The 71,716-nt window shown below is 36.5% G+C and overlaps 6 protein-coding genes and 1 pseudogene across 7 annotated transcripts in view; 5 read left to right on the forward strand and 2 right to left on the reverse strand.

Moving 5' to 3' along the window:
* The first annotated feature begins 4,011 nt into the window (after positions 1-4,011).
* On the forward strand, positions 4,012-5,410 carry LOC122059979 (F-box only protein 6-like). Its single transcript, XM_042623093.1, has one exon. It carries the CDS (start codon positions 4,042-4,044, stop codon positions 5,191-5,193), a length of 1,152 nt encoding a protein of 383 aa, XP_042479027.1. The 5' UTR covers positions 4,012-4,041; the 3' UTR covers positions 5,194-5,410.
* Positions 5,411-9,481: 4,071 nt separating this feature from the next.
* LOC122064735 lies at positions 9,482-13,876 on the forward strand (annotated as a pseudogene).
* A 9,553-nt stretch (positions 13,877-23,429) lies between these two features.
* LOC122060400 (MAPK kinase substrate protein At1g80180-like) lies at positions 23,430-24,285 on the forward strand. The gene has a single exon (XM_042623480.1). The coding sequence runs from the start codon at positions 23,501-23,503 to the stop codon at positions 24,002-24,004; it is 504 nt and encodes a 167-aa protein (XP_042479414.1). The 5' UTR covers positions 23,430-23,500; the 3' UTR covers positions 24,005-24,285.
* A 6,323-nt stretch (positions 24,286-30,608) lies between these two features.
* On the reverse strand, positions 30,609-32,246 carry LOC122092323. The gene is made up of 2 exons (XM_042662643.1): positions 31,875-32,246; positions 30,609-30,858 (listed from the first exon to the last, which is right to left on the reverse strand). Exons 1-2 carry the CDS (start codon positions 32,241-32,243, stop codon positions 30,706-30,708), a joined length of 522 nt encoding a protein of 173 aa, XP_042518577.1. The 5' UTR covers positions 32,244-32,246; the 3' UTR covers positions 30,609-30,705.
* Positions 32,247-46,347: 14,101 nt separating this feature from the next.
* On the forward strand, positions 46,348-55,519 carry LOC122067718 (probable cellulose synthase A catalytic subunit 1 [UDP-forming]). Its single transcript, XM_042631560.1, has 14 exons — positions 46,348-46,682; positions 47,644-47,839; positions 48,007-48,179; positions 49,829-49,949; positions 50,057-50,243; positions 50,415-50,681; positions 50,904-51,249; positions 52,013-52,150; positions 52,233-52,358; positions 52,715-52,927; positions 53,033-53,300; positions 53,546-53,742; positions 53,836-54,186; positions 54,606-55,519. The coding sequence occupies exons 1-14, from the start codon at positions 46,602-46,604 to the stop codon at positions 55,191-55,193; spliced, it is 3,252 nt and encodes a 1,083-aa protein (XP_042487494.1). The 5' UTR covers positions 46,348-46,601; the 3' UTR covers positions 55,194-55,519.
* An 8,699-nt stretch (positions 55,520-64,218) lies between these two features.
* On the reverse strand, positions 64,219-69,459 carry LOC122069937 (trafficking protein particle complex subunit 2-like). Of its 2 annotated transcripts, none has more exons than XM_042634018.1 (6): positions 69,319-69,459; positions 68,580-68,728; positions 67,482-67,567; positions 67,270-67,331; positions 66,939-67,024; positions 64,219-64,600 (listed from the first exon to the last, which is right to left on the reverse strand). In XM_042634018.1, exons 2-6 carry the CDS (start codon positions 68,658-68,660, stop codon positions 64,508-64,510), a joined length of 408 nt encoding a protein of 135 aa, XP_042489952.1. In that variant the 5' UTR covers positions 68,661-68,728; positions 69,319-69,459; the 3' UTR covers positions 64,219-64,507. The 2 variants fall into 2 exon arrangements, with proteins under 2 accessions (XP_042489952.1, XP_042489961.1); XM_042634027.1 differs by lacking the exon at positions 69,319-69,459 and adding an exon at positions 69,178-69,312.
* LOC122069932 (peptide deformylase 1A, chloroplastic) overlaps positions 69,381-71,716 on the forward strand; it is a 6,269-nt gene continuing 3,933 nt past the window's right edge. Inside the window, exons 1-3 of the mRNA XM_042634007.1 lie at positions 69,381-69,963; positions 70,870-70,959; positions 71,071-71,138. Coding sequence (XP_042489941.1) covers positions 69,523-69,963; positions 70,870-70,959; positions 71,071-71,138 — 599 coding nt within the window. The 5' untranslated portion in view covers positions 69,381-69,522. The remainder of the gene's footprint in view (positions 69,964-70,869; positions 70,960-71,070; positions 71,139-71,716) is intronic.

The raw sequence follows: 71,716 nt of genomic DNA on the forward strand, positions 1-71,716 counted from the left end.
CTCAATCTAGGTCCCTCTACAATTGATTGATCTACGGTTTAAGTCTTGTCTTTCACTCTCTCTCCTCCAAGGTTTGAGAAGATAAAATCGGGGTTGGGTTGGGTTGGTTTGGGTTGGGTTGAGGTTGGGGTTGGTATTAGTCATGGTTGATATTGATTCAGATCGAATTGAAATACCCTTGGGTTAAATTAAAATGGTTTTTGCTATTTTATCTTTAGTATGTACTATGTACTAATTCATCGATACAGTATCAACCAAGCATTGAGATCGATTAAGGCTGCAACCAATCCGAGCCAACCAATTCAATTCATTCTAATCCAATCAGATTCCTAAAACCATGCTCCCTTGGCCTCTCTATCTTAAAAAAAAATGGATGTGTGAGTTAATTAGACTCGAAGGCAAGGTTTACCCAATCAGTAGTCCGGATTATTAAATCCTTGGATAAAGGCCCGGTGTGGGTACCCAAATGGATGAATCCGAAAAGAAAGGCAGCTGGATCACAGAATAGTAATTAAGGCACCATTTGACAATATTCCGTTTCTGTCGTTTCAGCGTTTTCTTGTTCCTATAAACGGAGAAACAACCTAGAAAATGTTTGATAAAATTGTTTTGTTTCACCCGTTTCTCGAAACATAAATAAAATTTTATGCCTATTTACAATTCTAGAAACGACTTTGACGGAACAAGTCAAACTTGTTTTATCATTTCTAGAAAATGAATTTGAAAGGAAAAAAAAATGGTGTGCCCGATAAATCTTTCAACTATTTAAACTTAAAAAGAAGCAACCGAACCATCTCTCCCTTTTGGGCATCTGATGATACTATTGGGTTTTTTAGTGACATTATATCTGTAAAAAACGTTTCGAGAAACATATTTATCAAACACCAAAAAATCCCTTTTTGTTTTCAAAAACGTGAAAAGCCGTTTCTGTTGTTTTTAAACACAAACAGTAAAAACGTTATCAAACAATGCCTAAGTGTTAAAGTTAGGGGTGTCAAAAACTAGCTCGAACCAATGAAACCGATAGAAACTAAATTGAATTGTATTAAAACCAATAAAACACCAAACCGAGTTTAATACCAACCCAAAATTCCAAATAAAAAAAAAAACAAAAAACAAAAAACATGTTTTTTAATACTTTTGAATATATTTACTTAGTAAATCAAAACCAAGTAAAAATAAATTGATAAAAGAAACCAATAAAAAATCGAAACCGATGCATTCTCATTCGTTCATGTTTCAATTTTACTCTTTCTCACACCAAAACTTATGAAATCAAATCAATCCAAACCGATCAATTGACACCCGTAGTTGGAGACATATCAGGCAATGAAGAATTCGATATTTAACACTAATCCCAATAGATTTTCCTGGAAGATATTAAATGAAAATTTTAATAAAAAGATAATGTTTCTAGAGATTGGTGAAATAATGCAATAATTATGCTAATAGAATAAGGTGAGATGTCATTAGTTGTTGTTTTTCCATATTTATATTAAATGTTTAGTAGCATAGCACATGAATGCGAAGCTGTTAATTAATAATATTTTATACGTTTGCAGCTACTTGAATAAAATTTTATTTAAGAAAATAACATCTTATTAAAGGGGAAAAAAAAGGAAAAAGTTACTTGTTAAGATGTCCCAGTGCAGTAGAGCGTTGGCTTAAGTCTAGGGAGAGATCATTTTTTAGACTCCTCCCATCCATTGGATGGATTTAAATTCTGTTTTGCCCCCATTTCGGACCTTGACCCCACCTCTTGGTTGCCCTTCTTTGACTTGGGAGGCCAACCCCTATTGGTGTATTGTGTTGGCGTACGATGTCTTGTATTTTGTTATAGTTTAATTCAAAGAGTATTGGTGTAGGCGTCTCCACAGGCAAGACTGCGGTCCCACCGTGGGGGTTGCAAGGGGGCAGGAAACTCCCCTGCATAGTGGGGGTGTAGGGAGCACAACCCCTGCTCGAATTTTTTATTTGAGGGGCAGTTTTGTACTTTTTGAATTAGGATTAGTGTTTCTTTCGCTGTAATGCAAGAAATACTGAAAGATGTGAGAATGAGCATTGTATTTCTTTCTCTATCGATAATGAGGCAGAATCTCATCTTACTGAGGACGTAGGCAATCTTGTCAAACCTCGTAAACATGTGTGCATTGTTTGTTCTTGTTTTTCCATTGCCTTTTGCATCGTTTTAAGGTTGCGTTTCTATATTATTGGCAATTGATAAGATCTGATCAGAAGGAAAAAAAAAAAAAAAAACCTCCATTGGTTCTTTTTTTTTTTTTTCTCTTACATTTTTTGATATTCTATCGCGATAATAGATTCTGAATTTTGAGTACGATTTACCAATTAATCTCAAAGATGTCAACTTGAAGGTCGAACCGATAAACTGAAAACCGGATTGATCAAATTTGTTATTGATTCGGATTTGGTCTATAGATTAGAAAAATTCCAGATTCCGATAGGTTTCAGTCTGGCTAGATAATATTTGAAAGGTCAACTGAAATTAAATTATTGGCAAAAATTGATAAAGACTGATATATTATTTATATACTTTAGTCAATGGGTTCTAATTAATTATAAATGTTAAAAATCAAGATTTATGTCATATATAGGTCTATATGAACTTATTTTAAGATGTTAATTGAAATTTATATATTAATTATATTTCTAATGAGTAATAATGTTATAGAAATAATATGTATGATAATGACATTTTCTATAATGATGACATAATAATGTCAATTTCATGTTATTTTTAAAAACCCTTCTATATTCTTATCTTAAGAAAAATAAAATAAAATAATAAAAAATTAAAAGGAAGTGTCAAATTCTAAATACACCAATGAGAAAGGGTTTGATAAAAAACAACATGATATGTACCAATTTGAGTGCATATGGAAACATCAACAACGACAGTATTTCTATCTTTCATGTGAGGCAAGGCAACCATTATCACCCTCCCATGTATATAGGCGTAGGAGCCACAATACCTTTTACCGTTGTTTTCCCCTACACTTATGGAGGTATCACACTTCCGTTTTTAAAGGACCAACATAATGAGAAAATAATTCAAGTGGAGAGTCATACTTCAACTCTTCAAGGCAATTAAATTTGTGCAAAATAAAGCCACAACTACAAGCAAGGATCTTAGCATCAACGATTTAAGGGATGGTATAGAGACCGATATTGATCTGGATCGATTTGAATCGGTGGGTATCTGTCAATTTTGTCCTTACTTTTTATAAAAAAAATACTATTCTTTTACTATTTTACCCCTGAATCAATCCAAATCGATTATCCAAATCGATCAAGGATCGAGGATCGATCTCAATCAATACAAATTCATTACGGCCAATACTAGAACGATACTTGAAACCTTGCTCCGAAGTGCATATGCTACTTGCCTTTTGGGCTCCTCCGAAGTGTCGATCCTATTTGCTTACCGATAAAGAAAGAAGGAATAAGAAAGGTTCACAATCAAAACATAAAAATAAAGAAAAAAAAAAAAAAAAAAAAACTGTGATTCCTACACCTAGACAAAAGTGAATCGAAATTATCATCCCACCCCTTCTCGAAACGAAAAAAATCTCATTCAATTTGATGTTTTCATGTGCCTTGTTAGTTCCCACATTGGTGTAGGCCACGCTGCTTATTAGCTAATCTTCTCTTTAAAAATAAAAATAATAATAATAATAATAAGACAAAAGATGCAAGTGAGCATCTTCAGCGCAGATAACGCGATCTTATCACTCCCGCTGTCTACAAGACACGCCAGGTAATAAATAGAACAACAGAAACTGATAGCGGTTTTGTACACGATCTACAGGCTCACTCACGGTCACTCTCACGAGCTCAAATCTACGAGCATGTGGTTGGCACACATTCCAAAGCTTTCTTTTAACCGATTATTTCGAGGGAGCTCAATAATTGCCTGGCCCACATTTCCACCGCGAAACCACCACTATATATAGAGGCCATATACCTCATCTCTCTCTCTCCGTCACGGGCTGAGGGAGCCCCTAGAGTCAACAGAACAAAGAGATGTGGAACCAGCTTCCCTTCGACATCCTAGAAAGGATCTTCTCCTTCCTTCCTCTAGACTGCCTAGCACGTGCGACGTCAGCTTGCAAGCACTGGCACACATGCGCCAAGACCCGCCCTTCCCAGTACCAAGCCATGCCCAACAACAGCTCACCTTGGTTCCTGGCTATACAGAAGCGCAGCGGCGGTGGCGGCCACCCCTGCTACTGCTACGCTCACAACCCATCTCTCAACTCCTGGCACTCTCTCCCTCTTGATTTCCTACCTAACCCAATCCGCCCCATCTCCCCCATCGGCAGCCTCCTCCTCTACCGACGGCCATCCTCCTTCTCCTGCTCCTCCTCCTCCTCTCCTTCCATCCAATTAGCACTCTTCAACCCCTTCACCAGACAACACCGTCTACTCCCTTCTCTCATCACTCCACGGATCAACCCCGCAGTGGGCGTCGTCGAGGGTGGATGTGGGACCCAATCCCCCTTCAAAGTCTACGTCGCCGGCGGAATTTCTACCTCGGGCGGCTCCGCCGCCTCCTCTTACGAGCCCACATTGGAAATGTATGATTCTGAGGCCGACAAGTGGCAGAGCTTAGGATCTATGCCGATCGAATTTGCCGTGAGGCTCACGGTCTGGACACCCAACGAGAGTGTGTTCTCCGGTGGGATACTCTATTGGATGACATCGGCTCGTGCTTACAGTGTTGTGGGCTTCGATGTGGGTAATGGTTCATGGAAGGAATTGAAGGTGCCCATGGCGGATCGGCTTGAATTCGCTGCTCTGGTGAGGAGAAAAGGGAGGTTGGCCCTTGTTGGCGGCGCCGCCTCTGCTGTGGAAGCTTGGGTGTGGGAGCTGGATGAATATTATCAATGGGAGTTGGTGGAAACTGTGCCATTTGAGATGGGAAAGAGGTTTTTGATGGGGAAGAGGAGTTGGTACAGTACCAAGTGTGTGGGAACCGATGAGGCCATTTGTCTGTATAAGGAGCTTGGATCTGAAATATTGGTTTGGAGAGAAGATATCGCAGTGAAGGGTAGGTGGGAATGGATCTTGGTTGCAGGTTGTAGCTCCATTAGAAAAGAACCAGTTCCCAATTTCCCCATTAAAGGAATTCTCCTTTACCCAAGCTTAGCTTCCTCTTACATTTTTAATATCTGAGAAAAAAAAAAAAAAGTTTGATCCAAAACTCAACGATGAATAAGATGATGCTTTGGGGCCTTTTGGGTGTCTGTTATCTTCTGCAACTGAGAGCAGAAGAGAATCTTTTATGCCATTCGGCCGATAAGTGGCAACTGTTGGATTTATGTGTCTATCAAATTCTAAATTTCAACGATTTAAATGATGATGAATGAAGTAGCATCGATATTATTGGGCATTTGATTCTCCTGAGATTTATACCTTCAAATTCAGGGATTACTTCACAAAAAATTACCAAAAAAAAAAAATGAAATTTACGATTTTACCCTTGATTCGATATCTGTATGTTCAGAAACCTGAACGAATTTTGCTGCTGCCTAAGTTGCAGTTACTTGCTAACAGTCAAGGGAATGGAATCCCAGGGGCATGTTTGAAAATACCCACCTTGAGTGAATTTTGTCATCCCTACCCCTAAGATTCCATTCCCCTGACTGGTACTAGAGGCTACAGCTACATGGTTGCAACCCAGGCAACAACCAAGTTTCGTTCGTATATCCAATCGAGAATTGACCAAGTATCGATATCATTCACATCTAATAAAGGTCAACTATTGGTATCAATCTTGGCCGATTTGCATACAATCCAGCTTATTCGATATCGATACTTAAAACCCTGAGTTGAATTGTTCACTATTAGGGATAGGACCAGACATTCTATACATTACATGGTTTTCTCATTAAATAATGACTCCGAACATAAGTGTAAGTATATGTAATTATGTACATCATATTGGAATTTTTTGAGAATTTTAAAATGGATTTTGATTATAAGGTTCTTTTTTATGTCTTGTGTTGATACTCATCTAAGAGTTTCTTATCATTGCAATCTAATATTTTTCACTTTGATGTGCTGAGGATTGATGCCATTGCTTATATAACTGCATTAGGCTTATGATGCTTAATTGTGAAAGAAAAGAGATCCTCAATGAGGATTTCACTGTTTGTATTGGGAGGGTTTCTAGTGTGACATATCTAATCATGACTGGACGAGATGTATAGTGGAATGATTTGTAAATTCTTTATAAAATTTTTTAAATATTATTGTACATCACTAATTATTATTTTTGTTTCTTTTTAGAGATTGTTTTAGGTCTTTGAAATTTTTTTAGAGATCGCTTTAGGTCCAATCAATAAGATTTTTTTCCTCCCTGCTGGCCTAGCTTAACTGATTAAGAACTGCTAGTTGAAGTAGTTTTTCGTCTAGCATGGCTGGTGTTTGAGTCCCTCTCCTCTTCTTTCTCTTGCTAGCAACCTTTTCTTGAGTTCGGATATCTTATGACAACTTTTGGGCTATCATCCTAGTTGACCCATGGGCCCTTGATAGGTATTGTCCTTTTGTTTTTTTTGGTATAAAATTATACAATGATTTACAGTGGAGACAATAATAAATTCCATGTCCGTAAGTCTATTATGCGATATTATAAAATGGTTAGAATTATAATAAAATCTCACCACTTAGTAGTTTGAGAGTGTTGATACTTCATAGGTATGGCAACCCAAGAGAAGGTGAATTGGGTGTTAGATAATTCTTTCAAAGAATGCAGTAAAATTAAAAACTAAAATTATACACACAAAATGAGACAGATTTATAGTGGTATGGTCCTCTTGACCTACATCTACCCCCAAGAGCTGCAGAGTCTTAGCTTTCAACTATCAAAGATTGATCTTCCCCTAGTACCAATCAAATCCTTACAAGGGCTCACAACAAACCCGACAGTGATCCTAGGCTCAATACCAAACCCAATCTGTTACTCATTGGATCAATCCCTATATACAAGTTCTCACAACCATATCTCTTTATAAAATGACATATCTATCCCTATTGTAGGAGGAGAGAGAGAGAGAGAGAGAGAGAGAGAGAGAGAGAGAGAGAGAGAGAGAGAGATACAAAGCACTAATGTACACTATGCTCCTAGATTGAGAACTCAATCCCATTATATTTTTATTATTGGAAAATAAAGCTCCCTAATTGCATGGCCCTTGTGCCTAGACACAAAGGGTGGTGGATGATTTTTCAACCCTGTGAAACCCAAAAAACCCACCCCCTTGATGTCAGTGTGTGCCCCCTCATTGAACCCACATTGGCATAGGCTGCACTATCAAGGAGCATTATTTTTCCCTATTATTATTTGGGGGAAGTGTGGTTCCTATGCATACATGAGAGGGTTAATGCCTCAATGGGAATGCATGAGGAAACATCCACAAAGATGTCATTTTTCATTTTATGGGGAGTGGACCGTTATTTTCGCCCTCGTGTGTCTAGTCACAGGGGCCACACTCCCCTCACAAAATTTGTTTCCCTACTTTTCCTTTGGAGATGTGTTTTCTATCTTGGAGTGCCCCTTGCACTTAGACACATGGAATACAAAATGACCACCATGCCCCTCCTGATCGGTACTTGAGCATGCACTCCCATAGTTAGCAAGAAGGGGAATGGCAAAAAAACCGAAATGGATGGTACGTGTTTAAAACAATAAAAATTTTTGATGACACAGTCAAATAAACGATCAAAAAAACAAATAACAATAAAAATGGGAAAACGGACGGTACATGTTTTAAACGTGTAGATTTCAAACAAACGGGATTATAAAAACGGTAGTATAATCATATAAATTAATGAATTATTATATGAATATCTACATCTAGTGTTCAAAACAACTACAATATCTAACATTTTTAATGCATATACATCCTATGTCTTATAAGTTTTAAGACATATTATTGACTATCATCCAACATCAATTCTAAATTCATACACCACGCATGCCTAAAGTCTTATTGAGCAATGTGACTAAGTTATGGTTGTTCATTGTTGTCAACATAGTTAACACACTCTCTAAGTGATATATGTTCAGTTAGAGTTAGGAGTCATCAATTTAAAAATATTTTTCAGCAAATATGTCAGTTTATAGCTCAATTTCGGGGTCTGCGAATTGAATTTGAGTTGAAGGTAATATTATGAGAAATATAGTCCATTGCGTTAGCTTCAAGTTGGTGAAAGAATCAGGTTGATCAGAGTTCGGGAGAGAGAAATATGGTCAATTAAGTAGACATTATGTTAAAAAATCAAGTATTAAAAAAAGCCATAAAAAAGGGAATGCTTGAAGTTTGCCCTTTTTTTAAGTATCTTAGGGAAGCATACGGTAAAACATGGTTTAAATGGTTTAAAAAATGGAGTTGAGGCATTGGCACAGGGCCACGCTATCGGACAGAAACATTTATCCTTTTTCTTTTGGTGAACCACTTTTTACTCTCATCACCCAAGATGGTACAAATCATCTCTGGTGCTTGGATAGGGTGTGAAATCGTATGCAGCTACTGCACCAGTGCAATGAGCATCGGATGGCTGGGAATCCCTTGGGGTGCGTGCCCAGATGTGCTCAGTCGTCCGATGCTCACCATTTGCTGTAGAGGATATGTACTCTTGGATAGGAATATTAGATGATAGACATAGCGTAGATTAGCAAAAGGCAGAAGCATTGTTTGCAAAAACGCATTTTAAACTTCGTTTTAAATGCGTTTTCATTTTTTACCATTTAAAACACGTTTTACCATATGCTTCCGAAAGATACTTTAAAAATAACAAAACTTCAAGCATTCCCGTTCTAAACACGTTCCATTTTTATGGCATTTTTTAAGACTTGAGTTTTGAATATAATGTCTACTTAATTGACCATATATCTCTCTCCCAAACTCTGATTGACTTGATTCTTTCACCAACTTGAAACTAACACAATTGACTATATTTCTGATGATATTACCTTTACTCAAATTTAATTCACAAACCCCGAAATTGAGCTATAAATTGGTGTGTTTGTTGAAAAATAGTTCTAAAGTGAGGACTCCTAACTCTAACTGAACATTTATCACTTGGAGAGTGTGTTGACTATGTTAACAACAATGAATAACACCATAACCTAGTCACATTGTTCAATAAGACTTTGAGCATGTGTGGTATATGGATTTAGAATTGGTGTTAGATGATATTCAATGATATGTCTTAAAACTTATAATGAGACATGAGATGCATAACCATTAATGTTAGATATTATAGTTGTTTTGAATACTAGATGCAGATATTTATCTAATAATTCCTTAATTTGTATGAATATACTACCATTTTTTTAATTCCGTTTGTTTGAAATCTATATGCTTAAAATGCATATCATTTGTTTTTCGATTTTTATCGTTCTCTGTTTTTCTTACCATTTATTTGATCGTATCATTCGAAAAAGTCACTCTGTGTTTTTAAACCATAGTGTCTGTTTCCTTCTTTTTGCCGTTCCCGTTTATGCTAACAATGGGCATGGGTGCGTGGTTTAGCAACAGATATGGGCATTCGCATAAGTTGCAATTCGTACTATATAGTTCATACCGAAAAACCCCCGAGTCCCTGAACCAGCCCCAGGGTCCAGGGAGACGTAAAACTCGGAAATAAAGATGAGACTTCCCTCTCGGTCTCTCTCTCTTCGATCTGATATTCTGATGTCTCGGCCATGACTGCAAATTCGAAGAGCTCGCCGGTTACCATCTCATTCTGAGAGACCCTTCTCTCTTTTTTCCGAAATGGAAGATGAAATACAGAAACGAAACACCGAGTGCGTGTACTTCTTGGCATCTCCCCTCACCTGCAAGAAGGTTTTGTTCCCAGAAATCTCTTCCGATCTTCCTCTTCTATTTCTTGTTCGATTCTTATGTGCGTATCAGTTATTATGTTTCTATTACTATTCTTGCAATGTAATCAAGCTTTTCCTACCCCATCTCCAATTTTTACTGATTTGCCTTTTTTATTGTTCTTGGAACCCTTTTGGGGATCTTGGGCATGTTCTGTTTTCTCTTGGAATGATCCGGGTTTTGTTCTTTCTTCAGCGAGATTGAATAGATTGTGGGGAGATATTTTCTTTCTTTTGAGTTGGGATATGGGTTCTCGACTTCTCGCTTCATTGCTTGTTTCGTTTTTAATCGGGTGGGCATTTTTATTGCACGAGGATTTGCCACAAAATTTTAGAAGTTTTTAGTGAAACTTTGCCTGTTTTGCTTTCCTCGTTGTGCCCTTTAAACTTGTTTCTTCTCGCATTGTGGTCTCTATTTTTGTCTATCAGCTTCATCTAACATGCCCTGAATCGAATGCAATTGGTTTTGAAGCTGGTGGCCCTTGAATTTTTGTAGAATACTGGGCAGAAAGTGTGCATTGAGCACAGTTGATTTCTCTCTTTGCCTCCATGTTTTCATGTCTGTTTGTGTTTAGATATATCAATTTGGGGTTCCATAATTTCTTTATCCTGTAACTTTATTGAATTTTTATTTGTTCTTTTATAGGGAATTGAGTGTGAGTATCGACATAGTGAGAGTGCAAGGCTCAATCCAAGAGATTGCTGGTACTGGTTAAGTGGGAATTGCGTCAACTATACCTGTGCTTTTCGACATCCAGTGAGGTTTTCAATCTATATGGTTTATGTCACAAATTACCATTTTTTTTAGTTGATCATGTGTAGGACTTGCATTGTACTGGTGTCTTATTTCTTCATTGTTTAATGCCTTTTTTTTTTTTCCTTATATATTTAAAGGAGAATCAACTTTTAGTCTAATGAATGATGAACTGATTACATCTAATAAAAATATGAAATTACCCAGACTAAAAAAGCTTTTGGTTCAATAGTTATCTTTGATTTGATGCAATACCTATTAATTGTAGGTCTGAGAAGATTCGAGGAAGGTTTATTAATCTATGTCATAGTCTTTGCAGTTCGATTCAGGATACTGTTCTGTTTTTTAAACACTGAGTGTGTTCTAAGAGAACATTGCTTTGGGCTGCCAATATCTATCTGATATTTTGTCATTTCTTGATGTGCATAAGGGTACACTTGAGTTAATGTATTTCCTTTATTCAATTTGGACTAACATATTGGAGATTTTTTACTCGAGCTAATCTAAAGTCACAACGGCCTTTTGTCAAGTTCCGAGCTTCTTCTAAGGTCATGTATCTAATATGACAAAAAAAGTGAAAGCACTGAAGCGTTTTATTTTTTCTGGTCTCAACATGCCTTGGTGTTTAATTTGACTGTGGTTTGAAAACTGTATCTATGTGCTATAGGGCAGCACTTGTTATATATCGTTTGTAGGATTATGCACATGTAAAAAGTACAAGCCTAAATATAATACTGAAAATATTGGACGTTACCAGAAAAAAAAAGACTGAAAATATTGGAAAAGGTTCCAAATCTTCAGAGAGATAGAGAGAGGGGTGGGGGAGTGCACTTTCAAGTCCTTTTGGCTAGATCACAGTCCAGAATGAGAGAATGAAGCAGAAACAAGAAGAAAAAGAGGAGGCAAAGTAAAAGGAAGGCTCCAGGAGACAGAATCAGAAACTGACACACAAATGGCCAACCGAACAAAATGAACCATCAAACCTTCGAAAACAAATTCATGAGTGGAAAAGGCATAACAATATATCTCAGAATCCAAAAGGTTTTGAAGAAAAGGACAAGTAAAGGGGAAAAAAACAGGGTTTGAGATTCCAACCAACCCATGGAGACATGATAGGGGTTTGTCGAAATATTAATGGTATGACATTTATCCTAAGTGCAAATCGTTGAGGATCACTTGAAAGGTTACCTCACAGGTGCACTGGAGATTCAGTAGAAGGTTCCTATCTGGTCTTTTGGTCTAATATATGCCTCAAATATCTTCCTAGGATGCATCTGGAGCTTCACTTTACCTGTTGTGAATACTAGATCTTGATGGTTGAGGCTCATGCCTAATAGTTATTCTTAGCTTCAATGTACTTAAGTCACTTAGATTTATTGTTCTGAGTTGCCATGACTCATTTATTGATGCTTTCACAGCCATTTGATGCACATACTGAGGCTTCAGCAGACCCCACTGCCTCGCTGCATCAATCATCTATGCCAATAAACAAGACCAGTGTGTTATTTTTACTTTAGTGGGTATTGCAACAAAGGTGACAAATGCTCTTTCTTGCATGGTCCTCCTAATGGTATTTATTCAGGTAGGAAATCTACAAAGATAGATGGTGTGGTCACTGATTTCCATCCTACTGAATATAAGACATCCACAGGAAGTGATGCTATGCAAGCACCGATAGAAGTACCTCCTAACCCATCTGAATCCAGGTCTGTATTTAGCATACAGTTTGGGGTGGATAACCAACAACCAGTTCCTGATACTATGGAGCAAATCCCATCCCCAGATATATCTGTGCCTGAGTGAGTAGAAACTAAAGTCAAGTCAGAAAACCCACTTTCTCTGGAAGATTTTATTGTAGGTAGATCCCCTTCATTACAAGAACAGAGTTCTGAGGAGCATGCAAATGGCCCCATTGAACCAGAGGAGTGGAGGGAATCGTCGCCTGGGTTTGATGTGCTTGTGGATGATGGATCAGAGAATTTAGGCTACGAGGATAACATGAGTACTTACTGGCTCACGATAGGGATACAAGGGAGCTGCATAAGCATTTTCTCCAGTATGATTATGAAGATCCAGTTGGTTATGAAATGGAATACACGGATGCAGGAAGTTCGTCCAAACATGGTCTTTATAACTATTATGACCATTTGCAGAATGACCATATCTCTGATTATGTCCGGTGAGTTCCTGACCTCTCCATGGAGAAGATGGTAGATCCTGTATTGTTCCAGAAGAGGAAATTCTTGCCAAGGGATCTTGGAATTGATGGGAAGGATGGTGTGGATCTTAGGGACCACCTGAGGAAACACAGGAGGATGGATGATCATCTGATCCCTATAAATGGAAGAAGGCATGGCTTATCTCTTCTGAATGATCGGACCAGGGAATGGACTGGAAGGCACGGAATAGATGGTACTCTTCCTCAAAGGTTGGCATCGCAATTGGGAAAGAACATGATAGGGTCACGCAGTGAGAATGAGGAGCTGAATGACAACCACAGAGGCAGCCGGTTTAGGCACTCAGAACTGAGGCATAACAGGTCCAGACAGAGAGAGAGGGAAAGAAGAGTGCCAGGTAGGTCAGAGTTTCTTCCCTCGGACGTTTTGAGGGCCACAGCTCAAAGGGACAGAAAGAAACATATGCAGGGATCTACTGAGTTTAGTGGACCAAAAACCCTTGCCCAAATCAAAGAAGGAAAGAGAAAAGCAAGGGAAAATGAAAATGGCTTGGGGAGCATGGCACCTCTAAACAGAACCCCATCTTTGGACTTCCAGGGCCCTAATCCTCTGAGTGAAACCCTTGGGGACAAGGTGAATGGATGTTGAGAATGCCAGCAGCAGGACAAAGCGTGATAATGTTGAGCCTCAGAAGAAGCATGATTATATAACAGCGACAACTTTGTGGATGATGATGATGATGGGCTTGAGAAGAAGCTTGCTACCATGTTCTCTTGAATCAAGTTTTACTTGTTGGCTGAGAAGAGAGACAAGCAGAATCTGTTGCTGGTCCTTGGGAATAGTTTTGGCATAGAGTATAGTTTGGTAGCAGTTTAGATTTACAAACCTTTACTGAAACATCATCACATCACACTATTGTGAAGGTGCATGTTGAATTTTTCGTGTACAGTGCGGTTGCCAAGGTGTATTGTTGAGCCTTGCACTTTTGATGGCCCCCTACAGGGCTTATTCTCTGCATAGGGAAGATTAGCAAACCAAAAATTTTTCCCTATACATTATGCATTGAAATGGATAGATCATAGGTGATAATGCACCAAAAAAATTTCCCTATGCATTGAAATGGATAGATTATAGATGATACACCTCTCTCTCTCTCTCTCTCTCTCTATCTCTCTCTCACACACACACACACACACACACAAAAATTCGATGGGAATGTCCACATTACTACTTTGAAAGTTGTTTGAAAAATGTAACCTTTTGAATGATATGGATCCTTGAAAATGAAAAGGTGAGGGAAAATTCTTGATATGGTAGGCCTTATAGTTGATATGAGTCTCCAATGTTGCATATGGTAACAAATTTTCAAGGTGTGAATTTTTAAACTTAAAATAGAAATTTTAGTAATCATTATCTAACATCACCATATTTAGTAATGATAATTATCCAATATGATTGTGTGTAAGGGTGTTAATCGGTTCGGTTTCGGTTTAAATGGTTCGGTCCTGTTCGGTTCACATATTTTGGCTGAAATCAAAACCGTACCATTTATTAAACGGTTGCACTTTTTAAAACCGCAACCATTTAGTAAACAGCTTCGGTTTCCATGGTTTATAAACGGTTTTGGTTTCGATTTCGATTTATTCCATACGGTTTTTAAACGGTTAGCAATCGGTTTGTTAGTTTATTCGCATGTTTACTAAAATTTGTTTTTAGTGATAATGATTCAATATTGAGAATGTGAAATGCAAACCATTATATTTTGTTATAACAACCAAACAACTAAGCAAAAGGAAATAGTCTCAAGCGTATCTAACAAGTCAGTAAGTAATGCTTACAGCAAGGATTTTCTTCTTCTCCCCCTCCCCCCAAATAATATGTTATAATATTAGAAAATATATATTTAATATACCATGGTATAAGCAAAAATTACATTTTTATCAATATACATTCTACTTAGTGCGTTGGATTAATTTAATCGGCCTTCCAAACAATGAGCAAGCTACCTCTAGAATTACTTGTAGGCTTGCAGCATTCAATCTTTGAATCAAATGAGATACTAATGATATTTTGCAACCACCTTCTTTAATCTTTAAACGGGTTAGTCGGATCGGTTTTGATGGTTTAAACTGTTTGATTTTCACGGTTTCAATTCGGTTTGGTTTGGTATGGTTTCAACCCGTTTAGTTAATCGGCCTGAAACTTGAAACCAGAATAGAACCATTTACTAAACAGTTTGCGGTTTCGGTATAAACGGCTCGATTCGATTTCGATAAACGGTTTTGGTTTCGGTTTCAAATTCACATCCTTAATTGTGTGTGCTACTTAAATTTCTCACCGTATTTAGTAATGATGTATGATGTAATTTATCTCCTCATTACTCACTATGGGTTCTAATAGTGCTATTCTAACCACTCAGTATTCGTTCGTCAACAGAACTCTAAAACGGTTATCTTGGCCGTATATGTAGTTGATATTAATATCTGGCAATGATGAAATTGGCATTGCAGAAGTCAAATCTTATCTTCATCAATATTTTTAAATGAAAGACTTGGGTTCTCTCATGTATTTTTTAGGTATTGAGGTTTTGCATAGCAAGAAACGAATCAATTCTTTAGAAAAGAAGTACGTGCTAGATCTCTTATCAAAGGTTGGAATGATTGCATCTAAACCAGTTGATATTCCTATGAATCCACATCAGAAGTTCAGTACGGTTGAGAGTGAAGAGTTTGAAAATAAATATCGGTATAAACGGTTAGTTGGAAACTTATCTACTTGACAATTAGGGTTATTAGTCATTTCATGCAATCCCCAAAGAAGATTCATTGGGATGCAACTTACCACATACTAAGGTATCTAAAACGGGCTCCAAGAAAGGGGATCATTTATCGTTTGCATCAAAATGTTGACTTGGTCAGTTTCTCTGATGCTTATTGGGTTAGTGCAAATGATGATTGATGGTCTACCACCAGATATTGCACTTTTGTGGGTAGTAACTTAGTTCATTGGAAGAGTAAGAAATATTCAATTATGGAAAAGTTCAATACTGAGAATGAATGCCAAGCTATGGTTCATACTATTATTGAATTAAATGTGGTTAAGAGTTAGGATTTTCAATTATTCAACCCATGAAGATGTTTTGTGATAATCAAGCTATTATCTGCATTGCAAGTAGTCCAATGTTTCATGAATAAACTAAGCATATCGAAGTTGATTCTCATTTTGTGTGCTCTAGGTTGTTGGAGACAGAGAGAGAGAGAGAGAGAAAGAGGAGTGGCCGTATATTACAAATGTTGGGAATCAATGCCTGGTGACCAAGGGAAAATCAACTGATGGCTCAGACTAAATTTATGACAGATTTATAGTTATTATTAAATAACGTGAAAATGATTTTGGGAACTAGAAGTCAATTCATTTAGTAGCTTCGATCAATTAAACTACATAAATAAATAAAGAAAAAAGAATTACTAGTCCATCTATTGCTCATCATCTTATCAATACATGTAAGTTTGTATTTAAATACCATAAATAATTCATAAAATTAAAGGGCAGATAAAAAAAAAAAAAGGTGTATGTAGTATCATCAAATGTAATCAACTCCCTATCCCTTACCGTAGTTGGTATTAATACCACAACTCTTCAAAACAGTGCTTGAATTTACTAATAGACTATTCAACTCAATATTACAATTCACTTTAACCTTAACCTTGTGCAATAATGAACATGCAGGCCACAAATGCTCATCAGTAACATATATAGTTCATATGATCAGCAACTTGCCATCTAAGATTTCCAATTAGGTGGGTTAGTACAGTTTAACATTTGTTTTCAAAATCGGTTTAATGGTGTTGACTACAGATAGAATAAGCAGAAAGAATCTAATAATGGTAAATGATCTCTATGGAGATATTGAATTTTATTAGCACACCTTAATGATATGAAATATATATTACTATGTGTGGACCTAAGGTATTGTTTCCTTAATGGGGAGGAAACCCTAATTTCTTTACAGGGTTGGTCCCTACCCTCACCCCCATATATAGTTATCACTGACCCATTAAGTGGGGCTAATAACCTAAAGCAAAAAAGAAAAATGATAGATCAGACCAACATTGATCGTGCTGTGCTGTACAATGAGCATACGAGAAGACATTAAGGAATTGTAATTCTTCAGCCATGGATTCAGGTATGCCTAGCTAAAATCTGACTATGTATTCGTTATTGCATGCTTATCTGATCTCCATGTGATGTATTACAAATATATTTTCTATCATGTCACCCAAAAAAGGTAGTAATAAAATGGTTTGAAGACTAGCTGTGTAGTGGATTGCCTCTATTACCAACTTTGTTTGCTCCTGAAACTGTCTTTAGCATAATAGTTAAATTGATCTGTAAATAAAGTTGGCTTTGATGATCTACTGCTGCTATGACACTTCCAGATCTCAAGTTGGGATACTCATAATCATAAACAGGATCATAAAAATGCACTTAAACAGTGTCAACCCTCCAGACAACCTGGAGTATATATTGGAATATCTTCTCCTCTTCAGAAATTTATTAGAAAGACTCAGTCTTGTATTATATATAACTGTGGCCTCAAAAACCCAAAATGTTTGTTATTAGAAAATTAGTCTAAGAGGTTGCTTGTTTTATTTAGGTACAGGAATTAATTAAACACAAGTTGTCATGATGATGACTATTGTGATGATAGTCTTTTTGACTTTCAATCTCTCTGGCTGTTAGTTAGCCTCGAAGGCCCTCAACTCAAGTCAGAATGCAATAATTTTGTAGTTTGAATTCTTCACCAAAAAGAAAAATTCAAGGGGTAGCCAAATGTGATTTTTTTTTTTTTTTTTTCTGGTAAAGGGTTGCGAAATGTAATTAGTTTACATATATTCCTTCATGGCTTCATCTATTCTCCATTAAGTGGAAAATAGAGCATGGCTTCCTTGCTCTACTCTTGTGTCCATCCTTTATGTTATAAAATGACTTCTCTGCTTTGATAGATTGAATCAAAATAAGGGTCGTTGATTGGATATCGTTTACAAGTAGAAGTGACGCGTTTTGATAAAAAATTCTTCACCAAATATTTTATTAACCTTTATTTTGTTTTGTTGTAAAATTTTCTATGTTAATAATATTTGAGATAATCTTGATATAACTATGGGTGGTGATTATAAGTTGTCACTGCCCTATTTATCACACAGAAATTTCATTAATGAGAATATCTTTTATCTACTCAAATACCTTGTATAGTATGTGGTTTCGAGCCGACGTGCCAAAAACTTGATGTGACAACACTGAAAGCACACAAATTCTGTCAATACTGTAATTTTTTTTTATATTATAATAAATAATCAAAATTCTATTTGCAAGAATATTTTTCTCCCTTTTCAAATGGGAACAAGTGGAACCCAAAGTGTTTCATCAATAGGCTCCAAATAGTAGTTAGTGGTTTGATTATGTTTCTAGGAAGAATTTGAAGGAGGAATGTATTGAAGTAGGGGTGCAATCGGGCCGGGTTGGGTTGGATTTCTTAAAATCTTAGCTCAATCTTTTAAGGTTTAATCTAATCCTTACCCTTCTTGACTGGTCCTGATTTTTCAGGGTCGGGTATACCTTGATCTGACCTTGATCCTGTAAAATATGAAATAACTAAAAAATAAAAAATATTCATAATAATAAAAAAAACACACACACACACACAAAGTCACAAATTATTCGTCATGAGAAGAACAATCTAAAGCAAACATTCAAACAATACAAATAACTCCAACTATTATGATAAACAAAGAGGAGATCCTAAGAAAGTAAATAATCTAAAAAAATTCAATTATTTGTCAAACAAAGAGATCATCTTAATAAGGCAAATAATCCGAAGATCTCAAAACCCTTGTCATGTTAAACAAAGAGGAGAACATTTTAAGAAAACAAAAAAATCCAAAGTCAACATCAAGGGCAAAAACTAGGGCTGAGTCAGGCCAAAAGTTAGGGTAAAAAAATCAGGGTTTGGTTCAGGACGGGGTGAGCGGGCCAAAGACATCAACCCTTACTCGCCCTGACCCTGATTCAGGTTTAGAAATTTCTGGATCTAGCTGGCCCTCAGGACCAAAATTTGAATCAATACTAATTCGAGATCAGGGCAAGCCAAGGGTTGATTCGGACCATCAGGACCAAACTTGCTCCCCTATATTGAGGTGGTTCAAACACTGACTATGAAACCTCATACTACTAGATCTAAGATTCATCATTTGAGGATGCTTCAACAGTTTTTTGTAACCTTTTATAGTTCTTTTTTTTTCCTTCTATTCTATGAAAATAAAAAATATATTATTTTTGTAGTTTTTTCTTTTTCTTTTTATTTCCATTAAAAAAAAATCCTTTAAGTTGTCTTCACAAGTTTCGGCATGTAGCTACACACCTACGTGTTCTTTACCTATTTTATCTCTTCCCACAGCATCTCCTTCCTTTCAAGTAGGCCCATGAATGTCTTTATATTTTAGAAAATTACGAGAGATTACATAATCATGGATTTTTGTTTTCAAAATTATCCACCTAATCTTTTTCTTTAATCAAATTATTCAAAACAAAGTTTCATATTACAAAACTATCCAAAATAGTGCGCGCCACCTCACCATGTACGATTTTTTTAACAAAGTTCCTCTTTCTTCCCCATGCTACTCTAATTGTGGTGCTTTACCATAGGCCGTGGGTTGCAATGCTACCACTACTTCATCACTATTCCACACTTGGATTGAATATAATTGGTTCTCCTCCATGGAGAAACATGGATAGTTCTCTTTTTATGTGATTATTTATAGGTTGTGCAAAAGATTGTGTTATGATCCCATATTAGTTATATAGAGATTTAATTTCACATCGATTTCAGAAGGATTCCTTATGTGGGTTGATATGGTCTTGGGTTTTTTCATCTTGTAAGCAGATCTAAGTTGAGGTCTTGTAAGAAAATATCAGGTTGAGATAATGTATGTTAAGCTTGATTTTAATCCTAACAAAAGTTGATAAAAGGGTCATTGAGGATTGTAGAGAGAGAGAGAGGGAGAGAGAGAGAGAGAGAAAGCAGGAATGGGGAGAGAGAGAGAGAGAAAAAGGAAATGACACTGCATGGAAAGGATAGAGAAGGAAAAGGTAGGGTAAGAGTAGGGGAAGATGAGAGATGGAGAACAGGAAGGGAAGAGAGATTTTTTCCCATCATAGTTGGAGGAGAGAGACTAATGGTAGAAAGTATGGTTTTAAGTATCAGTATCGTATTAGCCGTATCATATCAATATTGATTGAGATCGTTCCCTGATCCCTGACCAATTCAGATTGATTATCGTATCGTTTCAGGTGTAAAATAGTAAAAAAATTGTGCTTCAAAAAAAAGAGGCAAAGTTGACCGATAGTCATTGATCCAATCCGATCTAGATTGGTATCGGATTGACATCGGTAAACTGTTCCAAATCCATGGTAGAGAGAGTTACTGGTGAGTTTGTCAGGGACTAAATTGTCAAGTTCATGTGTATAAAGGGGAAAATGTATACATATTTGGTAGTAAGGGAGTAGTCTATATATGTTTTTTTTTTTTTTTTTCTGTTCAGAAGGAAATAATTTATATGAAAACACTCTATTTTGGATAATTTTGCAATATCAAATTTTATTTTATAATAATTTATTAAAAAATAAATTAGGTGAGTAATTTTGTAAAGAGAAAGCTCATTTATTTTCTTTTGGAGAGGGGGTGGAATTAAAAAGTCTCATAACCCAGCGTGTAGGCAGAGACGCTTAATTCCAATTTCAAAATTATAGAATGTTACGTCTTCATTACTTAAAACTAGTCGGCACTTCCGAGTGTCTTCATTAAAAAGTCTCCTTTTTATAGGTGGAGTGATTTTCTCCGACATTTGTCATTTAAATGACCAAGTATATTATCCACGTCTCTCGATCATATCTACAATCGTTTTTGTTTTAATTTGGGGTCACGAGACTCAAGACTATTCCACAAAAAAAAAAAAGGAGACTCATGACTCATGAGTGAGTGATGACCAAATCAGAGCCTGCGTTGAAGAAATTAGAATAATCAGTATAAAAAAATGGTTACAAATAAATTCAAAAATGAAAATAAAAAAATAATTTTGGTGAAAAATAAAGGTTTTATTTATTTTTTATTTTTTATTTTATCCGAGAGCGGTTTCAATACCACAGACACACATGTTCCAAGCCCACACCGATAGGCCCAACTGAGCCTGACACGTTTATGGCCCGACTTGAACCAACTCGATTAATAAATGTGTCGGGCCTAAGCTCAGCCCATTTATAAATAGGTAGTACACAGTGCAAAGGGTAAGCTCGATGTGCCTCCAGACTAACCTGGCCTGGCCCGTTTACAAGCCCGACTCAGACCAATACGTTTAGCTCGATCGTTTATATAATTATATATATATATATATATTATAGAATAGGGTATATATTGATATTTTTATCAATTATTGACTGTAATTAACTGTAATTTATCTTCAAAATTTTTGATTATTTAACAAAATAAATTAAAGTATCTTAAATCTAAGAAAAGTAAAGATCGTTTAAGGTCATTTTAAAGTTGTATCGGTACATTACCCTGTTTAAGGCCCGATTATAATCCAATTACGAGAAACTCGATTAAAGCCTAGAACCCGACCAAGACCAACAAGTCATCGACTGAGACCGATTCATTTCTTAAATAGGTAGGTCATGACCCGAGGATATAGGCCCATCAAACCGACTAAGCCAACCAAGACCGGCCTGGCCCGACCGATTGACATCCATATGATTTAACTAATCCCCAATTTTTATCTATCGATTTTTTATCTACACGTGACGTGTTCTATTCTAATCCATATCTCCACAATTGGATCAAAAGGGGTTTTTACCTAAAGTCTTCGTGCTTCACCAAGAACAGTTTGGGGTTTTCGATGGTTTGGTGGTTATGTGGATTGGTGGATTGGGGATAAAAGCATTTGAAAAAAAGTAACTTATATTTCCGCCATTGGAAAGTTTGAGGACAAGCGTTGCACTAGAAGAATTGGTGGATTGAGAATTGGAGAAGAACCAAATTCACATGTAGGGATTACACAATGACCATTGAGATGGGCGCAGGGCTGCTCTCGGACAGAAAACACTTGCCATATAAATAAGAAGAAAAAAAAAAAAACAACCCTATAGTGTTATGTATATCGAGACACATGCGGAAGTGAAATTAGGCTGCGAAAAGGCATTCTTGCCCAACTCCATTTCTCCATATGTATGGGTGTACGCAACACTATCTGTTTGTGTTATCTCTGCATAAACATAATTGCATTACAAGTCATACTAAGGCTAGCTTAGCCTAATGGTGGTAGCTTCGTCTTGTAGAGCCAACACCCAAAGTAGGAGGTTGTGGGATCGAACCCTATCGTATACATGTGTAAGTTGGTGATTTTATCTTTAACAATACTTGAAATAATAGTTAATTATATGGAGCAAGCAAGATTCAATGGACTACTCCAACAAGAAATAACAATAAACCCACCCAGGGGATCTCAATTCTGGAAACCCCCTCTTCCCCTTTTGACTCCACCTCACCCCCATCGACCATCATGTGTGGGTGTCACTGATCAACTTAATATAACTTCTGTTTGCGTTTGTTATATAATCAATCAAAATAATGTTGATTTATTTAAAGCTGATTATCTCATGACATGAAGCCATTTGAAAGAGGAGAGCTCGGCAGCATGAATACAACTGGACCGATTCTACTATTCTATGAATTTTTTTTTGGCTAACTATAGACGTGCACATGCCCTATACCTGAAATCTCCCCCCACCACTCGGGGTCCCCCTGCCCTTTCTTAGATTTTTCTGACTAAATTTAACTTCAATCTCAAACCCCCTAATGATTGTGTTATTAGTTTCCCAAAACAACTGGCTGTTTTTGGTTTCTCAAAAAAGGGAAATCTAATCCCTACCCAATGTCTTATAGTGATGTACATTTTTACATGAAATATTTCTCTTTTTTTTTTTTTAAATAAAAATAAATAAATAAATAAGATGGGCGGATGTGTCATATGCATAGTTAGCAAATTCGGATTCGGGAATTATTCGGACGGAGAATTATTCGGAATAATTCGGACGGAGAATTATTCGGAATAATTCGGACGATTAATTTAAGGATTCGGTCAAAAAAGCGGTCAAAAAAGCTTATTGGGGGGTTTTTTTTTTTAATTGTTTTTTATTGTTTTTTTTTTTTGGTTTTTTTTTTTTAAAATAATGTTTAAATGGACCGAATAATTCAGTTTAATTCGGATTATTCGTGATTTATATTCACTTTTGAAAAAGTCACGAATTTTAAAGAATTTTATTTTTAATTTGGATTCGGTCCGAATTTTTGATAAAATTCAGAAAAATTTGGTTCGACCGAATAATTCACGAATTATTCGGCCGAATTGATAACACGGGTCATATGAGTTGGTAACCATGGGCCATAATGGTGGGTGCCCAATAGGCTGGCCAGCGGCATTCAATTGGATGATAGAAAAAAAAAAAAGTTATGAGGAGAATATAATACTGAATTGTAAGTTAGGGCGACATTACACATGGTTCGGTGCCCCTCCCTCCCTTTTCCATTGGCCATTATAGAGTTGTCCTTCTATGACTTCTCTTCTTTGGCGCAACCCAGTCAATTCTATAATTAGTTTCATCGTCATCCCCTTCTTTCTTCCTTCCTCTATACACATATATAGAGAAAGAAATCTAAAATTAGGAGCTTGGGCTTTAATCTCACCTCATAATTCACAAAGGAAATCTCTAGATTCTAGCTATCACAGAGAGAGAGAGAGAGAGCGCATGGAGGGACTGCAAAGGTCGACAATATCGTTTAGGAGGCAAGGTTCATCGGGCTTGGTATGGGATGATCCATTAAACTTGTCAGGAGAGGTAAATCAGATGAAGAAGAAAGAAGGAACAGATCAATTCAGGACAAACAGGAATGGCCAGTCCGGCGGCAAGGGTAGCGGTGGCGGCGGACGTGGGTACCGGACAGAAAGGATGGTTTCACCTTCCATGGATCCGCCTTCTCCTAAGGTTTCAGGTTGTGGGTGCTGTGCGGTGTTTGGCAAGCCAGAGACTACTGCCAAAAGACCACCCACCTTCTGATCTATATGAACAGATCAAGTCAGTTCACCTAAAAGCTTCTCAAAGGCAAGAGATGAAGAGATGAGATCAGGAAAGCTAAGTCTATCCACATATAGTTACACCATTAGCATCTTTTTAATTAGTTCTTTCTTAGTTATGGTTTTTTAGTTTAATTTTGTCGCATGCTCCTCTTCCTTGTTACTCTTGTAAATATGGGTGTATTTTTTGCTTGAGTACTGAGATCTGAGAAATGATTTTGATGTATAAAACCTCAATACTCAAGTTAAGATTCTGTCTCTCTCTCTCTCTCTCTCTCTCTCTCTCTTGTAAATATGGGTGTCGATTTTGCTTGAGTACTGAGATCTGGGAAATGATTTTGATGTATGAAATTGACCACAATCAACCCTCAAGTTAAGATATTCTCTCTCTCTCTCTCTCTCTCTCTCTCTCTCTCGCTCTGGGTGCGTTGGTGCAGCATTTAGCCATTGAAATCTGATCAATTCGAGTTTCATGTACTACCGGCGCATGTTAGCGGATGTAGGGGAGCAGTTTAGAATGGGAAGCAGGTGAGAACAAAACTTGGTTGTTGTCGGTAGGTGCAACCTTGCTAGTAGCCATGGGAATAGAATCTCAGGGGTAGAGGGGGGGAGGGGGGGAGGGGGGAAATTCACTTAAGATGGATATTTTCAAATCTGCCCCTAGAATTACGATGAGATTGCAGCCAAGTAACTGTAACCCAGGCAAGTGCGAAATTTTTTCCAATGAAAGATAATAGAACTAATTACTTGAAAAGAAGAAAAAAATGCTGTCGGGTAATGAAATGACCACCTGCGCCCTTCTTTTCCCTTCTCTTGGATATCCATGCATGCGCTTTCATTGACTCTTACACTATCGTAAAGCCATGAAATCTGTCATCATAACCTTAAATTATGGGAGAAGTTATCCTAAAAGTAGCATGGCTCTGCACTAACACGAACCCATGAGAGCATGTAGAGGTTTTTATAAGATTAATATTTCTACCCTTGATAAGAGTAACATGGTCATTTTACCCCTCAAGTGGAAGCCCAAACGCTGCTTTTCTAGCTTCAAGAAAGGGGTAGTGGACTTTTACTACCTTGACCAACCTGGAGGCTGGAGCCTTGCGATACCCAAAAAAGCGCTGACCTGGAGTGCCGTCATGGTGACGTTTGACATTGTCACCAATGTTTCTGTTCATCTTGGATCTACTGAATAATAATAATAATAACAATATTTTCTCTTTTAATAATTGTAGCTTATTATGTTTACACATCAGTACCACTAAGCCAAGAGTATAACGAATCGATTGAAGAAACTTAGTTAATTACCAATAATATTTATTACCTTTATTACTTGTAGATTTCAACTAGGGGTGAAGCTTTTCAACCAAATATATATATATATATATATATATATATATAAGGGGTGAAAGTTTGGTTCCAATCCGAATCGAATCTATTATGATACGCCCTTTGCCCAAATCAAGCTTAGGTCAAGTTTTTTGACTCAGAGGCGAGTTAAGATTGAACAACCCCAATCTTGGATCAAGGTCAGGTCTAGCTCAAGTTGAGGCCTTAACTCGGCCTAACTCGATCAAACTTGGTTCGAAATTTAATATTGAATTTTTATATTAGAATTTAGGGCTTCTATTGATATTTCTTATTTTTTTTTTATATAATTTTTTAATGTATAAGATATGAATGACAAAAACAGGTCAATTAAAGTTAATCCAACCATTGCAAAAGCCAAGGTCAATCCAACCCAGCACTGATAGAGTCAATTCAGGCCGAGTTGGTTTGGTATGAACCCGACAGAATTGCGCATGAACATGAATGTGCAGGGTTAGGTTAGACTCGGGTTGAATTTTGAGGGCTTAGGGTTGAATTAGTGTTTTAAGAAATCCGGCGCTGTTTCACCCCGCTTTTAACAATTACATTCATCTTTTGATTGGTTAGTCAAGTTTTTATTTAATATTATTTGTATTTCGTCGTATCCAATTCACCCTGTTCTTGAGTTGCTTAGGCTTCTAACAATCTAGAGGTGCACATGATTTTTTTTTTTTTTTTTTTTTTTTTTTTTTTTTTTTTTTTAAATCTACATACTCATAACTAAATTGAGTTCCTTGGTGTACGTTCTTTCTAGCTAGATGATATTATTTTGGTGAGTGAGACAAACACAAAGATTAAAATCAAGTTACAATCATGGAGATTAATCTTGGAATAAAAAAAGTTTAAAATTACGTTGAATGAAGACTATATGAACTTTAGTTACACTCATACGGATAATGTAATAGTTAAAATTAATGAGAAGGAGATTCCACAAAGTGATTACTTAAGGTATCTGGTTTCAATCATAAATAGAGAAGGTAACATAAATGATGATATTTTATAGATAATTAAAATTGGATGGATGAATTGGAGATGTGCATCCAGAGTATTGTGTGATTAACGTATTTCTTTAATATTTGAAGAAAATTTTTGTAGGACAATCATATGATCAACTATGATTTGTGGTACAAAATCTTAGGTAATTTAGAAGTTTCATGTAGATAAACTCATTGTAGCAAATATCAAAATGTGTGAGATGGATATGTGACCAAATTAGGAAGAATAAAGTAATTAATTATCATAGTAGAGCTAATTTGGGAGTAGCTCTGATACATGATAAACTTTGAAAAAGTCATTTCAGATGGCATGACCATGTTCAACAAAGACAATTGGATACTCTAGTATGGAAAAGTGATTTAATTCAAATTGAATGAACTAAAAGAGCCAAAAGCATATCTAAAATGATCTTAGCAGTGATGAAGAAAGACATACATAGTTTTGTATCAAGTATAAACCTATTAGCTAATTGGAGGGTAATTATTCATGCAGCCAACCCCATTTAATTGGAATAAGTCTGAATTGTTGTTATTGTTATTATTGTCGTTGTTTTATGTTGATAGTTATCTTCAAAGTTTGCATTAAGGAAAAAAATCAATTATGTTCAAAGGAAGAGATTCTGTCAATAATGAGCTTCTTTGGGATTCCCTTTTTTCCAAAGAAAAATGATCAGTTTTGATATTTTGTTCGTAAATTTTCTTTTATGTGATATTTTCTTGAAAATAAATTACATCAGCCCATTTCCTTTTGCTTACAATCCACCATTTTGAATCAAGTGAAGAGAGTGAGAGTTAACTTCCTACTAAATTTTCTTTATTCACATGAGTTTTCATTAATTAAAAACTAAAAAAAACTTCACATTATTTGGTGGGAATTAGAATCTCTAGGGCTGAAATTCACAAATTGAAAACATAATGAGATGATTAAGATGTCTACATAATTATAATATCAATTAAATTATCACATGACAGATATTTATGGATATGTAAAGATATTTAAGGACATGAAAGAGATATTAACCTGTTCTTATTCTCACTTCATTTTCTTTATCTATAGAGAGGTAGAGATGAAAGCATGAGGACCACTTCAACAAACTTGCTTCTTATCTAATATATTCATTGAAAACTTCTATGGCGGAAAAAAAAAATGATGCAGTATTGTTCAAGTGGTCGGTTTTGCAAGATACTTAATCACACGGTCTTCGTAGCATTTCCCTATTATAATTCAACAAAGTTTTTTTTTTTTTTTTTTTGGTTTTTTAAAAACTAAAGTGTCTGGGCCAACTTACGTGCACCTCAACTAATTCACAGGGAGACTAATGTGGTAGCTGAATTTTGATTGTTATAAAATAAAAACCTATAAAAATATATGTACAATTAATGAGAAAGTAAGACACATCTTAGTGTATGAGTGCTCCGTGCATAATGATATATCTCATTGCAAGGAAAAAAAAAAAAAAAAAAAAAAAAAGAAGAAGTGAAATCAAATCAATACTAAAATATGATAGTTGATTATATTTATATCTGAAAAATAAAATCAACTTTAATAAGAGTTTTAAGTCAATTACATAAGCATGATTATGATAGTTTATTTTTAAAATTTCACTTCACTTTCCTTTCCTTTGACTTACAACAAGGGGAGCCAAGATATGTAATCTAATTAAATTAGTAAAGGAACAGGCTTAGAGTGGTTGAACTAATTTTGCTTCTTTTGTTTACTTCTCTCATAAATGAGTCTTTCCCATTCATCAATAGAAAGCTAGTATGGATGTAGTGTAGTGAGTGTATCAGCCTTGTGAGAAACGCAGTTGGCCGACAAGCAAAGGCCCTAATATCCTATAGTCATATTCCCATTGAATTAATATTCAATTGCCTTGGTTGGCCACAAGGGGGACCCCATCTTGGCATGCAACTTGCAGCTTCCAAATAACAATTTTATAAACACCACATATTGACTAGGGTTACTATGATAATTCTTTTAAAAAAAAATTTAGGATAAAATTTTCTTTTACTGCACAGTAAATTTATCACATGGATCGAAAGGTTAAAAGTCCTGTCTCTTCTCTATCCACATCGAGTGGCCTACATTTCTATGGTGAATGGATTCACATTGTTCACCGTGAGTACAAAAAACTCGGTCCAAAATATTGTGCAACTTTTTTTTTTTTGATAGAAAGTGAAGATTCAACTGCTACACTTGATCTTAGCCAAAAGACCGAAAAAGGTATGAAAGTCAAGACTCAAGATCAAGACAACTTGCTCGGTACTTGTTAGGATTTCACACGAAAGTAATTATTTCATATCGAATGTGAATAGTCTAATGTATATGAAAACTAATTAAAAGAATTTAAGAACCCTAATCTTAATGGTTAGCTCTCAAGGATGAACTCATATGACATTGTGTCATAATCGTTATCATAGCATCTGGGTACTACACATTTGATATTGTATCATAACTGACCCCATAGCTGAGAACCCATCCAGTCTTTGTGTATTGGTAACTACTAGGATAAGTCTTTGTCAATTTTGATTTAAATAGGATTTGAATAAGTTGGAATTTGTCAGAATTTAAAAAGTTAAATTCGGAAAGAATAATGATTTCCATGGATCGATATTTTTTTTATTTTAATTCAAAAAATTTGGGGATCCCTTGCTACAATTCATAATTTAAATGATTTTCTGTCATTTTACCAACTAAAAGACGGAAAATTACCTAAAATAAAGATAAAGATTAAAAAATATATTGCATTAATAGACATTAATTGAAACTGGTGGTATAATGGTCAAAATATAGTATGATATTGGTATCTTTGAGGGCAAGAATGATAAGGTTGATGCGCATATCGATATCAGTATTGATGTGGGAATTGATCAATATTCAATCCGATATTATGCACTAAAAATATGAACTTTATTTTTCAAATAAAGTTATTCAGTCATAAGGGCACCCAAAAAAAGAAATAACAATTAAGTTCCAAAGTTGATAGTTTCATTACAATCTAGTCTACTTTATCATATCTCATAATAGACCTATAAACATGGAAGTAATTACTATCACCTCTCTAATCCATCAAAACATTACATACGGATAATCTTAATCACCAATTTTTGGACATAAAATTTTTTCAAAACCCTTGAACATATAAATATTAAAAATTTAAATCATTTGCAAACTATACCTACTTCATGAATTTTTTTCCAATTATGATAAGATATTCACCTAATATATATAGGAAGGGGATTCCTTATCAATTTCTTTCATTAATAGGTAAATATTATGAACTTAGTGCACTAACATATAACTAGGGAGACATCAACCGTTAAGTACACCAATAAAAAGAGACAGAGGATAAGATATATATTTTAGTTCTTCACTAGATGAGTATTTTGGAGGAAGAAAAGAATCCGAGTGCTATGGCTTTATGGAAGTTGACCCTGGCTCATCCTGAGGGATAGGCTTTATGTGGGCCTACTGAAAAGCTTAGAATGGTGGCATGCTATGACATTGGTTCTATCAAAAGCCATTCTAATTAATCACCATGTGGTAGTAAGTCAATGCTCGATTGAAGTGGATATATTATATATTTCATTTAATGATGGGTTAAATTTTAATCTATTTTAATTCAATTTTAATATTGACATAAAACTTTAAACAAAAAAAAATTGTTTAAAAAATGAATTGTATTCGAAAAAATTACACTATTAAAGTTAAAATAACAATTTCCTGAGTGTGGATCATACAGCTGATATTAGGGGTGTTAGTCGGGCCGGGCTAGTCTCGATCCGGCCTAGTGAGGCTTGACCATTTGAAAACCTTGCACCATGGACGTTCGTTTAAGTAAATGGGTCTAGCTTTCAGGGAGCAAGACATGATTGATAATTGGGCCAATCAGTGTCGGATTTTAACTGAACTATCTTAAAAGGCCATAACTGGGTCTTAAATGGGCTCGATCGACCCATAAACATGTCAGAGCTCAAAATTGACACCCCTAACTAACATGATAATTAAATCTAACAATAGGCAAATCCCACAAATCCCTAACTATCCAACTGTCATAAATTATCAATCATCACTCCATGTCACAGAAATAGTTGCCATGCCTCAATGTTGGATGTTTATTTATATTCAAATTTTCTACAAAATAATATATTCGAGTGGTTTAATACGAAAACCTGAATCTTAAGTTGGTAAAAATATTTATATAAACTCATAAAAGGCCTAATTATGATTATAAAATGTACACCTTTCTTAATAAATAATACAATAATGAACAATAAAGAGGTCAAACCCAACTTTGGACCTGCATAAGTTTCTTTATAGTCACTTTGCTGTCTGAACCTTTGTCATGAATACCAAAATAAATATTTTTTCTATTGAAAAATAAAGGAAACAACCTGTCGCATGTGTCACAAAGGATCCGAAACTTGAGCCCACAATGCAATGCCAAGCAGGCCCATATACTCGATCGAATTCCTGCAACACCAGTTGAACCCATCTTCCCAAATTAAAATGACATTAAAGGGACCAAAGAGCAGAACTTGAAAAAGAGAATTCAAGGAAGTAAAGAAGGCAAAATATCCAACATCTTGGATGATCTATTTATTGTCCATTACCTTGTGTCCTTAGGTTTATGGACAAAATTCAAACATGGAAGAGGAAAAAAATTGGTCATCACAAACATGTTCACTCTGTCATATGTAGTAATAATATCTCTCTCTCTCTCTCAAACAAAAATCTAAAATGATATAGAAATTGCAAATAAACAATCACACAATACAAGGATTTACGTGATTCAATAAAATTGCCTACGTCTATAGTGAAATGAGATATGTTTTACCATCAATCAAGAATATAAGTTAAATTCACTCGTTTTCACACCTCTCAGATTACAGAGAATACCATATCACTACAAAATATATAGTGAAACCCTACATAGAAACATACTATTGAAATACCCATGTAGCCCTAATAAAAAAATTTCCTTAGGGACTACCTCCTCCGAACCCTTGCCATGGACCTGGTAGTTCATTGAAGCCCTAGCTAGTAACAAAGAAAATGCATTAGGTGGTCTAATTCCTCCAGGCCTCAAGGCCTCGGGCTCTATGGCCCTTTAGAATCAGCCCACAAAACACCGGTCAAGGAATAGGAGTCCACATCCTCTGCAGTGAGCAGTGAGGTGCGGTGAGCATCGAATGGCTGATAGCATTTGGGCCTGTGTCCGAAGGGACTCCTAGCCACCCAATGTTCACTGCATCGGTGCAGCGGCTGCAGACAATTTTCACACCGAGGAATACAAGACATCCATAACCCCAACATCTCCTCCCACCCCCACCCCCACCCCCTACAATGATCATGGAGTACATTATAACAAAAATTTCAATAAATGCCAAGAAAAGGAACCAAAAGAGAGATGATGAGAAAGAAAAGAATCAGAGAACAAATAAATAGAAGGAATATCTAGTACAAGGGCTAACTTAAAGAAGACCCACCTTCTTCATGTTGTGAGCTACATGTTTAGTACTAATCTTCTCTAAGCTGTCATAGGTTCTCCGAGCACACCGGAAGGCATGAACCTGCATGAACCCTGGCATGTCTGTAGCCAAAACTTTCACTTGAAGGAATGCAGCCACTGATGATAGGTTTGTTTCTACATGTGATACAGACTTCCTTGCCTCCACTAAGTTCACTGCCCCTCTACCACCATGAGCATCATCCTCCTCCTCATGAGAAGCCTTAGATCTTCTTAAAACCCAACTTCGTGACACCGGTTTGCTTGCCTTCACTGCTGTATCTGGTTCTGGCCTGAAACTTCCTGCACCCAAGAAGCCTCTCCTCCTTTGCCTTCCATGGCTATCCATTACTACAACTCTTTACATGGGCTGGTTGGCCTATTTAGCTCACATAGTATATATTAGGTGAAAGGCAGCTAGACCCATTAAGATAATGTTGATTCACTGGAGGGGATTGAAAAATGGAATAGAATAAAGGAACAACCCATGTGTTATTGCCTATGATTAAGGGAAAAAATGGTAGGGGGTGCCTGGGAGAGATTTGATAGATTTTGTTCCTTGGACCTGGACCTGGACCTGGACCTGAATTAATAGGTCCTGTGGTGGCATTTGGTCTGGAGCTTTGTTGCCCTTATTGGATATTTTTGTAGAGAGCCAGCAAAAGGGGACATCTCCCCTCTATGTCTCATTTTAAGGGTATCTCACACATGTGATGTGCCTTAATGTTAGACTTTAAACTGTTCACGACTAGGGATGGAGATTGTTTTTCGTTTTTTTTTTTATTATAATTTCGAATTATTCCAACTGGTGGGATTTTAATATACAATGGACTGCTCTAACAATTTCAAATTTTCGGCCTGCCTTCCAATTATCTTGGATTTGTGGGGATTGACTTCTACCATCGATTGGGTATCAAAAATTCTTATAAATGATATTTTGTTGTTTTGTAGATGGTTTTCTTTCGGGGAAAAGATTGGGTATGCTGCTTGTATACAACTAGCATCCACTTGTTTATCTCTCTCTACCCGCTTTTGAAATGTGACGAGTCTTACCAATTTCCGATCAATTTGAGCCAATTCCAGGACAATCAAAATTTAAATCAATGGAGCAGGATCATATACTCTATATATTTTTAGTTTTTAACATTGCTCCAAGTCGCCTAACCTTTCAGCCAAAACCAGTGCGAAGACCTTCTGAAGTTTTGATCAATTTTAAAGCTTGCTCAATTTGTTTCTTCCCTCACTTTAGGATGTGGAGGCCCATAACCTAACCCCTAGGGCTTCTATGTCCCCATTTTGTACCTCGTGGAGCCAAACCTTTCCATTAGATCTAGAGACTATTGTATCAAAAGTGGTGCAAATTTGGCCCAGTGGGCCTGAGGCCGCCATGCCTGTACTAAGCCGACAGGCCTGTGTTGGTCTTTTTAGCCTACAGGCTGGGCCAGGGTTGGGATTTTCAAGCCTGAGGTATGGCCAGGCTGGACCTGGACTGAGGCCTTGGGTTGATTGAGCCTACCCGGCTTGGTCTTTTGTATGTGTGTGTGTGTATAATTTTCTTATTGGCTCCCTTCATGGTGTCAACATTTTTTTTTGTAATTTTACCTTTTTTGCCTTTTTGGTATGACTTTTTTTACCAATGAGGATAATATTTTACATGCGTACTCGAAAAATACGTGACAATGACACTTTTTGATAGTGACATAATGATGTCATTCTCAACTTAATTTTAAGGACAAAGTTTTCCTTCACCAGTGCGGAATGATTGAATGGTCTAAATGTGACCCCCCTCTCCCCCATTCTCTGTAGTCATGATGGGCCACTTAGAATGGATTCCCATTCACCTTCCTAATTTCAAAAACCCTTGTATAGATCTGTCTTAAAAAAATAATAAAAAAAAATAAAATAATTTGAAAATATGACCAGGGACAATTAAAAGAAAATGTCAAGTTTTAAATTAAGGGTGTTAATCAGTTCGGTTTTGGTTTAAATGGTGCGGATCGATTCAGTTCACATTTATTTGACTAAAACCATAACCGCATCATTTACTAAATGGTTACACTTTCTGAAACCGTGAGCATTTAGTAAATGTTTTGGTTTCCACGGTTTTTAAACGGTGTCGATTTCACGGTTTTAAACGGTTTTGGTTTATTTTATACGGTTTGTAAAACGGTTCACAATTGGTTTGTTATAACTTGCAACCATCTCTAAACTGAGGATCATAAGCTTATCCAAAAATAATTGGCAACCACAAATAAGAGATTCTATATTAACGATGGTATGTCTTAATTTGATAATCTAGTGTTATTTCTTTGCATGGTCATTCTCAAACATATAGAATTAATATCATAAAACATCCATATCTAGCCTTCTACAACATAAAATATTAAAATGACAGGTGATTTAGTCAAAACACCCCATCTGTGATAACAAATAGTAACATATATGGATTACAAGTTCATGATCTAAAGCCTAAACTTGAACTGAATTGCAATAAAATCATACCAAAGCATGATGGATATTTAATTTAATTGTTAATTGTTATACAGATTATTGCCTCTGTTTTAATTAATTGTTATACGGATTAATCGGATCGGTTTAAACGGTTTTGAATTAGTTCAACCAGATCGGACTGTTTTGCCCCTCAAAAGATCAAATATCAAGACCTAGGTTTTTCTTTTATCAAAAGATCAAATATCATGACAAAAATCATCACAAAGAAAATCAATTGATTCAACACTAATACTTGAAACCATGGGCTGCATTTTGGGATTCAAGAACGAGAACACATACCAAATGACATTTCTACAATCTTAGAACATTACTTTTCAACCTAGAATTCAATTTGAGAACGAATACCAAACAAACCTATGATATTCACTCTTATAAGGGAAATGTTAGTTTCCCTTAGACAACAAGACTTTGTGCTGTAGTATTTCAAAAATCCTTCAGCTTATCAAATGTTAGTTTTTTCTTATTTGAAAATTTAAATATGGACATTGTACACACACACACACACACAAAGGTAAATTCAAATATGAACCGGTATTACAAATCGTATTAAATTGTTTGTGAACGGATAATGAAAATTGAATAGAAATCGAACCGCATATAAAACCATTCTGATTTTACTTTATTCTTATCTAGTTCAGTTTTGATTTCTACCTTGCAAAATGTGCATCGAACTAGAATCAGACCGTATAACCGAAATCAGACCATTTGACACCCCTATCTTCAGGTAAAGAGGTAGTCCCAATTTTTAGCTTAGGGGATATCGTTTGTTCAGAATAGTGAGCATATTGATGCTCCGACTTCTCTGTGGGGAAAAGATCACAAATCTAGCAATCCTTGAAAGACCGATTCAGAAGTTTTGAATTTGTTCAACTAGATCGGATGTTATACACCTCAAAAGACCAACACCTAGGCTTTTTTTTTACTGTTTTACACACCCATGATCCGATATCACCAATACGGAATTGTCCAGGTACCAGTATTGTCATAGTCAATACCGATACAAATCAGTCGATACAACAGATTATATACCAATACTTCCCAACATCTCTGTAATGCGTCAATTCTGGGATTAAGAATGAGAACACATACCAAATGGCATTTCTACTGTCTCAGAACATTTTTTTCGACCTCGAATGCTTACCTAATAAATGCTATGATAATCACTCTTATAAGTGAAATTGATTTCATGTTGAATTTCTCTTTCAATCATAAGTAAATATATGAATCAATTGCATTGAGATATAGCCAGGAAGGCATCAACTGTTAGTACATCAAAATTCCATAATATCTAACAACAATGATAATGATCTCTTTGGTCTAAAGACCAATTGCAAACTATTAGTGAGAATCTTGTTTTTTAATACAATCGAAAGCAATCCAATTACATAAAATATTCTCATATGATTCAATTTAATATACATATACTTGCATTTGTATTGAAAATCATTATTCTTGACAACAATGCGAAGAACATGCTCAATTTTGTCCTTAATTATGAACTATTTAAAGTATAAAAGTCTAATCACAATCAACTACCCAACAATATTACTTAAATTAATAATTAAATTGAGTTTGATAAACACACCAACCCAATATTACCAAGAAGAGACGACCATCCCAAAGCAATGACAATGACTTCACAAAGTTGATTGTTGCAAAATGTTGACTCTATTGAAAAATTTCACTGTTGTGGAAAACCTAATTGACGAGATTATGTAGTCTTAATCCAAGATACTTAAGATGGTAACTTGAATATGATTGATTTAGATCATCTCCCTTACCTTTTATTTGTTATTTAATAGAAAAAATATTTTTTTTTTCTTTCTTTTTCGTTATCTTTTCTAACCTCTCAACGTCAGGTAGACAGGAACAAAGTCACTTTCAATTGAAATAGTCCATATGAGCCGAATTAAAAAAATCATCAAATTTATTGAAAAATAACATTTTAAAAGTGTCATCAGATCTATGATTAGACTTTAGTTTCATGGGTCTTTAGGGTTTTAATTAAGTCATTTAGGTAAAGAAATGCACGTTACCTACACTTGTGTTCCAAGTTTCAGATCTTGAATTGTGACAAGCAGCTAACTACTCCAAAAGCTTGAAATGAAATAATGGTTGAAGCTAATAGATAAAGATTTTCTTATAAAGAGTCATCCATGTGGAATTTGGAAAGAACAGCCATTATCTCGTTGGCAACAAATTGACAATCAACCTAACAGTGTATTTATCAGTCATACAGCATTGTTTAAAGTAAATTAATACTAACAATCTGATTCACTTTGCGTAATTAGGAGCTAATATAAAATTAAAAGGGAAGTGCTCTTTGTTCGGGAGTGTGGTTCCTACATCTGCTAGAGATCCAATTAGTGTTTTCTTTTGGTTCAACTTAAGGGGAGTATTAGAAGGTTATTTTATTTGGGGGAATTTTTTGTCTAGGAGTGTAGCCTATGCTAACGCTCCCCTCAGTCCCGTAATAAAATAATATCTCTACCCTTTATTAGAGTAGGAGAGATATAGACTCAGTGAGTGCTGGTGTAGGCTGCACTTTTGGATAGTAAACATTTTCTCTTTACGGGGAGGATGAGAGAGACACAACTCAAGGGTTGTGGCATAGGAGCCATGGATTTGGCTCGTCTCTAATTCTCAATCTCCCAATTCTTCCCCAATTATCTCCTTGTGCGCGAAACCTATACATTGTAATCCAACGATTGTGGTAGTTTAGGGTTTTTCAAACCCATTTAACCCCTCAAAAGACAAGAGTGTGGATCAGGTCTTCGTACGAGAATACGGTGTTTGATCCACACTTGGACTGCATTGAAAATAAAAACTAATTAAAAGAGGAGAACAATTAAGTGGAGTCTAAGTGTGGATCAAACACTGTACGAGTACCTGATCCGGACTCAAAAGACAAAACCCCTTGGATGAAACCTATTTGTATGGGTTTCCCTCCATCATCTCTCAACCTAAAATGAAGAAGGAGAATAAGATGCCTCCATGTCTCTCAACTTAAAACGAAGGAGAAGAGTCAATGTTCTTCGGGGAGAAACCCTTCTCGTTGTTGAAAGAGAATGGATGCTTGGCAAAGAGGACTTGATAAACCCTAATCCTTCTCCCTTCTTCTTCGTTTTAGGTCTTCTTTAGAGAAAATCCAACTATTCTCTTCTCCTTTGTTCTCCGTTTCAGGTTGAGATGAGACAATCTGGCTCCAGTAAAAAATCCGGCTCCTTCTTCCCTAATCTCTTCTCCCTTCTTCTATGTTTTCTCCCTTCTCCATTTGAGGTTGATAGACGATGGAGGGGGTTCTTTCGGGTTAGATCTAGATAATATTATCAGAAGAATGGTTGCTGAGGGATAAAAAGGGGTTTGAACAACTCTAGTTATCACAATCATTGGATTATAAATGTACACATATCACACGTAGAGAGAGAATTGAACAAAAATTAAGAGATTGAGAATTGAAGACGAGCCAAAGTCACTCTCACATAAGAAACTTCATTACTTATTTAAATAAGGGAAGCAATAATTTAGTATGTTGCAAGGGACGGAGGGAGGGGAGAAGAAAAGTCACTGGATGTACATATGGCAATCCTATGACTAATTTGTAATGCATCTCTATGATTTTTCAAATGTAATAATGTGGACCATAAACTTGAATACTACTTGCCCTCATCTACCAACACCTAACATTGACCACTTTTTATAGGCAGGGGGAGAACGTAAGAATAGCTAAAATTTATTTTCTAAAATACCCTTCTAGTTGGATATATCATTTAACATATAAGAGGTCATTTGATTTTCATTAAAAAAAAAAAAGTCATTTGATAAAGTATTTGAACAAAATGCTATTGACCAATCACACAACTCATGAGACCCCAACACATGTGCACACGCATAATCACACCTGTGCACACGCACTCACACACGTGCACACATACGCACACAGAAACCCACCTATTTAGGGTTTGATGCTTTGTATTCCATTGCTTAGTAATTTGGGGCTGACTTCGAAGGATTGTTAAGAGGCCGAACATGCCAGAGGAATTGGCTCACCTTAAGTGTTTCTTTTGTTACTAGGCCTCAACAAACTAGGAGGTCTATGATGGGTTTGGGGCAGTAATTCCTGAGAAAAAAAATTTAGGGCAACATGGGTATTTTAGTAATGTGTGCCTTTGCAGGTGTTGCTAATTTATAGAAATGGTTTATTCTCCATAATCTAAGAAAGGTCTATAATCCTATTTTTCATTGATAATGATGTAAATTTTATCTAACCATGGACATAGATAATCTTTACCACGTAAATCTTTGTGTTGCTTTGTGTAATTGTTTGTTTGTGATTTCTACTTCTATATCATTTTAAGTTTTTATTTCTACAACCCACCCAGCCCCACACACACATGTAATAGAAAAATGCATGGTGATATTCATCTAAATATTTATTTTAATTTCTGATAACTCTTATTATGGCTACATGGGAATTATGTGTTCATTGTAGAGTGGTTTAGTTTCCAAATCTAAGATGATGCACAATTTTATCCCTAGATTAATAGAACTAATCTTCTTTTGTGGATGCAACTTGTTGTAATTAAAATGGTGAATTAAGAAATTATAATCTTATTTTATTTGCTCTTATTTCATATTCTAAATAAACAAGTAAAGGGAAAACAATGTTTTTAAAATAAAATAAAAAATAATTTAACATTATATTATTTGCATGTTTTTAAAATACACATATGAAATGAAATGAAAAGATTTATTCATCTTAAAATAGAAAGGATGTGTCGTACTAATAAAAAATTGAAAATAAATAAATAAAATTACATATTCCAAATCCCAAGAAATAATATAAGATTGCCAATGAACTAATTTTACTAAATCCTAAGAAAAATTTATAAATATTCTTCATTATTTTGTTGATGTGGCCAAATCTTCTTAGTTAGGTATGTTGTCAAATTGCACCGTTGGGAGGAATGAGATATATTTGATTTTTTTGAGCAGTTGAAATTGAAACAGCCTAATGGCAGATCAACTTCACAGATAAGATGTCAAATGAGAACGAACGCCTATAGAATATGATAGATAAAACTAATAGCTTCATATGCATATTTGGTAATCAATCATTTATTATTGATATATTAAATAACTGTTAGGATGCATTTGGTAATCATTTGAAAATATGTTTCTGATATTTTTTTTATTTTACGAAAGTAAGAAAATTGATTCTTCTATTTAGTATTCACCATGGTTTTAAGTATCGATACGTATCGTGCCGTATCGATCGATACGTATCCGTATCGGTAGGCATCGGCAAGATACATACCGATACGTATCATGAAAATTTTAAAACCCTTATGTATTGATATGTATCCTACGATACACACCAATACGCACCGATACTCACCGATACATACCGATACTCTGTGAAAAATTCAAAATTGAAGTGAAATGTACGTTTCGGTATGTATCGGTACGTATCGGTATGTATCGGTATGTATCAACCGATACACACCGATACGTACCGATACAGTTATAAAATTGCCAAAATGGGTAATTTTTTAGAAAAACATAATTTTTTGAGCTGTTTTTGTTCCAAAGTTGCTGCCAACCATTTTTCTCTCTAATAAAGTGGAAATCAAAGTTGAGAACAAGGATTTTACATTTATAGGACAATTACAAACCTTGGATTCTTAGTGCGATACTCTCAATTTACTATTTATGCATAATACATGTTATATATAACTTTTTTTAACTATTTTTTTTTTATGTAAATGTGTATAATAAAGTGTTTCCTATCCATTTATGTGCGTATCTTTAGCGTATCTTAACGTATCTCCGATACGATCCGATACCCTCCGATACGTATCTTAATTTTGGCCGACCGATACGATGACCGATACCGATACTTTAATCCTTGGTATTCACTCTTCGTTTTCATTTTTCGAAATGATTTGAATAAAAAAATGCCAGAAACGAGAAATGCTGGACCATGTTCCAACATTTTAATTTTGTTTTAAAATGAAATTTTGGCACAAAAACGAAATATTCTAATTTTGACATAAAACATCATTTCTAAAACAAAATGACTACGAAATGCAGCGAAGAAGAACAATTAAGTAAAGGAATGAGCTTTAGTGTAAATTCAGAAAGGCCAGTAGTTACTTATTATCATCTTCTTGATATAATAGTAGTGGTTTTATAGTTAATAATAAGTGTAGTTCAATCTGATTTCTTGTGGACCGCTATTTATCCTAGTGTAAGTCTTGGGGGAGAAAAAAAAAAACTACAAAGAGCAATTTGCCTTGTCCTAAGTCTTAATGGTTGATTCCCAAGATTTTAAAACTCAAGATAATTGCTGGGATCAATCCATCTGAATCGCTTTGGATCTTTATGTTTTACTAATGGATTAATATTAGATTGATCAAAATTGAAGATCAATCAGGGCTGATATCAATCCAATCCAACCCATATTGATTTGAACTAATTTGATTCGATCCAAGTTTTAGAACTACGCTGGGTCCAGATGTTAGAGAGAGAGAGGTTAATTTTGCAATCTAGAAGTTTTAAAATTTTAATGGATTAAAAAATAATAATAATAATAGCCAGGGAAAGTTACAGTGTGTACTTAACCTACAGCTAGTGGAGCTATGGACAAAAATAGCTGTCACTCTTTACCGGCAATTACCTGTCACTTTACTGGAGACAGGCTGTGAACAACTTATTGAGTGTAGAGTCGAAAGTTGTAGTTCACTATTTTCTTTTCGATTGAGTTTCCCGCGCCCACAGGGTTTCTGTTTAACAAGGGGATCAGGCCGATGGAGCATGGTTTCAAGTATCGGCTCGGTCATATTGGATTGGTATCGGTTGAGACCGATCCCCAATCTGATATTGATCCAAATTGGGTATCGTTTCAAGGGTAAAATAGGAAAATTAGTACTTTTAATAAAAATCAGGGGTAAAATAGATCGATACCCAATGATCCTATCCGATCTAAAATGGTATCGTATTGTATCTAAAGAGATATTGTCCCCTAAATCCTTGGTAGTGTGAAAATCGTTTCCAATCATTGTGCTAGTGTGGTGGATATCAAGTGATTAGAAATCTTTTGAAGTTCTGCTCTCAACTATCTGATGCTCACCGCACTTCACTGATCGCTACATAAGATATAGATTCAATGAGGTAGAGAGAGGGCGTGTGGGATCTCAACCTTTTGATCCACAGGATGAGCATCACCGCGTGGAGAAAGAAAATTGTCTTTTTTTTTTTTTTTTTTTTATTGATTGATTGCAAATTTATAGTATTTTGTAATGTACCCTTTTAATTGCTAGCGTGTTATGAAGAGAGATCCTACTCTATATTATTTTGAAGGACAGTTGTAATTTTACGTCTTTACTCGACTCTACTCCCTATTTTATTCTATTGAAAAGGCAAGCTGACCGGTTAACGGTTGAAGCTAGGGACTGTGTGGCTTGAACGGCTTCTATAACCTCATAACGGCTTAAAGCGTTAGACATGCTAAGCTATTGATCAAAAATGCATTGTCTTCCCTCTTTTCTTACCTAGGGATCACTTCACGCGGTTGGTGATCTTACCCACTCAACAAATCAAGAGGCCAAGAAAGTTCAGTCTACATTTTCTGCAGCGACGGATGAGGTGTGACGAAAATCGAACAATTGAGAGCATTTGGGCAAGTGTCTCAAGGGATTTTCAGTCATCTGATGCTCTCATTGCACTAGTGCAGCGGTTGCAGACGATTTTCACACATATTTCCTTTTCCTCTCTATTTTTCTTCCTTTCTTAGCATGGTTTTAAGTATTGGTATTAGTTTTACTGAAACACCAAACATTAATATTGATCCAGACCATGGTATTGTATTGGTATGCCAATAATTAAATCCATGTTTTTTAGTTTTTTTCTTTGGCAACATCACCGTCACTCTTTCCCTATTGTTACTACTTTTTCGAGTTTCCTTGTAGCTTGTATTTTTGTTACAATATAAACATGATGCCAAACATGAATGTATATATATAATAAATGCAATAACTGAAAATAAATAAAGATCATTATATTGATCTTTATACAAGAGAGAAAAAGTTAGAAATACATATGATCGAAAGACCTAACCATGTAATAATAAGAAGTTATAAACCGTCAATATATATGAGTGTTTAACATAGATAAAATGTCACAACAACCATTCACATAATAGAAAACTGAGCATGTCATGAACATAAACCCTAACTAGAGTTGAATCAAGATTAGGAATGATACAAATTAACCCTAAGCATGCAGCAATACATAAAGAATGATTAAACAACACTTTAGGCATCAGTTGCGAGGAGACTTGAACTAGAGACTTCTTTCAATACACAACACCTTTGGACCAGTGGAGCTACACCCTGGATGCTAACAAATAGTATAACAACTTAAACCTAACACATGAACTAAAAATGACATAACATGCAAGCATGAACTAGACCTAAGTATGGAGTAATGCAATTCATGAAGAAACTTGCCTTAACAGTGATATAACTTATGATTAGCATACTTGAACTACGAAAATTAATAACTCACTAGGCATGGGCAATAATCATATTTCTACCTATGATGATCACTTAGCTAAATGATAGATATACCAAATTAAAATAAAATAATTCAAGGTTTTAAGGGTTACTTGATTAATCAAGAGCTTTGCTGGATGCCTTGCACAACTCAGAACAAGCAAGTTCCAAATTGGGGGAGAACACCTTCATGTACACTTAGGATAAGTCTCGTATAGCACTCTTTCTAGCACTCCAAACCTATAGCCAAAGGCTTTAGGCCGTGGTAGAGCTTTTATTTTACATCTTGAGATTTTCCTTGAGCTTTGAGATGAGGAAAAACAATGATGCTTTAGACCATGAGGCTTCAAGATGATTTATATATTAGAGTAAATATCACTCACCTCCCCTATAAGAAAAAGATTCTATTCAACGACCCCAACCGTTAGAAATTGTTGTTAAGTCAGCTGATTTTTTTTCATAATGCCCAAACTACGCCCTGATTGTGAAATGCCCAAGGTACCCTTAATGAAAACCCCATTCTTCTTCTCAACAATTCAGCCCTCTTCCTCTTAGTCGTTGAAGCTCTGCAACTTTTTTCGTTTGTTGATGCTTGAATTAATGGTTCAGGTAGTACTTTCTGTGAAGGTTACACAGTTGGGTTGATTACGGTTTTCATAGTTTGAAGGACATCAAGTGTTGATCATCCTTATATCCCTGTTTTCGCTTCCTCGAGATCACTTGTTGGATCAATTTCTTTTTTATTCAGAGATCGACTTCAATAATTCATTTAACTATTTAGGGGTTTCGAGTAGTTGATTTAAAAGCTATCTAGTTTCCTGTTCCTGGAAATGGGCAAGGATTATGGAATTTCAGGGTTGACTATTATTTTCTTCATCAAAAAAAAAAAAAAAATCTTTTGTTCTAGCTTCTGAGTATTGGTTTATTGGATTGTCTAGGGTTTCCTTGTGGATATGGAGCAAGAAATTCAGAAGATGGAAGTCGAGAAAACCGGCTGCCAACCTCCAAGTGCTATTGTCCCTTGCGCTAATCACTATGTTTTTACGGAACCGCTGCCACTAACAATCTCAGGTGATGTATCAAGGACGACATGGAAGAAGAAGTTGAGGCAGGGGTTGCCGGTAGATAAGAAGGTGGGCGAACAATTTTTCGTCAACCCCTTCTGCGGTTTATGGGAAATATTGTTGAAGCTAGATACCGTGGCATCAATGAAAGGGTTGCCAGAGGCTGCTAACTCTGGTTTAGCGGAGGAAGAAGGGACGGGGAGGTGAATTTCAAGAGGGCTGAGAAGAGACAGAGAAGAAGAGGCTGAATCATTGAGGAGAAGAATGGGAATTTCATTAAGGGTATTTTAGGCATTTTACAATTAGGGGGTAGTTTGGGCATTACGAAAAAATATCAGCTAACTTAACAACGATTTCTAATGGTTGGGGTTGTTAGATAGAATCTTTTTCTTATAGGGGAGGCGAGTGATATTTACTTCCACTATTTTTGGTAGCATTTTACCAAAAAAAAAAAAAAAAAAAGAGCCAATAAGAGTTTTTATGTAGCATGTGGCAACTACCTATATGAATTGTATGGTAAAATTGGTGGTAATTTGGAAATCTATGGACCTTATTGAAACACCAAGTTAGCACCTTTAGGTAATGGAAAATTACGCTAACCTCTCCTAAGGTATATCTCAATATTAAGACCATCTCTCTTTGTTTAAAAAATTACAACTGTCATTTACCCGAAAAAAAAAAAATGTTCCCTCTTTTCTAACGGTGTTAAATCTGAAAAACAAATAGCCTTTGCACTAAAACAAAAATAACCCTACCCCATTTACCTATATTACCATTGAGAATGATTTGAACCTAACGAAACCCTAGACTTCTTCATTTCTTCATCTTTGCGACTTGCACTTGAGGATCTGCAACTCTTTGGTCACTTGAAAAGTTGTATATTTTCAATCACCTGAGGACCTGCAACTCTTCAATCACGAAGTGAAAAATATTTATGAGCCAAAAAGTGAGAACATGTCTCAGCTAGAAGTTGAAACAGTAAAGATGGATGGACATATCCATATATGAAGCATAGAAGGGCTCCCCACCAAAAGGGGGGGGGGGAGGACATGTAAGGAGCACAACAAGTACTGAAAATACAAACTGATTGTCGCCCTTAAAAAGTGAGAAATAGAGGCCCAGAGTAGACTCTAAGGGGGGGGGGACTCTCCAATGCTTAAGCTAGATCCGTGCAACAGTAGTGATGAAAAACGAGTAAGAGAAGAGCAATAAACTGCAAGATCATGAAGTGAAATTCCTGGTACCCTACCTCCCTTATCTATTGAATAGGATGAGGTGGAGTCCTACTCGAATTAGGGAGTCCTTTTACCATTGGGGAAGCAAGTCAGTTTCTTCTGTTGGGCGGCAATATAAAGTTGGAGTCTCATTCAGAAAAGGTAATCTCCCTAGCTTGGTAGTTGAACGTCATTTTCCTTACAACGACAGAGAGTCTGAATTCTGGTATACTTTTGATAGCAGAGAGTCCAAATCTATCCTGGAGTTTAAGCTCCAATGTCGCTCTATTTGGGAAGACTTGGCTTTGATTTGGTCATTTTTGGATTGATCTTCTGATATGTGTCGTTTGCTCGTTGGTGAGTTATTTTTATGTACATCAACAAGAAATGAAGAAGTCCAAGGTTTTATTTGGTGCAAAAATTGATATAAACCATTCGAATTTAGAAGTGAGAACGGAAAATGGCAGAGAAGGTTCATCACTTACATTCTTAGGGGATTCATTGATCCTCGACCATCGTTGGTTGTCATCGGAGTGATGATGGTCACCAGATGAAGCCTTTCTTTGTCGGTTGTCACCAAAGTGTAGGATTGCAGCAAAGGTAAGGTTGCAAGTGAAATATTCTTCGATTAGGGAAGAAGAAAAGGGGTTTTTTGGGTTGTAAATATAGAATAGATACTACACTACATTAAAAGACTATTTCTGTCTTTAAAAAAAATTGTGCCAACTGACATCACTATTTTACAATCTTTGACTAACAGAATGGGTCCAAATGTAATTAATTTTCAAAGTGGGGGAAATTAGCATAATATTTTAAACAAAGGGATGGTCTTAATATTGAAGTATACATCAGGGAGGTAATCGTAATTTTTCCTTTAGGTAGTGACCATTGAAGAGACCTTGTATGAACTAAAACCTTAACACCAAAAGTACCAAAAGAAAGAAGCTGAACAAGTTTGAATGTAGAAGCTATCCCTGGCTGAGCTAAAACTATGCTGAGCCGATCTTTTGCCGCCAAGGGCTGGGACCCATGTTACTGGTTCAGCCGGTAGTTGCCTCTATTTCAATGGAGAGAAAAAATATATTAACCAAAACAAGGCAAGAGAAAGATATAACAAGGAGAGAGCTAGAGGAAGGGAGTAGGAAGGGAGTGCATATCAGATGGGCAACGAAGCAGATAAGAGAGTCCATTGCCTTCTGCTCATCTTGTGAGAAATTCGAGCTAAAAGATTCGTTACTAGTAGCTGGAGCGTCCTTTCTGATCTTTAGTACACGTAACTGATGAAACCCAAAAATTGAGGGGGGACTAGAAAGAAAATTCACATTTTTCCGATTCTCTCTCTGTCTCTCTCTATTTGGAATCCATGGAAGCAAATGCAGGAATGGTTGCTGGTTCGCACAAACGGAACGAGTTCGTGATGATTCGGCACGAAGGAGAAGTTGGGGTGTGTCTTCTCAACCCATTTGATCTTCTTTCGATTCCAAAATCAATTTTTTTTTTCAAGTTCCATTTTAGTTTCCCTGGTGATGTTAGGATCTGCTCGTTGACCAAGTTTACTGGGCATTGAGATCAAATCCTGGGTTTGTTTTCTCTTCTCATGGAACTGGGCAATGGGTATATTGATTGGATTTATTGATTCACCAGATTACGTGCCCAAAACATGGTTTTGGGATTCCAGCGTCTTGTTGACAGTAGATAGTCTTTGTGTGCATTTCGTGTGATTCATTGCATTTTTTTTTTTCTTTCTCTTCCTTTTGTTCTGATGATCGGCTCTTGGGAAGCTCACTGTTCTTCTGTTTACTTCCAATCCCTTGTTACATAGTTATACCGTTCTGAGATTTTTATTATTCTTTTTCTTCTGCTCTAATTACTGCCTCTTAGTTCTTACGTGTAGTATTACTGGGGACGGCATAAATTTTTTTTTTTTTTTTTTTTTTGTCTGGCATGATTGACCGGTAATTAGATCTATCTTGGGGAGAGACTTTCAACTTGGATCTAGTATGTACAGTGTTATGACTAAATCTAGTTGCTCTAAGTTTTTAAAGCTTCACTCTTAGCATTGGGACCTATGCATTAACTACTTGTTGTCTTCATGATCGGAAGTTTCTTTCTCTTTTATGCTGGAGTTCTTCATGCTTGATCCTCTGTAATTGGCCTTGTCGAATATTCTAGCGAGATGGGTTCTTTCAATTTCAAAGAAATTTTCTCGTTGGACATGAAGAACAGCGATGTGTATATCTGTTTTTAAATGAAGTTGCTCACAATTTGATGGTGTTTTTTGGTTCTCCTATTCATGTTTACGAGGGATTGCGGTTGAATTGGATATTTGTCTTTGGTAATAATTTCCGTGTATTAATTATTCCTCTTGTTTAACACTCATCGGTATCTCTTTGTGGTTGATGCAGTCCAAGCCCCTGAAGAAATTGAATGGGCAAGTGTGTCAGATCTGTGGAGATACTGTTGGGCTTTCTTCTAACGGTGATGTGTTTGTTGCTTGCAATGAATGTGGTTTCCCTGTGTGTCGGCCTTGTTATGAGTACGAACGGAAAGATGGGAACCAGTCTTGTCCTCAGTGCAAGACTAGGTACAAGAGGCACAAAGGTTAGTTCCATTGCTCCATACCCATTTGCTGTGCCTCTGGTTTATTATAAATTATGATTCTTTTACAACTATGAAATGGCTAAAATTTCATTGATATTTTCAGCAACTCAGTATTGGGTTTGGAGTTGTTATTCTGGTACTAAGTTTTTGTGTGACGCAAATTTCAGGGAGTCCTCGAGTAGAGGGAGATGACGAAGAGGATGATGTTGACGATCTGGAAAATGAGTTCAATTACACCCATGGAAAGCATCAGTGGGAGCAGGGAGATGATGTTGATTATTCTTCATCCTCTAGACATGAATCCCAACATCCGATTCCACTTCTTACTAATGGACAGCCAGTAAGTTAAAGTAAAAGCTTACTTATCCTACAAATACACACATGCGAACACCCAACCTGCATCAAAATTAAGAAAAAAAAATGAAAAGAAAAGAAAAGAAAAGGAATTAAAATGTTTGGTTATCATAACTACCAAATTCTGGGTCAAGAAAATCGGGGTGGGGGTTATATTTGGGTATAATTTAGTATGATAATGCAAAGCATGATTAATGTGAAATATATAAAATGTTAATGCAATTTTTTTTTTAATGTGAATTAATGATTTTTTTAATATAAATATATGTTCAACAACAATAACAACTGATCTTTATCCCAACTAAATTGGGTTAGCTACATGGATCATTTTTCTCCAATCAGCTTTATTTAGAGCATGCTCGTTACTAGTCCTATGCTATGCATATCTTTCCTCATCACTTCTCCTAGAGTCATTTTAGGCCTATTACCTCGGGCTCTTTAGCTCTTTTGATCTGAATCAATTCCACCCTCCGTACTGGTGCACTCAAAGGCCTCCATTGCACATGTCCATGCCACCTCAAACAAATTTCTCTTAACTTACCATGTATTGGGGCTACTCCTAGATTAGCTCTAATTTATTATTCCTTATTTTATCTTTTCTGTTACACAAAAAATACGGAACAGATGGAATAACACGGAAAAATTCTGCAAAAGTTCATGGATAGTATGGCGAAGGCATGAAACCTTTTTCAGTATCTTTGTAAAGTTCGCAGAATGACAATTTGCATCCACTTTTTCTTTCTGTGCCTGTAATCTGTTTGATTCTCTACTTTACTGATTGTATATAAGATTTATTTATTTATTTATTTATTTATATTTGTTTTCTAATTTGGTCAGATTTGCTTCTCATTGTTTCTCTTTTCTATTATTCCCCTCTGCCTTCTGTTGTATATCTTCATGTCTTCGCCCTTCTGTTTGAGGCACCAGATTCTTCCCAGTTTTTTTGTTTCTAAGTTGGTTCCAGTCACAAGGATGGGTCTTTGTGGGGCCATGTGGTTACAGCCCACCAATTCAAGAAATTGCTGTTCAGATCACACTAAGTGTACATTCTTTGGTAGTGAGATTAATTTGTTGATTCGATAAACTGGTGAGAGTTCTTTTATGATCTGATTCTGAGCTTGAGATCTGAACCCGGCCAAAGCAGTGACTCAGCCAGGCTTTGATCCACATAGAGCTTTGAACATTAGTGACCTACCAACTGCAATGGACATCTAGAACTTTGTTTCATTTTGAGGATTATAAAAAGAGAGAAGCTACAGCAACTGACATCTAAATTATTTGTTTCATTTAAGGCATATGAAAGGACAAAAGCTACAAACAAATTCAGTTCTGCCTAGTTCGTGAAGTCCTTATTGTTTCTGTTGTAGTGAGGAAACTTTTTAATTACTTCAGCTTGTCAAGCCTTATTGATGCCTATGCTGCCCTCTCCCCTCAATTTTTTTTTTGATAAAATGATGCTAGCTTATGGTAAGAACAATATCCTTATTATGTAATGAGCATCCATTTTTGTCAAAGTTTGAAAAAAAAAAAAAAAAAAAATCCAGATTGGATTCCTGTGGTGCATGTTGGATTTATGAAACTGAATGAATTACACAATTGCATTTTTTTTTCTTAACTATGTATAAACCTTTCCAGATCTCTGGAGAAATGCCAAATGCTACACCTGACAGCGAATCTGTACGTACTACATCAGGTCCTCTGGGTTCTGGTGAGAAGCGTGGCCACTCACTCTCTTATGTTGATCCAAGTCAACCAGGTATAATGAACTTGTATCTGCTTATTTGGAAATTGTTTAAACAAATTTCTCATTGATTCCGTCAGTTTCATAGGTGCATCTTTTGATTGTGTTCTAAATGACAACAGTTCCAGTGAGGATTGTTGATCCTTCAAAGGACTTGAATTCTTATGGGCTTGGGAATGTTGACTGGAAGGAAAGGGTGGAAGGTTGGAAAGTCAAACAGGAAAAGAATATGATGCAAATGACCAACAGATACACTGAGGGAAAGGGAGATATGGAAGGAACTGGCTCAAATGGGGAAGAACTGCAAATGTGAGCACTGGCTTATTGAATATTTAGAATTTCTTTAGCTTGTTTATTTGGTGATGTGCTCTTATTAGTGTTTGGTGATTGACTGAGCAGTGAGTTAAAGAATCTTTGTTTTATACCAGGACATTATTCAAATGTTTAGTGAAAATTAATACGTTCGTGCTTCCATTGCAGGGCTGATGATGCTCGTCAACCTTTGAATCGTATTGTGCCTATTTCTTCTTCTCACCTCACCCCTTATCGAATTGTGATCATACTACGACTTATTATTTTGGGATTCTTCTTGCAATACCGTGTGACAAATCCTGTTACTGATGCTTATGCATTATGGCTAATATCAGTTATCTGTGAGATCTGGTTTGCCTTGTCTTGGCTTCTGGACCAGTTTCCGAAATGGTATCCTATCAATCGTGAAACATATCTTGACAGGCTTGCTCTCAGGTTAGTTTAGCTGTGTGTGCTTTTCTCTTTTCATTGGTGATCTAAAACATATTGGAACTTCTATAAGAATGGAAGAATTGATTAAATGCTGGAGAAATACTTCATTTTATGGATTGTTTCCTCCTTTTCTGGTTGGACTAGAACTGTCCTACTTTTATTCGTTTTTCCATATTTTGTAAATTCTGAATTATAATTTTGTTAATCTATGGTTTGGATTTTCAGATTTGACCGGGAAGGAGAACCATCACAGCTTGTTCCCATAGATATCTTTGTTAGTACAGTGGACCCTCTCAAAGAGCCGCCTCTTGTAACTGCTAATACTGTGTTGTCCATACTTGCTGTGGATTACCCAGTTGACAAGGTCTCATGCTATGTATCTGATGATGGATCAGCCATGTTAACTTTTGAAGCTCTGTCTGAGACTGCAGAATTTGCAAGGAAGTGGGTGCCCTTCTGTAAGAAGCACAACATTGAGCCTCGGGCCCCTGAGTTCTATTTTTCTCAGAAGATAGATTACTTGAAGGATAAGATACAACCATCTTTTGTGAAAGAGCGCAGAGCAATGAAGGTGAGGGAGAGCTGTTGCATTAGTTGTTGAGTTGTAGCCTAGGCAATAATGCACTCCTTGATGTTCAAGGCACCTGGTTGCTTTGACCCACGGAAGAAAAATGATAAACTATTTAACATATTAGCAATCATCAATAATGATATAACTATGATATATATATATATATATATATATAAATACAATGCTAAGTCAATCACTACAAAATACCATCTGGCATTGTAATATATAGCAATTCCCTTGATGCCCAGGCATCATGGAAGCAGGTCAGTGCCTTGGTACCATTACTATCATTGGATGAATTTATGCATATAACTTGATTGCAGTTAAGTACATGGGAATTATGAGGGATCTTTGGCCCATCAGTCTCAACTCTCAATGGATCTTGCCTCTTGTTGAGCCACTGAATAATGTTATTCCAATTGGTCATTGCATTTGATTGGACATCCCAAAAATTACTCCTACTTAGGAATCATAACCTTCAGGTGTGGAGTAAACTTGGATGGTGTAGGTTATCACAAACCTCAGGATTGGGTGATTAGAACTTGTCTGACTTTTGGTGCATGGTTCATCCAGGAAGCATATAACTTACCAACCTGAATCATGATGTCACTTGTGCTGGATATGCTAGATAGTTATCATGGTAAAATACTGGACCAGTCCATATGTAGAGTATCAGAACTTGCTTATGTGTGGAAGATGGAATTAGTACAATCTGTTTTTATGGATTTTGCAACCTCTAAGATGAAAGTCACTTCGTTTATAGCGGGAATACGAAGAATTCAAGGTGCGAATCAATGCTTTAGTTGCCAAAGCTCAGAAAATGCCTGAAGAAGGTTGGACGATGCAGGATGGCACTCCTTGGCCAGGAAATAATCCTAGGGATCACCCTGGCATGATCCAGGTATTATTTTCCTTCCAAAGTATGTTTTGACATCATCATTATCCTGTTTGTTCTCTTATTCTCATGTTTTGTGGAGGCACAGGTGTTCTTAGGCCATAGTGGAGGGCTTGACACTGATGGAAATGAATTGCCTCGCCTCGTTTATGTTTCCCGTGAAAAAAGACCAGGGTTCCAACATCACAAAAAAGCTGGTGCCATGAATGCTTTGGTATGTATTCTCTGGAGATGTCAATTTTTAATGTGTCATGTTTTTTTCTATATATGTCTTAAGGAGTAATCGATGCTTAGTGGTCATCTAGCTGAGTCAAGCTGGGGATGAGTAGCACTTGAATGTGTCCAAATATATTGCCAATAGAATTAGTTTGATTGCTCACTTGCACTTCACATATCATAAAAGTTTGTGCAAAGTCAGATTTGATCATTGCTTGGTTGTTGAATGATACTGGATTATCCATTCGCCAATTACCAATTTGGCAGCTAGAAAATGGAGCACCACCTAGAAGTTGCACACTACTAATTTCCTTTGTTCCAAGGTCATGACATGGGTTTATCTTGTATTTCCAGATCAGAGTATCAGCTGTCCTGACTAATGGTGCCTACCTTCTGAATGTTGATTGTGATCATTACTTCAATAACAGCAAAGCTCTTCGTGAAGCTATGTGTTTCTTCATGGATCCTGCCCTGGGGAGGAAAACTTGTTATGTTCAGTTCCCACAGAGATTTGATGGGATTGATTTGCACGATCGATATGCCAACCGCAACATTGTCTTCTTTGACGTATGGTCTCGTGTTCTATATCAAAAAAAAAAAGTTTTGAGTACCTTTTATATGTACATTTGTCATGGGTGAAGAAATTTATTCTTATCGCTGTTTTATTTGCAGATCAACTTGAAGGGTTTTGATGGTATCCAGGGTCCGGTATATGTTGGAACAGGGTGCTGTTTCAACAGGCAAGCTCTATATGGGTATGATCCTGTCTTAACAGAGGAAGATTTGGAACCCAACATCATAGTGAAGAGTTGCTGTGGTTCAAGAAAGAAGGGCAGAAATGGGAGCAGCAAAAAATACAATGATAAGAAGCATGCAATGAAACGAACTGAGTCTCAAATTCCTATTTTCAACATGGAAGACATTGAAGAGGGTATAGAAGGTGCGTTGTTAGACAAGTTCATGATGAATCCTTCCTCTTTTTTTTTAGAGTGGATGGTTACTGCTGATCCCATCCATGTAAGGTGGTGTCCTGTTTTGATGCTAGGGCATGCACACAATCTTGACCTATCTATATATCCAATTATCCATCTATTTATCTATTGAGTCTTAGATTTATTAATTCAAATTTGTAATTGTCTATCCACCTGATCTGATGTGCCTATCACATCTGTCGATGTTCTTCAGGTTATGATGATGAGAAGTCACTTCTTATGTCTCAAAAGAGCTTAGAGAAGCGATTTGGTCAGTCCCCTGTTTTTATTGCAGCCACCTTCATGGAACAGGGAGGCATTCCACCATCGACCAATCCTGCAACATTGCTAAAAGAAGCAATCCATGTCATTAGCTGTGGTTATGAGGACAAGTCTCAATGGGGCAAAGAGGTGAGCTTAAGTCCAAGCGCATCTGGCTTCTTTAGTTTAACAGGATTTGTGTCTTGAGCATGACTGGACAAAGTTTCTTTCTTCTTTTATCAGATTGGGTGGATCTATGGTTCTGTGACTGAGGATATCTTAACTGGTTTGAAGATGCATGCTCGAGGATGGATATCAATTTATTGCATGCCTCACCGCCCAGCATTTAAGGGGTCTGCACCCATTAATCTTTCTGATCGTCTGAATCAGGTTCTTAGATGGGCATTGGGGTCCATTGAAATTCTGCTGAGCAGGCATTGCCCTATATGGTATGGTTACAGTGGAAGACTGAAGCTATTGGAGAGACTGGCATACATAAATACCATCGTTTACCCACTCACCTCCATTCCATTGCTTGCCTATTGTATACTTCCTGCAGTTTGCCTTCTTACAAATAAATTCATCATCCCAAATGTAAGCAACAATTCTTCTTAGACCATTTATGCTTGTGTTATTATAGTTTCTTCATTTCTGCTCAGCTGCGGTGAGTGTTATAGTGGCATTGTGCTATGTATACATGCATACTTACCAATGGCTTTATGGTATTATGGGGGTATTTATTTATCCCCAAACTTATTCCCATCAACATATTAAATGCATCTCTCTCATGGATCATTGATGCATGTCACTTGACATCTTCTGAAACCTTAGAGGTTTGGAAATGAAATATCACAAGATTTTCCTTATATGCGTACATGTTATATTAGGTCTAACATGCACATTTGACAGTGCTTTTGCTTAACCGTGCAAAATTTACATATGTTTTTCTTTTACTAGTATATGTCTCTGGAACAACTATGAAATTTTATTTGACCTATTGTAACTACTCACAGATAAGTAACCTCGCGGGCATGTGGTTCATCCTGCTCTTCATTTCCATTTTTTCAACTGGAATTCTGGAGCTTAGATGGAGTGGAGTTGGGATTGAAGACTGGTGGAGAAATGAACAGTTCTGGGTCATTGGTGGTACATCTGCCCATCTCTTTGCTGTCTTCCAGGGGCTGTTGAAGGTGCTTGGTGGGATTGATACCAATTTCACAGTCACATCAAAGGCATCTGATGAAGATGGGGATTTTGCAGAGCTGTATGTGTTCAAATGGACCTCACTTCTGATACCGCCAACGACTGTCATAATTGTGAACTTAGTGGGCATTGTGGCAGGTGTCTCCTATGCCGTAAACAGTGGGTACCAGTCATGGGGCCCTCTCTTTGGGAAGCTTTTCTTTGCCATATGGGTCATCCTCCATCTGTATCCTTTCCTGAAGGGTTTGTTGGGTCGCCAGAATCGTACCCCAACTATTGTCATCGTCTGGTCCATCCTCCTTGCTTCCATCTTCTCCTTGCTATGGGTGCGTATTGATCCCTTCACCTCGACCACTAAAACTAACACCGTAGCTGCTCAATGTGGCATCGATTGCTAAATTCTTGGAAGATCATTTTGTTGTTGGTAGCTCAGAGAACCTCCCTTTTTGCTCACTTTTATGTAAATAACAAGGTACCAGATAAAAGCATGTGAGAGTACAAAAGTAATTTTGCATTCTTTAGCTACCTCTATAGCTATTCTGAAAGGGAAAAAGAGCGGGTTTGGGGGGTGACAGCATCAGATGATTATTTTTGTTGTGCAGTAATTTATCATTGTTATCTTCCAAACACATAAAGAAACCATTCATTGGCTGGCTGTGTTTTCTCTGTTAAGAAATTAAGAGCTATTCCTCAAATTGTTCAATGCAAGTTGTTCTTATGGAGACTTCCTTGTGTTTTCAATTTTCAAACATTAGCTGTAAACTCATTCAGGTGAAATATTCAAACTTTGGGGTTGTAGATCTAATTTGAGTTCTCCAATTAAGCCTCTTGTGTTCATCACCATTTACTCTTTTTAAAGGGAAGCATGGCACCTTTACTAGGTGTACTTTATAACTGTAATCTTCTTTTATTAGTACATTTTCTTATTCCAAAAATGTATTTGGGTCACTGTTAAGTAGGATTATTTATGTTTTGGATGAGAATAGTGAAAACGTTTTTTATTTATCTGCAATGGCTAATGTTTTGTTTGGTATATTGGATCTCTTGACCTGCTTTTATAGAAAGTAGCTAGTTTTGACCCTATCATCTCAGATAATTTAGACTTACTTGGGCAGTAAACACATTGGTGCTTTGTTAAAGTGTGGAGACATGTTGAGTAGGGTTTGGAGAGACACTTGAGAGGATAAAAGGTCCCTCCGTAGCAAGGATAAACAAGCAAAGATTAAGATGCACTCTTGACAGATACCTCTAGAAAGCTCAAAAAACCAAAACTACTACCTAGAAGTTTGACAGAATAAAAGCACACTGGTAGTGCCTCTTAATCTTTGCTTGTTTATCTTTGCTATGGAGGGACCCTTTAGACTTCTTAAGGTTTACAGTGATTTAAATCTTTTCAAGGGTATTAAGGTTGGGGTTGAAGCCCCTGAATTCTCACATATTTTTTTTGGCCGTGCTACTAAGAATAATGCTTTGATTATTCAGGTTGTTTTTAAACCTTTTCCAAGATTATCCGGCCAACAAATTAATTTATGTAAGAGGATGCTTTTACTAGAAACAAGGTGTCTAATATAATTAGTAGGGGTGAAACAGAGATGGGTTGGCCTAGGTTTCTTAAAACCCTAACTCAATTCTAAGTCCTCAAAATTCAACCCAGGTCCAACCTAATATTGCCAGGTTCATGTTCAGGCTCTTCCCCACCGGGTTCATGTTCAGACCCAACCCTATTGGGTTCATACCAACCCAACTCGGCCCTAATTGACCCTGTCAGGATCAGTTGGGTCACGCTGGGCTGGATTGGGTTGACCATGGCTTTAGCAATGGTTGGATTAACCTTGGTTGACTATTTTGCCATTCATATCATATACATTAAAAATAGAAAAATGAAATACCAATAGGAACCTTAAATTCTAATATAAAAATTTAGGGTTAAATTTTGGGCTGGGTTGGATCAGATTGGGCTGGGCTGAGGCCTCAACCCAAGCCCTACCCAACCCTGACCCAAGGTTGGGGTTTTTCAATCCTAACCCGTCCTCAAGGTCAGAAAACTTTGCCCAAGCCTTGTTCAAATTCAGGGTGAACCAGAATGAGTTCGGGTTGTTAGGACCAAACTTTCACCACTAATTCTTAAGGTCTCAACCATGGAGAAAGGTTTATTGCATCTTGGTACTCTTATAGTACATAAGAGGGGGGGGGGGGGGGGAGTCTATTAGGGATAATGTTGTTAATTGTGTCCAATCAAAATTGGGTCTTTGGAAAGTTCTTATGTTATGTCAGGCAGGTATGTTAGTCCTAATTAAGTTAGTCTATAATTTTGTTCCTATGTACTGATGTCTTGATGTCTTGTTTCCATTTTCCTCTTAACAATTTAGAATCAATTGGACTCTATCAATGCTCTGTTTCAGAAAGGATGACAAAATGATCATAACAGATGGTCATTGATCTTGTGGGAGACCATGTGTCGTCCTAAGTATTTAGGTGGTTTAGGTTTCAGGAGCTGCACTATTCGTAATAAGACCGTTTTAATTAAGTTAACGTGGAGGTAGTTGAAAAATTATGTGCTAAAGTTCTTAAGGATACCCTAGTGCTTCTGTTTCTGATTCACAGTCCAATTCCCCTCCCTTCTTGACCAGACGAAGGAGAGATGAATACTATATGGTAGTGGTGGGAAGGGCTTGGCTTAACCATGTGTTCTCTCCTGGTCAGGTCGGAGGCTAAGACTGACAAAGTTCATCATTCAATGCAGTGGTGGGGTCTCTCGGTGGTCGAGCTGATCCATGAGCACTCTCTCTCGGTGGTTGAGCTGATCTACGAGCACTCTCTCCTAGTGGTCGAGCTGGTCTACGACCACCCCTGTAGTTTTTTTCACTTGGTAAGTTACGCAAGCCTGGTTCTTCAGGCACTATGATAGGACGTTATGGGTCATGATGAGACCTACGAGCATGGACAAAAATACGATAAGTAAATACACCAGATCAAGTGTTGTTTGTTTTCATATAACCAAAAAACAGACGACGACAAAGTGGCCTGTGATGAAGATTGAGTGAAACAAAAGGAACGGCATGCCAAACAAGAAAAGCTGATCTACGACGACGCATTGGGCAAAAGTGAGCCTTTACTCGCCTTATTCTGGCCTCTACTCTAAAAAAAATAAAAATAAAAATAAAAATCCTTTGTAGAAAGGTTTTGTTTGGTGTCTTCTTAGCCTTTATGCTCCCTCGTCTCTCCTTGAAAGAGTACACTTCCTTAATGATTTATCTGATTTTATTTTTACTATTTTTTCCCCCATATCAGATTTTGTGGCCGGCCTCACGGATTGTTGGAGTCTTTTAGTTTAATAAATATGCTCTTCAGGGTTCACGTTATACGTGATATAATAAGCAAAACTGTTGGGGACCTCCCAGTTATTACTATTATTTTTTGTTAGCATCTTAGTCCCATTTTCACTACTTGTAATCCATTAGACGCATTTGTAGAAATTTTATTTAATACTATTGTTTCTGATGATGACAATGTCTGACTTAATGCCTTCTGCCTTCAAAGGAGAAAGTTAAAATTGTTATTTTTGGTATTGGCGCATATGAGTGTCCTGGGCATGATGGGGTGCCAGCAATTTTCTTTCAGAATTGTTGGGATTTTATTAAGTTTGATATTATGAGTTTTGTTAATATGTTTTTCCTTAATATTACACTTCCATTTGGTACCAATCATACACTATGATCCGTAAAAATAAAATAAAATAAAATAAAATTAGACGTATTAGTTCATGTATTATTACTTCTAAAATCATTTTTAAGTTACTTGCCAATAGGCTTATGGTGCTCCTTGATAGAATTATTTCCCTTTTCGAGGCAGCTTTCGTCAAGGGTAGATAGAATTCTAATAATATTATCATTGTTCATGAGACCCTTAATTTCCTTAGATGTTATACGGGTAAGAGGAGGTAGATGGCACTCAAATTAAACATGCCTAAAGCTTATGATAGAAATATAGAATTGAATAGGGTTTCCCCAGGGCTTTATTTTACTTTAGGTTTCAATCAACACAGGTGTAATATGATTAGCTACTTAGTTTCAACTTGTATTTATTCCATTAAATTACATGATAGTTGTTTTAATTTTCTTTAGCCGTGTCTCGAGGCATCCATCAAGGGTACTCCCTTAGTCCGTACATATTTATTCTTGTTATTAAGGGTGATCTCCCTTACTTAAGCCTCATCAAGAGTTGAATATATTTAAGAGTATTAAAGTTAATCAAGAAGCTCCTAAGATTTCTCATTTGATCTTTGCTGATGATACTATTTTTTTTTGCTTCTGAACATGATGCCCAGTCTATTTGAGCTGTGTTGAATCTATTTCAGGATTTATCTGCTCAGAAAATTAATTTTTCTGAAGTCTTCTTCAGCAAAGCAAATGTACATTCTTATCTAAAAGAAATAAATTTTTAATATTCTAAATGTTTATAATAAAACACTTCTCATTAAGCTTGCTTTGAGACTTTTGTCCTCTCCTAATGATTTGGTGGGTGTAAATTGATTTTTCAAAAGAAGAGATCTATTATATGGAATTGCTTAGCTTAAGTGTCACCAGTCTTGAAAAACTTCTGTCGTAGAGTGCGTAGGGATTGATCATTTTTTATAATCAATGAGCCTTGGATACCTCTTCTTAAAGATTTTGTGCTACCATATCTCTTTACCTAATCGATTACATGGATTGCAATTCTATTAATACTTTGATTAGAGATAATTGGCGCCACGACCCCTTGAGTTGGCGGTTCACCCCAATGTTGTTTCAACACTTGAAAAAGTTTCCATTGTGCAATCTAATAGTCACAGAGGAGAGTAGTTCTGTCTTTATACTATAAATGGTAAGTTATCTACTCACCTAGTTGTGGACATCTTGTCAAGAATAATCCTAGTGCCTAGAATATATTTGTCAATAGGAGAATATGGAAACTATTGGTTTATAGTTGTCCTTGTTGGTAACCTTGCAAGGACAACCTTAGCCAAATGGTAGTGATGATGTGGCCAACAATGATGAGGTGACAAAGATGACATGGTAGCATGCAGTCTCTCCTTGTGTGACGTAGGTTGAGTGATATTGGTGTAGCCATGGTATATGGTGTGGATTTCCGAGCCTAATATTAGCAATTTTGACCTATTTCACTCGAGGGCATTTTAGACATGGAAGATAAATTTTCTAGGTGTCCACTCATGCATTTAAGTTGAAGAATAAAAAAATATTTCTAACGCACCTAGAATTATCTCGATTTGATATCGGATGAAAAAGTTACGGTCTTTGAAATGTTCAGAGACATTTTGATATTTTTTCATGCCCGAGAATGTTGATGGGATGTTCTGAAAGTTTGTAGAGCTTTGAGTCATGATTCATAATCATTTTGTTTCGGCTCAATCTGAATCCATATAAATAAAATATGACAATTTTCGTAGGACTAGTTCGAAAATAAAAAAAATATGAAATAAAAAAAAAATTCCAATTTGAAAGTTGATGTCGATAAGCTTAGGGGTTCTTAGCATTGTTTTATGTTGTTGGAGGGCTCAAATTGAATCTGTGAGATGATGGAGACTTTTTTAAAGACAATCTTATAACAGAGGGGTATCTTGTAATTTATCAAAAGTTAGCAACCCTTAATTGTTTTGTTCAAAAGGTAGAGGGTCCTGGATGCAATTACTAACGGTGAGTTTTATAAAAAAAATTCTTATATGTCGGGGGGCCTTTGTGCTATTTCAAGATCTTCGTACCTCCCAACCAAAGTGGAGCAATACGTCGCATGTCGCAGATGTCATCGCGTTAGATCATGTCAGCGCCCAAATCCAAATCGGAAGGCCAAGATCTTTTGTCCGTTATCTTCATCCAACGGCTCACATCATCCATACCTTTATAGATTAAATCCAATGGTTAAGATGTACCACATGCCTCCGCACATAGTCGTGTACCCTGCGCCACCCGATAAGATTCCAAATGGGTCTTTCTCACTGGTTAAATTCAAATGGCCATAACTTAGTTATCTTAACTCTGATTTGGGTGATTCGAGTTAGGAAATCTTCTTCTCTCTGAGCTCTACACATCTAAATGAAGAACTAGCGAGGGGTGTTGCAGAGGTGACAAAAAAATTGAGTTGAAGCTCATGGGAGGCCTTGGGTTTGAAAGAAATAGATTCAACCTCATGCATTTGATCTAATGCCTTCACTAGAGGCTTGTGAAGTTGCTGGAAGCTAGGGCAGCGACTTCCATTGGTAGTAGTCAAAAAAAAAAATATGAGAAATGAAAGGAGGAAGAAGAAAAAGAAAGGGCAAGGAGAAGCAATTGTGTGTGCTATTCTTAGAGCTAATATGAGTTTCTATAAAGAGGAAAAAGAAAGGAAAGAAAGAGGAGGAGAAAGAATAGTGAAGTGTGTGACATTATTGAACCTATTGTGAGCTCCTACAAAGGAGGAAAAAACAAGGAAAGAAAGGCAAAGAAAGAGGAAAAGAGAGGGAAGCAGAGGGAGTGATTGGGAAAATCACTACTATCAAGGGGCTCTAGTCCATTGTCAATTTCAGGTTGCAGCCGTTCTTAATAGTTTTAATGAATCTGGGGCATCTCCGGAACATCTCCAAAACAACTTCGGACATCTTCCAACATCTGCTAGTATTTAGGACAATGGCTGTAAGCATCTTGCACTCTATATTTACTTTCATTTGCATGTCTGAGAGTATGTATGTAAGATATGTAAATGAACATGATATTTTAGACTTATGCTATCCTGTGCATAGTTGATATAATCCCAACTTCATTTTATAATTGGTGTCCAATGGGTGTTGGATAAAGGGACAATGTGTTCATTGGTAGTTATGGCTACTTAAATCTACTTGCTATGGGTGTGGTCTTTCAAATCATTCTGGAAAAACAGGGGTGAAGTCCTAGCCATTGTATGTCAAAGGTGAAAGCTTAATCAATGTTCCCTAGTTATAAGTGCAGTCGTAATTAGTATTGAATAGATGCTGAGCTCAACGGTGGGCATTACTTCGTGTATGTAGGCAATTGATCGAATCATGTATATCTTATGTTGTAGTTGTGTATGCTTGGTTGGCATATTGGAGTGCTTGTCCATAGGATGGGTGTGCACATTTAGTAGGCTTGGCTACTTGATGGTGCATCGTGGATGTTGCACACAATTGTGTCTATGAGAGACCATAGTTGCAGTATAGGGATTGTAAGATATCTCTAGGTAATAGTACATATTGTGTGAGTAGCTCTATGAAGCAGTGAGAGTTGTCAGTTGTATACATAGTAACTCTAGGCAACATTGGTAAATTGTGACCGAGAGTTAGTCATATCAGCTGGTGACTTTGCGAAAAATCAGTTGAGGAAAATTTTTTTAATACAATGATTCACCCCCTCTTAGTGTCAGATAGAACCCAATAGAAACTTATATGGAAACTGAATATTCATCCTAGGTTCAAGATTTTACTTTGGAAGGTTTAATTTGATGGTATCGCTACTAAAGATAAATTGGAAGGTTTTGTTGATGGAATTGATCTTGTTTGTCTCGTTTGTAAGTAGAGAATGAGGCTGTATGGCATTTATTTCTCATATATACATTGATTCCAAGCATGTGTGAGCTGAATGATCATTGGTTCTACGTACAATGATATATCCTTTCGCCTTCTTTTCCTATTAATCTTTTTGAATCCATGATATATACTCCTTCCTTCTCTCTCATCGACAAGTCTAGATTCCAGCACTGCTGTAACTACAATGTACTTTATTTGGAACGTTCAAAATAAGTGGGTTTTTCTTTTCTTTTCTTTTTTCAGAAGTTTACCACTCTATCCATCCCATCTGGTTTTGCTTGGTGTTATTAATAAATGGGTTGCTGATTTGGGTCTTCATGATTTCCCTCATGAGTCTTCCCTGAGTAAACTTCTTCATATATCGCTTTTAGATTATTCGGCCTTGCCTATTGGGAATCATCCAATTATGATATGTGATGGCTACATTGATAGTTCTACTAGTCTTGCTGGCTGGGTTGCGGTTCGTTTCTCTGATTCACAACTTAGCTTTGTCTCTATGAGTTATGGCTATGTAGGAGATTCCGAAAACTAGAATCATCCTACAGGGGTTGCAGCTGGCTTTGACAGAAAACGTTTCCAAAGAGTGAGTGGATAATTCTAAGATTGTGAGGTGCATTTTGCTGTGAATGAAGGCTGGATGGCCTTGGGATATTTTCCAAGTCTTATATTTCGTCTTTGATTCAGAAGATAAATGTTAATGTAATTTGTAAACGCCCTTTGCTAGTTTTTGTAGCTCGCAAAGTTGCTTGTGAGACCATTAGGCCAATGGGGCAACTTCGAAAGCGCTGCTTGCCGTACAGGAGCTTGTCCTGGGGGTTATGATCACTACCGTGGAGCATCATTTTTCTTGTTATCAAAAAAAAAAAAACTGTCGCATTTACACTGTACGCCGGGAACGATCGATTTTAAAGGGGCCAGGGTTTAAACAAGTGGGCTCAGTTGGGCTGGGCCAGGCCTGAAATTGACACCCGTACCCTACATTTTGTTAGAGCCATTGTGAAGACCTTGATTGTTAAATTAGCCGCTTCATTGTTAATTTTCTTCTCTAAAATGGTTTTGGCAGAAAATCTGTCTGGTCAAAAGAGGCTCTGGAAAACCCTTTGGAAACTTAAAATCAACCCTCATTTCAAATATTTCTTTTGGAAAAATTCTGGTTGGAGTTCTTGTCAAAAACGATAAGGTGGTTAATATTATATGATTCATATCTATTGATCATCTTTGTCAGTTTTGCAAAATTTTGTTGGACATTACTTCTGCTGTGTTGGAGGTGGATGTAATATTTACTCATAGTACCTAGTAGGGTCCATCTAAGGCTAGGATAGCTAAAGTTAGTATCAACTCAAGAGGATAGGTGAAGTATGAAGGGGAAATGAACACTCCCTGGTTGTGCGGCCCTCCACTCAGACCCAACGGGCAGCAAAATGATGCCGCCACACCCTTGTGAATCCCAAAAAGCCTGAACTCCCCACTTGACAATCCACACAGCACAGATGTAGGAGGGAACTTTTACATATGGACTACAGCCTTAAATGCATCATTGGTATGAGTAATTTGTGGCCTGGTGCTGTTGCCATTTCCACTTTCACATTCACCTATATAAATTCTGAAGCAGATCCCCGACCATACATTGATTTCAAATTTCAGTACAGGATTCATGTGGGATCTGAATTGTAAGCAAGATCATTACCCACCTGCTTCAACTAGGTTTACTGACGACAAAAATGCATAAAAGGAACCCTTCTGGGACTTGTAATCATCGATTCTCAGCCTGTTGTCCATAAATTTGTTTGCTAAAAGGTGATATTATCAGTACAGTAATTTTAGAATGGAAAGCATTACCTTCCAGCTAATGGAGAAAAAATGATTCCTCGTAAATAAACTCAGTACAATTGAAACAAATGTAACCCACACAATCGTGTGATCATTCATTATCTTTCTGTAAACTGAAACCTGGGAACTAAATTCTAGACTATTTAAGGACACTTGCTAGGAGGCATCAAGATGTGTACTCCCAAAACAAGACCAGAAGCTGAATTGATGCACAGAAACTTATGCCTATCAAAAAAATGCATAGAAACTTATCATCCGTTTCACAGTGTCTCCCTTGAGCTTGTCTGCATCTGAGAGGATAGGATGACTTTACAGATATTTTCTGGCAAGAGCTCGAACTTTTGTATCAAAATGGGATGATGTAATACGGGACCCAGGTAAGTAGAGGGGATTGAGAAGAATCTGCAAAAAAAATTTATAAATGTTTGAGAATCGAGCATGTAATCCAAGGAAGTAATTTAATAAAACAAACTGCACAGACCAAGATGATTCTTTGCTCAAAATTTATGAAAATCATTCAGAGTTCTCGTAACACCCTATCGATATGCATGAAACCTGTTACAATGATTATGCACAACATATACTTCTGCAAACTCACTGTCCACCTTCACAGAATCTTGGCCTTTACCTTAAGTGTTGTTAGTCAAATAGATTTTGCACACGACATAGGGGGAGGTCAGTCCAGAATCAGGCACAAGTACCCTTTGGCGGGTCACATTTTCCTTTGAGTGATGCAATTTCAACAAGGAATGTCAATTCCAAAACGACAAGAACTAGAGCATGAATAAAACTGTCCAAATAAATCCTTGCCATTTTTTTTTGGTTGCCTTGTGCAGTTTCAACAGAAAACTACATCCCAAGTTCTCTTATAAGCCGAAAATTTTGGGTTCCAATTAGGCATCAACAAACTCAAGGATTCTGTTCTCTCTCCCAAGAATAGGTAGGATGTTTTAAAGATCCAGGAGTAACGAATTGAAATTTACAAGAATATATGTAAATTCACTGTTGTTCTGTCTATATTAGGGAGATTTAAGACATGCCAAAGTCATGATTAAATAAAAGGTACTTCAAATATTTCTTGGCAAGCTGTTACCAATTATTTTAATCAACGAATTTCATGAATTCAATTTGAAAAATAGCATGACATCTGTGAACCAGCCTCGAACAGTTGATTAGGAACTCCTATTTGGTTTCTTCTGTCTTGCGGGCCAAGGAGATGATGTAACTTGAATTAAGAGATAAAGGTCCGCCCTCATAAAAGGCATGCCTTCCAAGAAACCTAGAGGAAGGTCCAACGAGTCTCTCAACCATTTTCATTGGTCAATCAAAGGGATCAAGCTACTCAAAATGTTCCACTGAAATAATATTCAAGCATTCTCAAATAATTTAGGTAATCAGTGATGACATTTGAGTTCAATCAAGTATATGACAATTTTCACCATAAGCCTCTTCTATTAAACTCAGCTGGATGTAGCCATCCAACAGCCAAGATTTGGGCTATTGGAAATATTTTAGGTATCTAGGATCATCATAAATAAAGGAGGTGATATAGAGGAAGATGTTTCACAGAGAATTAAAATAAGATGGATGAAGTGAGAGGTGAGTCCAGAATGTTGTGTGATTGATGTATTCCTTTAAGACATAAAGGTAATTTTTATAGGCTATGATGTCTAGTGAGGAATGTTGAGCAGTTAAAAAGCATCATTAGATAAACTTAGTGTAGCTGATATGAGGATGTTGAAATGGATGTGTGGTAAAGCTAGGAAGGATAAGGTAAGGAATGATCGATCATATTAGAGCTGATTTGGGAGTAGCTCTGACACATGATAAAGTAATGAATAATCATATTAAAGAGTGGACCTCAATGCAATGATAAGGTTGCTCCACTGTGACCTAGTGGTTGAGGGCTCGAATCGGGGAACAGCCTCTCCACAAAGTAAAGGTAAGGCTGCATACATTAAGACCCTCCCGAACCACGCAATGGCAAGAGCCTTGTGCACTGGTAAGCCCTTCCAACACATGACAAGCTACGAGCATAGTTATAGGTTTCACAAATTTTTATGGCTTCAAACCACCCCAAGATTTCCAAGTTTCGGAAATTTTGACCCTAATTTCCAAAAAATTTCAAAATTTCGACACAAATTTCTAGAATTAGCCAAAAAAAAAAAAAAAAAAAGGTTGAAATCTGAAATTTTGAACTTTGGCAACCAAAAAGTCGTTTGAGATGGCATGACCATATTCAATGGAGGCCTTTGAATGCTCTAGTATGGAGGAGTGATTTGATTCAAATTGAATGAGCTAAAAGAGCCAAGGGCAGGCCTAAAATAAATCTATGATAAGTGATGAGGAAAGACATGCATAGTTTCGGCCTTGTATCAAGTATGACCTTGAATAAAGCTGATTGGAGAGTAAAGATCCATGTAGTTGACCCCATTCAGCTGTAATAAGGCTGAGATGTTTTTTTGTTGTAAAGATTCGAAGGAAGACAAGGCCCTTGCCAAGAATGTGTACCCAATTTATCCCTCTTTAATTCATGGTTACTAGACCAAATTCATAAAATAATGCAAGATATACAGAATTTCAGAATTCAAAGATTGTAAAATAATAAAGCTAAGAGATTTTTGTTGAGAAAATCAGCATGTTTAGCAGAGTAGTACAATAGGACCAGTTTTTCCAAATACCAGAATAAAATGATGAATAATTAGATTGCTTTAAAAAAAAGGAGGGCTCAGTAGTATACCTTTATATAAAGTTCATGAACCTCTTGGAAAAAGCTTTTAATTCCATCTTCATTACGGGAATCGTGAAGCAGCATAAATCGCGTATGTTTGACAAGATCAGTCAAAGAAATTAAAGGATGTAATATATGAACACACAAACACACACACACACGCACACACACACACACACACACACACACACTCATCCCCACATATGCATAGCACAATAATACCACTAGCAAAGTATTTTTCTCAGACAAGACTTATATAAATAGAGTCACTCAGGTTCATCTGTCCCTTTTGTCAAAATAATAATTACTCCATGCATCAATTCATAGATAGGTAGGATATGACCAGCGGTGACATAAACTGACACCACCAAATCATTGAACTTATCCACAGCCTTCAAGAACCTGTATGAAAAATGTCACAAGAAACAGGGGAGAAGATAAAGAAAAATGAAAATCACAAAGGCAGAATTTTAGGAAGCCGAAACTATTTGGCTATAAAGTGAACCTCATCAAGAAAAATTTAAAAGTAAACCAGCATATATGGAATCTCACATAGCACTTGTATTCCATGCAATGTCTTGAACAATATCCAAAGCTGCATGCAATATGAATTGATGCTGATGAGCGGCTTCTTCTTTCTGCCACATTAATCAGGTCACTGTGTCAACCCTAAATAATTTTATAGGAAAAGTTCAAAAACATTTATCCAAAATGATGATATTGAAGATCCAGCATGAACACTAAATTGCAGTGTAGTGCAGCAGTGCAGCATCCCTTCTAATGAAACTAGAACCAATTTTTTTGTTGAGATACATTTCAAATATAATACAAAATGTAAACAGAGCATACTAACCTATCATAGCCAAAACACCCTGTAGAATAATATATTGTTAAAGACTGAAACATAAAGGTTACTTAAAAGCCTAGTAAGAAAATTCACAAATTATATATTTACTCTGCATAACTTTTCATACTATAAGGTGATATATGGATATTTCTAAGAAAAATATTTAATAGATCTAAAAAATGATAGTAGGAAAAAAAAAATGTAACCAGAAATGCACACTGAATTACTAACAATGGGTAGAAAAAATTTACCAGTCTTCAAGCACATATACACGTTGAATGAATGATCTAAAATACATGGCATAGAATGTTGTGAAGAACTGAGAAATCATTTTTTTGCTAGTAAGTTGTCCAGATCTTTGGCTCGACTAATCCCCCGTACACACATGTATCCCCCCCCCCCCCCCAAAGTCGGATCAGTGCCACCTCCTATGAGAACCACAGAAACCGGAGAGCTACTCCCAAGGGGGTAAGGGGAGTGGAACTGATAACTCATAAATAATAGTAAACAATAACTATATGTCCGTCCCTATACATCACCTTCATTTCTGATGGAAAAATGCATGCATTCCACAAGAAAAAGGAAAAAAGCCATTGACAACGATAATTATGAAAAAGGAATTTGAAAAATTAAAACAAGAAATAATCTTAAGCACAAGCTAGGAACATTTAATCATCGCAAAACTGCATGTCCCTTACACTCTCTGTTCGAATTAGCACTTCAAATTAAATATGGTGTCATAGATGCCTGTTGGTTGTACATAGAGACAATGAATAGAAAATATAATTCAAAAGAAATTATACCTTAGGTGTAGAGCCCACTTCTGCTTCATATATAGGAATGTCGCTCCTGCTCACAATAATAAAACATGCCGTACTTGCCATATCTTTTCCAACCAGAAGAATTTTCAAACTGTGATGGGTTTCAAACTGCAAAAAAGGAGTGAAATTTTCTGCAATACACAGGAGACGTGAGATCAAACAGTAACTAATAATACATCAAAGATTTTCTGCATAAAACCAAGTTTCTCTTCACCCATTATGTAGAGATTCCCTGTCTTTATTGCCTTTGGATGGGAGTTTAAGGGCAGTGTTGGACTTAGTAATGGGGTGGGGGAGAAATTTTCTCCCTACTGCATCATTTCTACACAATGCAGAGAAAAAGGGGGAATCAAAAGAACAAGATTTATAAATAAGTCAATTTTCTCTCATTTCTGCTGTGGCAGTGAAAATATCTGAATTCCTTTCCCGTACACTGCCTAGAAATATCTAAACTCTCTGGTAGATCAATCGATTGCAAACCCATCAGATATCTTCAGAAATAAATGGAGATTGTCTTGTTTCAAATGATAAAACTCAAAACTCACTAGCTTCTAACACATACTCTAAAATGAACATATACCTAATTCCTTTCAAAAGCAACACTACAACAATAATTTGGAGAAATTAGCCGCAAGAAATTGATCACTCCAGTTGCGATCTACAATCAATGTGGGAAAAGAGAAATGGCAAAAACGAAGAGAAGTTCAGATAGAGAGTAGACCTGAGAGACGAGAGCTAATCTGGATGAGCGGTTGGACTTCAAAGCCCGTCGACAGTTAATTGAAGGATTTGAAGCGTTAAAGTTTCCTGGGGATTTTATACGGACAACATTTAAAAGACTATAATACCCTTTAGCATTTGAAATAGTATTGTTTCTGAGGCTCTCAGCTTTTTCTGCTGAGGCCGAAGCGACCAGGAGAAGACGATGGAGAGCATCCACCGTTTCTCAAATCGCCTATTTCCCATCTCCATTGCTGAGAAATGCTTCAGAAACTCGAAATGCAATCGATTTCTGAGACACCCATCTCTGTGTATCCATGGAAATAGCGAAAGATTGTTAAAATTGGGACCTTCAGAGATGAATAGAGCCTTCAATGGTGATTTCATGACTAGAAGAACCTATAACTCATCTTCTTCGACTGCACGAGCAGGAGTAGGATGGTTTCGGGGCTTCGGAGAGAAGAAGCCCAATTTGCCTGAGATAGTGAAAGCCGGAGATCCCGTTCTTCACGAGCCTGCGTCAGATGTCAGCGTCGATGAAATTGGGTCGGAGAAGATGCAGAAACTAATTGATGATATGATTAAGGTCATGAGGAATGCACCTGGGGTTGGTCTTGCTGCTCCTCAGATTGGAATACCTTTGAAGGTCCTTTTGAATTACATTTAGATTCTTTCTGTTACGTGCATTTTCATTATAGATCTATTTCTCTTTGGGATTTCTTAGATTCTAGTATATATTGTCATATATATCATCAAGCTCTATATCCTCTATTGTACTACTATCGAACTGGGTAAAGGCAGAAATTTTTTGGCTGGTGATTTCAACACTGATGCCCACTACTTAATTGGGCATCACTGAGATACAGCGGGAACCATGGCAACTACCCCCGGCCCTGGCGTTAAAAATGGCAACTAACTTAATATGGAAGTTAGGGTTTTACATCTGAAATGAGTTCTTAGTGTAAGACCTGCTTATGTTCATACAGTAGGTCAGGGGTTCACTTGGACATCCACTGTTGGATGATCTTAATTTGTTTATATTTGCATACTATGACTCATTTAATTTTATTGTTAAGAAGTTGCATGGTTGTCTGGTTGGTTTAGTTCTGCATTTTTAGTCAACCCAAAATAGGCTTAGTGAATTGAGTTTTATTTGTTCAGGTTGGAAAGATGAGGCCCAATGAATAACTCAAACCACAACCCGGTCAACAATTTCCTGTATTGGGACCCCTTCCCCCACCCAAGATCTTGTCATTTGTCTATACCTATTTAGTCCATTATCCTACCACCAACGTAGACCTCCCTTTACATGCTAATATCTGAGATTAACAGGCCTTTTTTTCATGGCAATGAGTTCCTCTTTTGCTAATTTGCACTTCATCACAAGGAACACTGATAATGTTGTAAGAAACACCATTAAAATCACTTTGTCGTAAATGCAAGCAAATGGTAACTCAATTAAACCGTCCTATACCCTATCCCAATAACACTACTCCTAAATTAAGTAAACTGTTTCACCTTGCCAAGAGGCTTACAGTTTATGATTCTGCAGATAATTGTTTTGGAGGATACAAAAGAATATATTAGTTATGCTCCAAAGGAAGAAACTAGAAAACAAGACCGACGCCCATTTGATCTTCTGGTAAGCCTATCTATATATAAGAAAAACTTATAAATGTTCTTTCTTTCTTATCATTAGAAAATAATTCATTCTGGTGTTTCTTCTTATTATTTATTAGTATTTTTGAGGCAGGTAATACTGAATCCAAAACTTAAAAAGAAGAACAACAAAACTGCATTATTCTTTGAAGGGTGTCTAAGGTAAGAATCACAACTTAACTTGAAGTTTATGTTGCCTTCATCACCATAGCATAAGGTACAAACCCATTTTTCTTATTCTACTTTTCATCATTATGTAGCGAGGAAAAAGTGGCCTTAATGCTAGTGTGTTTGTTTGGATAAAACAATTTTGAGGTTACATTTGTTGTTGAAGAGAATTGTATACAATTAGATGTAGAAGACATTATTACAGATTGTATCTTTCCAGCTTATAGAAAACTCAAAGAAGTCATTATTCTTGAAATCTTCTGAGACGTTTGACCAACAAAAGAGTGAGTAGACCACCTTTCTCAGCACCTTTTCATGAAAGAGTCTCAAGTCAGCTCAACTTAGCCTTATCCCCAACCAATTTGGTTAACCACATGAATATTATTTGGCCCTTTCACTCTGTTTGGTAAATTGACAAAATTTTCAGGAACCCTGCTGAATGGTTAATTAAAGGTTGTAGTGCCAGCTGCCAACCTGACATATCCATCCACTCCTTTATCTGGCTCAGGACTGGTAGGGCACGGGTCTATTTTGTTCATTGAAGAAGCTTTATTATCAAACAATTGCTGCTC

The sequence above is a fragment of the Macadamia integrifolia genome, chromosome 2 (assembly GCF_013358625.1).
Source record: "Macadamia integrifolia cultivar HAES 741 chromosome 2, SCU_Mint_v3, whole genome shotgun sequence".
NCBI lineage: Eukaryota > Viridiplantae > Streptophyta > Magnoliopsida > Proteales > Proteaceae > Macadamia > Macadamia integrifolia.

What these genes read in the sequence shown, in the direction of transcription:
- LOC122092323 (XM_042662643.1), bottom strand. Translation starts at nt 32,243, where the DNA reads ATGGATAGCCATGGAAGGCAAAGGAGGAGAGGCTTCTTGGGTGCAGGA. An exon ending in TAGCTCACAACATGAAGAAG is followed by an intron (nt 30,859 to 31,874) that starts GTGGGTCTTCTT and finishes CTGGTGTTGCAG; the next exon opens with GAATTCGATCGAGTATATGG.
- LOC122069937 (XM_042634018.1), bottom strand. Translation starts at nt 68,660, where the DNA reads ATGGCAAGTACGGCATGTTTTATTATTGTGAGCAGGAGCGACATTCCT. An exon ending in AAGTGGGCTCTACACCTAAG is followed by an intron (nt 67,568 to 68,579) that starts GTATAATTTCTT and finishes TTAATGTGGCAG; the next exon opens with AAAGAAGAAGCCGCTCATCA. An exon ending in TTCATGAACTTTATATAAAG is followed by an intron (nt 64,601 to 66,938) that starts GTATACTACTGA and finishes TTTTTTTTGCAG; the next exon opens with ATTCTTCTCAATCCCCTCTA.
- LOC122059979 (XM_042623093.1), top strand. Translation starts at nt 4,042, where the DNA reads ATGTGGAACCAGCTTCCCTTCGACATCCTAGAAAGGATCTTCTCCTTC.
- LOC122060400 (XM_042623480.1), top strand. Translation starts at nt 23,501, where the DNA reads ATGACTTCTCTTCTTTGGCGCAACCCAGTCAATTCTATAATTAGTTTC.
- LOC122067718 (XM_042631560.1), top strand. Translation starts at nt 46,602, where the DNA reads ATGGAAGCAAATGCAGGAATGGTTGCTGGTTCGCACAAACGGAACGAG. An exon ending in AAGAGCGCAGAGCAATGAAG is followed by an intron (nt 51,250 to 52,012) that starts GTGAGGGAGAGC and finishes CTTCGTTTATAG; the next exon opens with CGGGAATACGAAGAATTCAA. An exon ending in CTGGTGCCATGAATGCTTTG is followed by an intron (nt 52,359 to 52,714) that starts GTATGTATTCTC and finishes TTGTATTTCCAG; the next exon opens with ATCAGAGTATCAGCTGTCCT.